Below are 66,668 nucleotides of genomic sequence, written 5' to 3'. Positions count from 1 at the left end.
ATAATATAGCACAACCGGTTTCAGTCTGGCCCAGGAATGGAAGATCAGTTTAACATGCAAAAGTCACCACAGTAATCTTTGAAAACACTGAACGTCGTTTTGAGCGCCAGAGTTGGAGGAGAGAAGACGGATTGCCAGCAAGTTGGGTCACTCCTCTGGATGAGGGACAGCACGGCCCTGACAAGTTCATTACCCCATGTTTCCTTGGGTGGTTAGCTAAGGTCCCCCCATTCAGTGGAGGGGTGTGAAATTTAAAGAAGATTGTGTATTGTTAGACTGGGCCAGAGTCTCTCGTGAGACATGTAAGTCTCGTTCCCAAATCCCCCATCCCCGAGATAGGCTTTGGGTATATGTAAGCCAATAGCAGCCCCACCAGTGACCCTTTGGTCTCACAAGTTACCCTTTGGTCTCTGCCAGTTGGCCTTTAATACGTTATACAGGAAACCAGGGTAGCGACATCAATGTCCAACACAACAGACTATGAGGCAGAAGGTATTTTCAGGCATACTAACGTCAACGTACCTGATAAAACAGTCGCAAAGTCTCTAAAAGGAAAACTGATCGGCCTACTGGGAGAGATCTGAAGCTACTAATAGTGCTCTGTCCATCACGAAGTCAAGCCAACAAGCAGGTATTTTTGATAGCAAGAAAGACACTTGAATAACCGCCCCATCACAGCACATGCGGCTGTTCAAGCGCTACCTGAACATTTACATAAATGGGACTCATTTGGGCCAGTGCCTCTCTGACTATCTGTAGTAAAGAGTTGGTGTATTGCATGGTTTTTGTTACTTTGCAACCTGTTATGAGCCAATATTTTTTCAAAACATAATAGAAGTGACTTACTGGAAAAAAAATCATGTGCTCGGTAAGCACAGCAATGTCGAAGTTTCTATGTCACTGCCTCCTCTCAGTTTCTGTCCTGGTCTCAGCACAGACAGAGCAGACCATTCACAGACAGCCTCAGTCTGTGCGCCACACTTAAATTGCATGTACGAGCCATAAAGCCTAGTTGATTGTCCTGGGATGAAACAGATTTTACCCTTAGCCCTTACCGTACACAAAAATCAGTTCCACATGGATTTAAGATGTAAATGTGAAAAGTAAAACTTTAAATATGGGCAACTATCTTTCTGATATTTCCAGGGCAAGGACAGATTTTTAAAAACGCCATAGTGTGAAAAGGAAGCCCCCAAAGAGGAGACATATCATTGCAACACACAAAACTGAGAAACGGTCATTAGCTACCATACATAAAGCAGTGCCACAAACCACGAGAACAAGACAGAAACCACAAGAGAAGAGCGTGTACACGAGCACGCATTTTACAGAAGAAGATACAAGTCTGATGAATAAACATATATAAAGAGATTCTCTACTTCATTCATAATCAGAGAAATGCAAATTGGGACCAGAATTAAATACCATTTTGTGCCCATTAGTCGGGTAAAAATTAGGAACTCCGTTAGTATTAAGTGTTGTGAATGGACAGGAACACTTGGACATGCTGGTAAGAGTTGAACGGGTTCAAACACTTAAGAAGTGACATGGTGTCATGTATGACGTAGACCTTGAGACTCCTGGCCTAGAGATGCTCCTGCAAGGTGTTCCAGGAAGCATGCATTAACGGCCTGAGCATCACTCCTTGCAGCAGCAGGAACGTGGGAATAATCTGATGGGTAGTGGACAGTCCTGGTCACTGACTCCCAGCCACGGCTCACAGGGCGCCTAGAGGTAATGATGGAATCATTTCTAGAAATTCAAAAATAAGAAAAATGAAACAATGTGAAAACATTGGCAAGAAAACCACCGAGAATATCAGAAGGGAAATTCGGGGCAGTGGTCACCTCTGGAGGCACAGGGACAGGACGGAGGCAGGCAGGTGCAGCTGGAAGTGAGGTGCTCGTTCTGGGATTAGCAGCGGATTGCTTGGTGTTCACTGTTCTTATACCTTGATTTACATGAGGAATTCCTCATACATTCTTTTCAACGTACCAAGGATGATATGAAAGATAATAAAGGACAAGTTTGCTTTAGGCTTTTTCCTTTTGCCTCTCCTCTGGGCCCTCTGGTAGGTCCTGCAGTGGCTGGTCCTCTCTCTGGGTCCATCCAGCTTCCACAGGCATCACTGCCCTTTGGGGGACCCTTCTGTTGCCAAGCCCCACCACTGCTCTGTGCTGGCATCTCCTTTGGAGTCTCAGTAAGCAGAAGCCACACCCCTGGAATTCAGGAGCGCGCCTTCGTCCACCACGCGGGGCTAACTCTTCTGCACGTAGGGAAACTGTGTTGCTTGCTCCCGGAATTTTAAACAGCAGCTCTGAGACGAATGCAGAGCCAGGGGACAGATGAGAGAACACACACTTATAATCCCCAGTCCCTTTGATGTGAAAATTCTGCTCCCGGGCCAAGCCAGCTCACCCTTTGGACCCTGGGAGGTTGTGTGTTCTCTGCTTTTGTTTTACTTGGAAGAGATTTTGGCTTTGTCAAGGTCATTCTTTTTAGCCCAGAGTGCATTAAATGTCACATACTTACCTGCCCATATTTCTATGTGGCTCTTCGCAAACCTTTTACCTACAAAGGAAGAGGGAATTTCCAGGAGAGCATCCTATTTTCAGCTCCAACTCTACTCCACTCCTTCTTGCTTATCCACAGCCTTTTGGGTGCCCAGAGAAGTAATACTTTTTACGTCTGTGGTCTAAGGATTCATGGCTACTGGGTTGCCTCTTAAGGAACTTCTGGGATAGTTGTGTGTCTTCTTGTGAGTAAGAAGGAAGGGGAAGTCAGTGCACAAAATCAACCTGGTAGAAAATACTGTTACCACAGAATCTACCGCTAAGGAGAGCTTGGCCCATGGAGGGAGGTCAAGGAGCCTGTGGGGGTTACAGCCCAGGAGCAATCTTGAGGGGAAAAGGCTCACGGATATTGCAAACATGTAGTCCATCCTCTCCCCGTAAGACTTGTTTGAGTGTAGATTTTACACTTCTAGGAGGCTGAATCCAAGAAAAAGATATAATGTAAAATTAATAGGCAAAGAGACCAGTAAAGTGTATATTTAAAGGAAAATAATGACTTGATAAGATGGCTATAAATATTCATGCAATTGCAAAAGTTGACTTTCAAAAATAGAAGAAAATAGGAATTTCCCTGGTGGTCCAGTGGTTAAGACTCCACGCTCCCAATGCAGGGGGCCCAGGTTCAATCCCTCGTCAGGGAACTAGATCCCACGTGCTGCAACAAAGACACGGTGCAGCCAAATAAATAAATGTTAAAAAAAAAAAAAAACAGAAGAAAATACATTTAAACATACTTAAAACTAATATTAGGAAACTAAAATTCCTGAGTTGGGGCAGAGTGGTATATTGCATGGAAAGTGGGGAGGAAAAGTATGCTAAAGGTCTCTTTTTGCTCAGATCAAAAGAACTCTTCAGGTTAATAAGTCTATGTGTACTTTCAAACTTAAGGGTAATCATTAGCAGAATGACAACAGAACATAAAGACACCAAAGCATCACAGAAGAAAAGGAACAAACAGAATATGACAAATTCAGCAACTAATAGGGAAAGGATATATGTCATAAAGCCATATTTACCAGCAGTCACAATAAATGTGACATAATTCTCCTGTTAAAAAGAAAGAATTTTTAATTATGTCAAACCAATGGATTGTACCAGGCATTTCTCAAGGACAAAATGGCATAGAGATCTTAAAATGCTGGGATGAACAAAAGAAAATATGTGTCAACAATTATCAAAGGGGACAAAAATATGTTTCTGCTGCTAAAAGGTACAACTTGTTAAAAGATAAATCACCAGTCTTAATGTGCATTGAATATATCAAAGTAACTTTTAAAATAAAGCAGCATTTAACAAAACATGATTATAATGTGAGAAATCAGCACATCTTACTTAGAAATGACAAGATCACATTGATTTAAGACAAGTGTTAAATTACACGATTAAAAAGTAATTAACAGAGACAAAAATATAACAGAAGTGTTTTGTAATCTCAAGATAGAGGTCTTTTTTTTTTTTTTTTAATATTTATTTAGGCTGCACTGTGTCTTAGTTGCAGCATGCATGCAGGATCTAGTTCCCTGACCAGGGATGGAAACTGGGCCCCCTGCATTGGGAGCGTGGGGTCTTAACCACTGGACCGCCAGGAAAGTCCGAGAAAGTCTTTTTAAGCATGATCTAAATTTTGAAAGCCTTAAAGGAAAAGTTCTGAAATTTTTAACTACATAAAAATCTAAATGTCTATATGACAAATCAAACAAGAGACTGGGAGAAATTATTTTCAACGCATAAAACAGGAAAATAACAAATATTTATTTGATATGGATATATAAAGAGTTCTAGGACAACCGGCAGTCCAGGGAGCGGGACCCATCGGAATCGCTGGGCGGCCGGGACTCGTCGCCGGACCCCCTGGCGCAGGGCCTGGTCTGGATCCTCTTGGCGCGCATTTCTTCACTGGGGGCCTCCGACTGGGGACCAGGGACCAGGCAACTTTTTTTCCGAACGTTCCTGGGCGCGGTACGACTGCCAAGGAAGGGATGGAATTCTCTTCCAAGTTTCACCGCGGGCCGCCCTCAGCCGGGGAGAGCAAACTGAGCAATTTTTGCCCTGTCCTCTTGGGTCGATAGCACACCCTTTGCGCAGGAAGAAAGTTTCCTTTTTTCCTCCCTCCCTGACGCCACAATGTTTTCATAAATGAAACAAGTAAAAGTATGATAATATTTAAAATAAACCTATACCTATTTTTTAAAAGTTCTAAAAACCTCATAAGAAATATATTAAACACGATGAGGATATGGGGAGGGGGAGGGGTGAGCTGTGACAGGGCGAGAGAGAGGCATGGACATATACACACTAACAAACGTAAGGTAGATAGCTAGTGGGAAGCAGCCGCATGGCACAGGGATATCGGCTCGGTGCTTTGTGACAGCCTGGAGGGGCGGGATAGGGAGCGTGGGAGGGAGGGAGACGCAAGAGGGAAGAGATATGGGAACATATGTATATGTATAACTGATTCACTTTGTTATAAAGCAGAAACTAACACACCATTGTAAAGCAATTATACCCCAATAAAGATGTTAAAAAAAAAGAAATATATTAAACACGAATATAAAAAGGGAAACATATATAGATATTTTATTAAATTAAAAATTAAAATAACTAATAAATGAGTGAAAAGCTGATGAACTTTATTGATCAGAGAAATGCAAAATAGAGTAATGAGATAGCATTTTCTCAGTTGTCAGTAACTGACAGCATCCAGTGTCAGAAAAAATGTGTAGAAATGAGCACGCCTGTGCTACTGTGCAGGGACTACTGTGCAGGGACTGCTGTGCAGGGACTACTGTGGAGGGACTACTGTGCAGGGACTACTGTGGAGGGACTACTGTGCAGGGACTACTGTGGAGGGACTGCTGTGCAGGGACTACTGTGCAGGGACTACTGTGCAGGGACTGCTGTGCAGGGACTACTGTGGAGGGACTGCTGTGCAGGGACTACTGTGCAGGGACTGCTGTGCAGGGACTACTGTGCAGGGACTGCTGTGCAGGGACTACTGTGGAGGGACTACTGTGCAGGGACTGCTGTGCAGGGACTGCTGTGCAGGGACTACTGTGCAGGGACTGCTGTGCAGGGACTACTGTGGAGGGACTGCTGTGCAGGGACTACTGTGGAGGGACTACTGTGCAGGGACTGCTGTGCAGGGACCACTGTGCAGGGACTCTGAAGCGCCGCAACCCTTCTGAGGAGCAATTTTACGTATCTATTCACATCTTAAGTCTGCACGCCTAACGATCTAACAGCCTCACTCTCACAGAACTCTCTGATGGAAATACGTGCACTTCTGAACAAAAATACATGTGCAAGGATATCATTGCAGCACCGTTTGTAACGGCAAAAGGTTGGGGGAAAACTAACTGTTCATCAACTCAAAATCGACAAATTATGAAATATTCTCCAGTCATTAAGATGAATGATGAAGAGCTGCATGTTCCAGGTCTAAAAATACATACCTGTGGTATAATTATTGCTAAGAAGATACTTTTGTGATTACTGTGATACAATTCTCTGGGAGGGAAATGTGTGTGTGTGTGTATTTATATAAGTTTTTAAAAATCAGAAGAATACACAGAAGACTGCTAACCATAACAGGGCACACGCTATTAACTGATAATCTAACATCCATTTCCAATCACTTTCTTCTTTGAATACATCCACTTTTTAAAGTCTGGAAAAGCTAAATGCTCACATTCCAACCTCTTTTGCACATAGGAGTGGCTACGTTCTAACCAATAATAAAAGCAATTTCAGGTTTCCTGGACGTTTTTTGGAAAGCTCTTGAATAAGCGCTGACAACGGGATAAAGGGAGAGGCAAGAGAAGCACTTCCAGAGTGGTGGATTAAGAACTCTGAAAATCTGCTCCTTCATAACTGTGATGAAAACACTACCAAAATGTCAAAATAAAGAAAGATGAACACTGCCTCGGAAAACTGCAGGACATCATCAAGAATACCCACGTATGCATGATGGAAGCCTCTGGAGGAGAGAAAAGAAGAAGGGGAGAGAAAGACTATTGGAACAAATAACTGCTAGAAACTTCCAAAGTCGATGACACACATTCATCTGCATATGCAAGAAACTTAACAAACTCCAAGGAAAATAAACTGGAGTGCCACACCTACACACCTCATGGTCACACTGTCAGAGCCAAAGACAAAGAGGGAACCGTGGAAGCAGCAGGAGAAAGTGAACCCCATGTGTAAGCAATCCTCCATAAAATAACAGTTGACTTCTCACCAGAAACTGGAGGCCAGAGGCAGTGAAATGACATAGTCCAAGTGCAGAAAGAAGACAGTTGACCCTTGAGCAACGCTGGGGTTAGGGGTTCCCACTCTCCACACAGTCAAAAATTCGCATGTAACTTATAGATGCTCCTCTGTACACTCGATTCCTCCATATCCGTGGTTCCAAATCAACCAACTGCACATCGTGTAGCACGGTAGTATTTACTATTTTTTACTGCGGTATATTTGCTGTACAGTAGTATATAAGTTACAGGTGTGCAATATCATGATTCACATTTTTGAAGGTTACACTCCATTTATAGTTATTATAAAATATTGGCTATATTCCCTGTAGCTTCTTTTATACCTAATAATCTGTACCTTTTACTCCCCTCCCCCTTTATTGCTCCTTCCCCCTTCCCTCTCCCCTCTGGAAACCACTAGTTTGAGCATTTACTATTTTTAAAAATTCACAAAGGTCTTCCCTGGTGGTCCAGTGGCTAAGACTCTGTGCTCCCAATGCAGGGGGCCTGGGTTCGATCCCTGATCAGGGAACTAGATCCCACATGCCACAACTAAGATTTCACATGCTGCAGCTAAAAATCCCACATGCTGCAACAAAAACAGAAGATCCCGCCAGCCACAACTAAGACCCAGCACAGCCAAATAAATAAATAAATATTTTAAAAAACCATAAAACAAAACAAAAAAAATCCACACATAAGCAAGTGGACCCACACGTGTTGCTCACCCATGTTGTTCATGCGTCAACTGTACTGTCAGTCAAGAATTCTATATCCAGAAGTACAATCCTTCAAAAAAGAAGGAGAGGGGGCTTCCCTGGTGGCGCAGTGGTTGAGAGTCCGCCTGCCGATGCAGGGGACACGGGTTCGTGCCCCAGTCCGGGAAGATCCCACATGCCGTGGAGCGGCTGGGCCCGTGAGCCATGGCCACTGAGCCTGCGCGTCCGGAGCCTGTGCTCCGCAACGGGAGAGGCCACAACAGTGAGAGGCCCGCGTACCGCAAAAAAAAAAAAAGAAGGAGAGATTCAAACATTCTCAGATAAACCCAAATTGAGAGAATTCACCACTAGCAGGCCTGCCTTACAAGAAATCTTAAAGGGAGTACTTCAGGCTAAAATGAAAAGATACTAGACAGTAATTTAAATCCACATGAAAAATGGAAATTGACAGTAAAAGTAACTACATATGGCATAAATGAATTTTCATTTGTAACTCTTTTCTTCTATCTAATTTAAAACACATAACTCAATAATTATAAAAGTGTCAATAGACTTACTATGTATAAAGATGTCATTTGTATGACAAAAATTACACAAAAGCGGGAGAGAGAACAAGGTCAAATTGGGGCAAATTTTGAATAATATTGAAATTAAGTTGGTATTAATAAAACTAGATCATTTTAAGTTAAGATGGTCATTGTAGTCTCCAGGGCAACCAATAAGAAAAGAACTCATAATTATAATATAATAATATATAATTTATAGTCTCTATTATAATACATTAATTATACTATAAAGTAATGTAATGTATATGAATATATAGCTTAAACAAAGAATGGAATTAAAATAGCATATTTGAAAATATCAATTTCATACACACACACACACACACACACACACACATGAATAGAGGTTAGAGGACCAAAGAAGACATCAGACACACATAAAACGAATAGAAAAATGGTAGATGTAAATCTTACCTTATCAGTAACTTTATTAAATGTAAACAGACTATACACTCAAATCAAAGGCAGAGATTGGCAGAATGGATGTTTTTTAATGATTTTTTTCACACGATCTACAAGACATACATTTTAGATTCAAAGACAGCAAAAGGTTGAAAGTAAAGGATAGAAAAAAGTGTTATGCAAACAGTAACCAAAAAGAGCTGAAGTTCTATAGTAATATCCGACAAAATAGATTCTATGACAAAAATTATTGCTGGAGACAACAAGGATATTTTGTTATGATAAAAGAATCAATCCATCAGGAAGATACAGCAATTATGAATATACAGGTACCTAACAACAGAGCCCCAAAATTTAGATTAATCAAAAACTCAGATAATTGAAAGGAGAAATAGACAATTCATCGATACTAGCTAGAGACACCAACCTTCCCTTTCACTAATGTATATAGAGAACAACTAGGCAAAATATCAGCAAGGAGATAAACGACTTGACCAACAATAAAGCCCAACTCGATTTAATAGTCATCTAGAGCAAGGGCTCCCAACCTCCGGGCCATGGACCGCTACCGTCCATGGCCTGTTAGGAATGGGGTTGCACAGCAGGAGGTGAGTGGTGGGCAAGTGGCTGTATTTACAGCTGCTCCCCATCGCTCCCGTTACCGCCCGAGCTCCGCCTCCTGTCAGATCAGTGGTGGCATTAGAATCTCGTAGGAGCGCAAACCCTGCTGTGAACTGCACATGCAAGGGATCTAGGTTGCGCGCTCCTTATGAGAACCTAATGCCTGATGATCTGAGTTGGAGCTGAGGCGATGATGCTAGCGCTGGGGAGTGGCTGCAAATACAGATTATCATTAGCGGAGAGCTTTGACTGCACAGAGACCATAATAAATCAACTGCTTGCAGACCCATATCAAAACGCTATCAGTGAGCGGCAAGTGAAAACAAGCTCAGGGCTCCCACTGATTCTGCATTACTGTGAGTTGTATAATTATTTCATTATATATTACAATGTAATAATCATAGAAATAAAGTGCACAATAAATGTCATGCGCTTGAACCATCCCGAAACCATCCCCCCTCCCCGGTCTGTGGAAAAATTGTCCTCCACAAAACTGTTCCCTGGTGCCGAAAAGGTTGGGGACCGCTGATCTATAACACACTTCACCCATCAGCAGTGACATATACATTCTTCTCGAGGACACATGGAACATTCTCCAGGACAGCCTGTGGATTAGGCTGTAACTTAGGATCTCAATAAACGTAAAGACATTGAGTTCATACAAGGTATATTCACTGACCACAAGAGAATAAAATGAAATATCAATAACAAGGAAATTTTGAAAAGTAAAAAATATGTGAGAAGTAGACAATACACTTCTAAATAACAAGTGGGTGAAAGAAGAAATCACTAAGCAAGTTAGAAAATATTTTTTGGTGAATGAGACTGAAAACAACATATGAAAACATAGGAGATGCAGCCAAAGCACTGCTTAGAGGAAAACTTATACCTGTAATGCATATACCATTTATACCTGTAAACACCTACATTAAATAAGAAGAAAGATCTCAAATCAATAACTTAACTTTCCATCCTAATTAAGTAGAAGCAGAAGAGCAAGTTAAACCCAAAGCAAGCAGAAGGGAAGATGTAATAAATTCTAGAGTAGAAATCAATTGAATAGGAATACAAAAACAATAGAGAAAAAATTTAAATCAAAATTGATGATTTGAAAATATTATTTTAACATATATGGCTAGAATGATCATGAAAAAAAGAGGGATGATTCAAATCCTTAAAATCAGGAATGAGAGTGAGAGCATCACAAGTGACCTTACAGAAATAAAAACATGATTCTACGGGATACTATACGGGATGCTACAAGCACCTGTGTGCCAGCAAAATAGATAACCTAGAAGAAATGGACCAATTCCTAGAAAACCAACACATTTCTAGACCAGCTGCCAAAACAGACTTAAGAAGAAAGAGAAAATCTGAATGTACCTATAATGTTAAGAGATTGAATAAGTAATCAAAAAACTTCCAGCAAGGAAGATTCCAGGCTCACATGACTTCATGGTGAATTCTACTAAATGTTTAAAGGAAAATTAATACCAATTGTTCACACACACTTCCCAGCTCATTTTAAGAGAGTTGTATTACCCAGTTACCAGAACCAGACACAGATATCATAAGAAAAAAATACAATGTCTCTTATGACTACACACTCAAAAGTTCTCAGCAAAATACTAGCTAACCAAATCCAGCAACACATAGAACAAATTATATGGCACGACCAAGTAGGATTTATCTCAGCAATGCTAGGTTGATTTAACATATAAAAGTCAATGTAATGCACAATACTTACACAGCGAAAGACAAAAGCTGCATGATCATCTCAATGGATGCAGAAATACTTTTGACAAAATTCAACACCTTTTCATCACAAAAACACTACACAAGCTAAGAATATGTGGGAACTTCCTCAAGCAGATAAAAGGCATCTACTAAAAACTCACAGGTAACATTATACTCAATGGTGAAAGACTGCTTTCTCCCTAAGACCAGGAACAAGACAAGAATGCCCGCTCTCACCACTTCTACTCAACAGAGCCCTGGAGGTGCCCGAGCAATCACGCAAGAGAAAGAAATGAAAGATGTTCAAACTGGAAACAAAAAAGTGAAACTGTGTCTATTCGTAGATAATGTGATCCTGTATATAGGAAGTCCTAAGGAGTGTATAAAAACGATTAGAACTGTATGAGTTCAGCAAGGTTGCAGAATGCAAGGTCAGTATACAAAATTCAGCTGTATTTCTAGACACTACCAATGAACTATGCATAAGTGAAGTGAAGAAAAAGCTCCATTTACAATAGCATCAAAAAACAAAATAGGAAGAAATTAACAAAAGAGGTATAAAACTTGAACACTGAAAACTATAAAACCTCACTGAAGTAAATTAAATCTAAATACATGGAAAGACTTTCCCCCTCTGTGGATCAGAAGACTTAATATTGTACCATTGTTAAGGTGGTGCTATGGGCTGAATTGTGTGTCCCTCCCCTCCGCCAAATCCATATGTTGGACTGCTAACCCCCAGCACCTCAGAACGTGACTGTATTTGGAGACAGGGCTTTTAAAGGGGTGAGTAAGTTGAAATTAGGCATTAGGGTGGGTCCTAATGCAATCTGGTCTGTGTCCTTATAAGAAGAGGAGATTAGGATCCACAGAGACGGGGGGACCTGCGCACAGAGGAGAGGCCATGTGAAGAGGTAGCAAGAGGGGTGCTGCCTGCATGCCAAGGAGAGAGCCCTCAGAAGAAAGCAAACCTGCCAACACCTGATCTTGGACGTATCTTCCAGAACCATGAGAAGAAATGTCTATTGCTTATGCCGCCCAGTCTACGGTGCTTTGTTACGGCGGCCGCAGCAAACTCATACAGACAGCTCTTCTCTCAAAGTGATGCACAGACTTACTGCAATCCCTTTCAAAATCCCACTTATCTGTTTTGTAGGAATTGACAAACTAATCCTAAAATTCATATGGAAATGCAAGAAGTTCAGAATACCTTCTTTAAAAATCTTTAAAAAGAAGAACTAACTTAAAGAACTCACTTCCTAACTTAAAAGCTTAACACAAAGCTACAGTTATCAAGACACTGTGGAACTGGCATAAGGATAGACATACAGAATAATGGAATAGAATTGAGAGTCTGGAAGTAAACCCTCACATCTGTGGTCAACTGACTTTTGACAAAAGTACCAAGACAGTTGGCACTCTTGGGGATTTCCCCATTCCTGAAGTTTGCTCTTTTCAACAAATGGTGTTGGGACAAAGGCTGCCCATATGCAAAGGACTAAGTTGGACCCGATCTCATACCATATACAAAACAGCTCAAAATGGATGGTACACGTAGAAGAAAACCTCAGAATAAATCTTCATGAACTTAGATTAGGCAATGATTTCTTAGATACGAACCAAAGCACAAGTGACAAAAGAAAAAATAGATCAACTTGACTTCATCAAGATGTAAACCTTTTGTGCTACCGAGGACATCAGCAAGGAAGTAAAAAGACAACCCACAGGACGGGAGAAAATACTTGCAAATTCTATACCCAACGGGGACTTGTACCCAGAATAAACCATTTGGATGCAACTTCTCTGAAACATGTTTCCTCTGAGTTGTCAAAGTCCATGGTTTCCCTACACAATATTCCTTCTATGCCATTCAAAGTATTGCAGGGTAGCTTTTTAAAAGATATCTGCCATTCTTCCAGGACTTTATTTCAAGTTGCTGCCACTGATTCTGCCAGTGTTGAAGGCGTGGCTCCCCCCAGGCCATGCCAGGGCACAGGAAGTTATTTTAAGTACACTTTAACCAAGATACGTGTTTACATGTGCCTTTTAAATGTAGGCACAGGTCTGATACACAGAATCAAAGTAAGTGCAAAAGAAATCTTTTAGTAGGTATAAAAGAAAGGTGAGAAATAATACAAAAGTCGGCAGCAGTTTTTCTTTCTTAATGGGACTGAAAATAGGAGAACTACCGCGGTAGGGAGAGTCTGTACGCTCACATCTTGCTTTATCCAGTTCTGCATTGTTTGATCTGTTACAAGGAGCATGTCTTAATTTCCTAATTGAGATGATATTTGTAATCTTTATAAACAATTGTTTAACTTCAATAAGGCCTGTCCATATTGTTCTACTAGTAAGTTCTATCAAAATTTCAAAGTCCAGATAATTCCCTAACAATTTAAAGTATCCCAGACAATAGAAAAAGATGGAGAGAATTGTAACCGTCTCTAGAGTTAGCACAGCTCTCAGCAGGTAATAAAACAGAAGAAACTGAGCCCAGTTTTGTCTGTGGCTATAGATGCACAACTACTGAAAACACTATTAACAAGTTAAACCCGCGAGCGTGTAAAGAGTATCGTTCCATGAAAATCTTGGCTGTGAAGCGGAACTGTAAGACTGCTTTTATACGAAACAATGTTTTCATCCAGCATCATACCAGCAGGTTTAAGGAGAAAAGTCCTAGGATTGTCTCAATTAAAAAGATATTTCATTACCTCAGCACTCATCCCTGCTAAACACTCCTTGCTAACTAGAGAAAGAAGAAAATCATCCCAATGTGATTGTCTCTTTGCTACAACCAAACAACAATAGACTTGATGGAGAAGTACCCATTCCCGCCAGGCACAAGGCAAGGCCACCTCTGTCATCCCAATTAGTCAACATTGTCCGAGAAGGTGCAGGCAACTGAATAAGATCCAAGACAAATAAAAAGGTCTTTTGCTTCTGCAAAGAAGGACTCAGCAATATCCTTACTCTCCAAAGACATCTGTACCTGCATTTAGAATTTGTTGCTGTTTGGCCCTCCAAGGGCATTTCCACAGAGGACCTAGAATAGTAGGGCCTGGCCCCAGACCACCCAGGCTGCACCCCTGTGAGGTCTAGGTTCACCTGCGCCTGCCCTTGGGCCCCTTTGCAGGATGCACACGCTCAGATAAGCTGCCAGGTGTAGTTATTCTCAGCCAACGGGGGCCAGAGGGCCTTCTCTGCCTCAAACGTCTGCTGTCCTCGCGACCACCAGTCAGGGCTTGAACTGGAGCCCCAGGGAAGGCTGACCCTGCCCAACCCTCAGCACCAGCAAGAGGGACAAACCAAGAAGAAAAATGCCGCGTGGACCCGGATGTCTGTCTGGCAGGCCTGGCAGGGTGGAAGAGGGCAGAGGGGGGTCAAGGTTGCTCAGTCTCCATCCTGCGGAATGCGCCCTGCAGCCCCACACCAGCCCCTGGGAGGAACGAGCAGAGCCCACGCAAGCTGGCAGGGCCTGCCGCCCAGCAGCTCACGGGCACAAAACAGGCCCGAGACTCCTGCCAAGGCCAATGCCCCTACATGGCACAATAAGTTAACAAGTCCAACACCAGTGACATGGCTGCAGGTCTAGACGCAGAAAAATCACATTGCTAGCAAACTGGGTGGGAAAGTGGGTTAAAATTCAGTATGTGGAATGCAGCCTCGGTTTGACATAAATAAATATACAGAAGGTGAGTTTTGTGCACAAAGATAAGGTATGTTAAAACATAAAGTCTACCAAAACAGTTCATTGATTTAAACGCAATAAAAATCCTAACGTATTTTTTTTTAATTTGAAGAAATGATTCTAAACAGTGATTATCCCCTAATTTTCTACATTAAAAATGTAGTTAAGTTTTTCAAAATTGGTCAACTCTTTTCTTTTTCTTTCTTTTTCTTTCTTCTACTGAATTTGCCAGGTGATCTGACAAAGTGGAATAAATGTCAGATGCTGCATTTTCCTTCTCTGGCTTATGAATTTGGCTGTTGGTGATTCAGTGCCACTGGGGCTGCTCAGACAAACCTGCTCAGAGGTGAGACCTGCACCAGGAGATCAGGCACTCTGCCATGGAGACTGTCGGCACATAATTGATGTTGCCTTACGTAAATCCTACCCCAAACAAACCCATGTAAACAGGACCGTACTCCTTCTTGTCCAATCAGTGTCAAAGGGAGGACAGGCCATCACCCCGTGTTCTGAGGTGTGGGTTGGTGGAGCTCCCCTGGATGCCGAGTTTACTGACATTGGTGCAGGTGTCAGTAGCCAGTGCTGGCAGAGCCCAGGCGTGGCCAAGTGGGTGCCTGGATGGAGTTCTAAGTGGCAAACACTGAAGGGATCGGCCTTTGAAATGGTGGCCAACAGCAGCTAATAATAAACTAATATCTTGGGCCAGAGGAAAAGGAAGGTGACATTGGTTGGCTGGTCACCCTCCTTCTCAAGGATGCGCTATAAGAGCTGTACCTCTCCCCAGGAGTGTCCGCATGAGTCGGCAGATCCGCGGAAGGCACCATGGCCGCCCTGGGCATCGTGGTCGCCCTGCTGGTGTGGATGGCCACCCTGCTGCTCATCTCCATCTGGAAACACATCTACAGCAGCTGGCAACTGCCCCCTGGCCCTTTCCCACTGCCCATCGTTGGGAACATTTTCCAGTTGGAATTTAAGGATATTCCCAAGTCCTTCACCAGGGTAAGAGAAATATTGTTGGTTTGAGGGAGGAGCATTCAGGAATTAGATGTAATATGTGTGCATTCAATTCACTCTCAGACAAATTGTAATTCGATACCAGCTTGTTATGAGTTCGCTGAATTACCAGTAGCACCCAAGAGTGATATTCAAAATATTTAGCTAGTGTTACAGCTCGGGTATGGAGCTCAGTGGGCCTTGGCCATGGCTGGCCCCGAAGGCCCTTGCTCGAGCGAAGCGTTAACTGCCGTGCTGTCGTTGGGTGGCTTGGCCAGGGCAGTGTGGCCGGGGCTGCTGCTCTTTGCCACTGGGATGCAAGGAGGGACACGCGTTGAGACCAGACGCACACTAGCTGCGCGTCAACCTGCAGCACTCCGTAGCCGCCAAAGAACAGGGGGAAAAGTGAAGTGTTTGACCCCCCCCCACCCACTACGATTGCTGTGAACAGTGAACGAGCTAACAAATCTAAAAACAAAATGCGTTAATGAGTCTATTAAATGAGCTAGTAAAAGAACGCCACAGGGCACGGAGCCGCTCCGAAGGCGTTGACGAGCTTCCGGCAGAGGAAGACGTGCTCGGGCCTCCGAACAGTATGGCTCCGGGGCCTCCAGCAGCGTCCTGGGGTCCGGGACCTTGACTGGGGACAGCAGACAGGGGTGGGGGTGGGGGTGGGGGGTGGGGCGGATATGGGCAAAGGGGCCTCAGGGGGAACAAGAGGAATCGGCCTTCCCAGTTACTTGTTCCCCGGAGGGAGGGCAGCTAGGCACACCCAGGTGCGCCGTGCGCTGGAGGTGTTCCCGGCAGAAGAAGCCTCTAGGGAGGTCTTCCCCAGATCACTCTGGGTTCTCCTGGTCAACAACAGCGACCTTGGGGGGCACGTTAAAGCGAGGCATGTTCCCCAAGTCCGCGGTGGCTTCACTCCCCGGCCTGGTGGCCTCCGCAGCTGGCAGAGCGTTTCGGCCCGGTGTTCACCCTGTACCTGGGCTCACGGCGCTTCGTGGTCCTGCACGGCTACAAGGCCGTGAAGGAGGTCCTGCTCGACTACAGGAATGATTTTTCTGGCAGAGGAGAAATCCCCGCGTTCCGGGTGCACCAGGACAAAGGTGCGTCCTACTTGGGGGGGGGGGCGGTGCTTGTGGGGTGGGGAAGATGCTGGGGGGAGGTACCGAGATAACAGTAACAACATGCTAAAGACAGAAAGGTGAAGCGATCCGCAGACAGCTCGGGCGAAGGTGGCGCATTCGCTCACTCAGTCATTGCTCTGCACCTTCTGATGGACCCAGAGTGGACAAGACCTGGAGCACCCACCCTCCGGCCAGCAGGACAGACGTGTTCACAGAGAAATAGGACCCAGGGAGCTGCTTCTGACGGCTGGGCCGGGCCTCCCCCCGCAGACCTTCCCGCCTCCCTGGGCCCTCAGTCTCCCCTGGGAGCTCTTTCCAGTCACAGTTTCAACTACTCGTGGGTGTTGGGGCTCCATCCACCGAGGGCCCCTCACCTACGATGGGCACCCCGCTTCTCCATCGAGGGGGCCTCCCGATGTCCTACCTGGGGCTGTTCTTAGACCAGGAAGGGGGTGTTGAGACTTCCCAGTGACCCCGTCTCCCCAGGCTCACCTCTTTCCTCTGCCCCTCCCCCCTCCAGTGTCTCCAGAGCCCCTGAGTTCCCCTCCGGCAGGCGGAGGAGGCCTTGGCGGGGCAGGGGTGGGGTGGGGTCTAACTGGTCTTTATCTGAGTGTTTTCCAGACTCCTGACTTCAGACTCCACCTTCCGCGTCTCCCAGGAGGTCCTGGAGCCTGGGCGGGGGCGCCCCTCCCCCACCTCTGAGCTCTGAAAGCTCCCTGCCCCACCTGCTGTCCTCCAGCCTCACCTGCTTGGCCTTTGTCATTTGCTCCCTGGTGTTTGAGATCCAAAGCAGATGAGAAGGAAACAGTGTCCCACCAACCCAGCAAAACTTGGAAGCCTCTAGCGCTTCCTGAGTCAACTTTGGTGATGAGCCTCTAGAAAACTTTTATTCATTTTATGTAGAATTTTCAAACTGATGTGCTTACAGTTGTATACGGGCTCCTTGCCTTATTTTTCCAGTCTGCATTTCCGAGGTTATATCCTGCCACAACCAATGGCGGTTGATTGTCCCTCTTAGGTATTGTGGGTGGCTTTGTTATTGGGGGCGGCTCAAAGCAAAATTAACCACCCTAATCTTTGTCATTAACACAAGAGGAGACTTACTGGAGGAGAGCCCCAGGAGAGCAGGAGTTCTGGGGCCAAAGAGCTCCATCCTGGCTCTGGGGACCCTTTATCTGCCAGCCCTGGTCCAAGTCATGGGCCCCTGAGAGCAGTCAGGCAGGGGCCAGCATCCACCTCCTGCAGGTGGGACACAAGGGGCTTGCCTGCCTCCTGCCTGAGGGCTCCAAAGTGCTGTTTTTGTATGTCCCACACGGCCCAGGGCTGACCCTGAGCCTCAGCCAGGCCCTGGACCAGGGCTGCATTTGGTCCCCAGGAATAATGACGTGAGCTTTGGTGACTACCAGTAGTGTGGAGCAGCGGCTGCGTATTAAAGTGCCGAGGGGGCCGCACCCATCCTTTCAGTCAATCTTCACAAAGCTCTGGGAGAGGAGATTTGTTGCCCCATTTCAGCCTGTTTGGATCCCGAATGATGGTGCGCCTCTGGGTTCTGTCTCTTCCTCTCTCCATCTCTGTGTCTCTCTGACTCTGTCTCTTTCGCTCTCCATCTCTGTCTCTGTCTTTCTGTCTCTGTATCTCTGTCTCCCTCTGTCTCTTCTCACATTTTTCTGTATCTTCCACCTTTTCTTGCTACACAGTTCTTGCCAGAACATTTTAAAATTAACTGCTTCTCTGCCCCTCCCTCCTTAACCACCCCTTCTCCTTATCACATGCCGTTCAGGGTGGTCCCCCAGCGCCTCTCCTCCTGCCTTCCTTCTGGCTTCTCTGGTCCTCAGGACTAGGGGCACAGCCTCTGCTCTGTCCTCTGGCCTCCTCAGCACACGCTCCCTGGTCCCTGCCACCGCTTGCTTGTCTGCCCTGTGTCCTGGGTCAGCAACTTGGAAGGCTGGAGCTGCCCGAGGCCTGGCCGGGCTGACGGCATAGACACCCGCGAGTTTGGAGCGTCCCTCCCCTGGGTTCCCTCTTGGGCTGCTGTGCCACGTACCCAGCATCCACTTGGCCCGTTATGCAGTGCCCCACAGGAATCGGCACCAGGATACCTGGACACAGGACCCTGAACTCAGTGTCACCTGTGCTTTTAACCTGGTGAACGGCACCTGTAAATGGGTCTTCTTGGTGCCCACACACCCATCAGTAGTCATGCTGTCCATCCCCGGGCTTGACTCCATGGCAGCCTCCTTGGGTCACATCCCTATCCTCCCACCCCTGCCTGTGCTTCCCCTGCAGACCGTCCAGGTGTCCCTTTGGGGTAGAATGAAGCCCTCCTCCGCTATACCTCTCAGGTCCGGCCAGACTTCCTTCTGGAATGTCCGGGGCCATGGCTTTCCTCAGGCCTCCACGTGCAGGAGGGAACCAGATCAAGATCTTCCCGGATCCGGAGGTCTCCGTGGTCCGGGGGCCCTGTGACCTCAGATTTTAGTAAGGACTTGCTGTGAAGCCACAGAGTGTGAGCTGAGGTGTCTATAGTGTGAGGGTAAAAAAATCACTGGAAACAGGATGGCTTCAAGGAAATTAGTCAGTAAACAGGAAAGAGGCAGAGGCTTTTCTCAGTGGTCAGGTGTGGTTTCCCTCCTGTGGGGAGGACACAAGGCAGAGTGGGGAAAGCAAGCAGGCTGGTGGTTGCAGAGCTTACAGGGGCAACGGAGAAAGCCAGCCGGCCCCAACGGCTTCTCTCCAAACCCAAGCATCTGTCACTGCGCGGGTCAGTGCGGCCCTTGGTCCCTCCCGCGCAGAGCGCAGTGCAGGGCGCCCATCACTCCTGCCCCTTTCTCCTGAGAGGACAGTTTGCAGTGACAGCCTGCTGCTCCCTCTTCCTTAGGGATTATTTTCAATAATGGACCGACCTGGCAGGACACCCGGCGGTTCTCCCTGACCACCCTCCGTGACTTCGGGATGGGGAAACAGGGCAATGAGCAGCGGATCCAGAGGGAGGCCCAGCTCCTGCTGGGGGCGCTCCGGAAGACCCATGGTGCGTACAGCCTGGCCTGGGCCCCACGACCCCTGACGACCGAGGCAGCTCCCCACGTTGGCCCCCAGACGCCACTTCACAAGCTGGTTTCCCCTCTAACCCAGGGAGCGGGCGTGGTCATCAAGGGTGCCGCTGGTGTGTCCTGAATAACTGACAAGTGAAGAAAACCCGAGTGGTTCCCAGTCACCACCTCCCGAGAATTCTCACAGTCCTAGGGTGTCTCTTCACAAGCACTGGAAACGGCCCTCCTGCCACACCCACGAGCGAAGCGCCCTGATGGCTCCCCTGTTTTCCAGGCCAGCCCTTCGACCCCACCTTTGTCATCGGCTTCGCGCCCTACAACGTCATCTCCGACATCCTCTTCCACAGACGCGCTGACTACAACGACAGGACGGCCCTGAGGATGCTGAGTCTGTTCAATGAGAACTTCTACCTGCTCAGCACACCCTGGATCCAGGTGAAGCACTTCCCTCTCTCTCGCCTGGTCTGCACCTGGCTTCAGTCGAGGGTTTACAGCAGGGAAAGGATAAGAAGGGGTACTTGTGTGTGCGGACAGACAGGCACACAAGACTAGAGAGCCTGAGCGCTCCTTCGGGACACTTCCACGGGGCCCGCCTTTCCCCCTTGCTAACCGCAGGACACTTACCATTTCACTCTTTAAAATCAGTCCTCACCAGGCACACGGTACCTCTGCCTATGTGCTCGCATTCCCACCACGGAACTCACACGACCTCGTAGAGTGGTGCCCAGAAAGATACTTTCAGCCAAAATATTCTAAACAATACAGTAGTGACAGCCATCAGTTCAGGTTTGGAGAAGGTTGTCAGCCTAGTACGCCAAATGCTATTGCATCTGGAAAAAATATATATAGTAAGAAAATTCTCTCCCTCCCTCCCTCTCTCTCTAGCTTTATAATAATTTCTCAGGCTGTATACGTTACCTGCCTGGAAGCCATAGAAAACTAATGAAAAATGTGTCTGAAATAAAAGAGTACGCTCTAGAAGGAGTGAAGGACCACCAGAGGTCGCTGGAGGCCAGCTGCCCCCGAGACTTCACTGACACCATGCTGTTGGAAATGGAGAAGGTACCCTCAGAGCTCTCAGCGTCCAGACCAGGCGGAGCCGGGCACTCGGCCGTTGTGAGAGGGTCTGCGGGGGCAGGGCGCATCTTTCAGATTTGTATTACGACCTGCACTGCAGTGTCCACGCCGCCCACATCGTGTACATTCTGATGCTCTTAGTTTTATACAAGTGCACTGGCTTGAGCGTGACCACCACACCTCGACACACGGCCAGCCTTCCTGGCCGCCCTAGGCTCCACTGTACTGTCCACTGTGCCGGCCAACAGGATGGCCTTTCTTGGGGAAGCCATCAGGGGGCTGAGGGACCGGGTGAGTGGGCCCCTCACGTAGGCTCCCTCCAGCCCAGCCTCTTAACCACTTCTGATCAACTGACTAATGACCACATGTCACCTGGGGAGAGGCCCTCGGTGCTCCTCGTCAGCACGTAACCCCCACGTCGTGCACGGACTAAGGGGGCCCGGGCCCTCCCGGCACCACCTCTCTGGCACCCCCCGGGTCGCCTGCCCAGATCAGTCAAGCTTCTCTTCCTTCCTCGGCATCACACGTGGCTCCAGAGGCACACGTGAGCTCCACACCTGCCTCCCGGAAGGCTGCCCTTGGAGTCCGAGAGTCTCTCCTCCCACCCCTCCCACCTCCCACCCTATGCCCAGCTCCCCTGTGACTTCCCTGCCTCCTGGGACTAAGGCAGCGGCCGTGGGGTGGAATGAGGCCGAGGGCAGCCCTGCAGAAGCCCCACAGCTCAGCCCTGAGCTGCTGGAGGTCGTGGCGCAGGGCCAGGGAGAGCCCCACCCCCAGGAGGGCCCTCGGTGCTGTAGAAGGAGCACGGACCCCACAGCCAGGTGAGGGCACAGTCCCACCCGTGGTCGGTTTTCTGGGAGCCTCTGTTCCCTAGCCTTGCAATGGAGACGATGGTGTCTGTGCAGGATGGGCCCCCTGTGGAGCTGGCAGGGCTGCCAGGTGCTCTTCTGCTGAGGGACACAGGGTCTCTTTCTCATCCACCTGAACACCTCCCTGTATTGAGGCCCTATCTCTCACATCGCAGGAAAAACACAGTACAGACCCTGTGTACACTTTGGACAACATTGCTGTGACCGTGGCTGACCTGCTCTTTGCGGGGACAGAGACCACCAGCACCACCCTGAGATACGGGCTCCTGATTCTCATGAAATACCCGGAGGTCGAAGGTAGGACAAGTAACAGGCAAGGCCACCGGACCATGTGGCCGTCACACCTGCACGGTCAGCCTGGAGCATTTAGGCTTCAGCTTCCCGGCGGCCACACGGGGACTGCTTGTTAACCCTTGCAGCAGTGACACTGGGGTTGCTGGACGAATGCGTTAGGGGCAGTGTTCCCGTACATGACAGGCCCCGGCACTCAGCTCTCCCACACCCACTGGCAAACCCCAGATTGCAGGAAGAAAGCCCAGTGGAGAAACGCCAGGCCAGCTGCATCCACTCCAGGCCATGATCTATTTATGACAGAGAAACAATGGGCACACCGCCCCTGGGTCAGCCCCAGCCTTCCAGGCAGAGCTGAGAGGCAGGAGGGGCAGGGGCAAGGCCTCCTGGCGTGTCTCACCCGATTGGAAGAGTGGGGATCAGAGGAGGAACCCCAGGAAAAGCACTGCAAGTCTGCCTGCTGCCCTGGACCCGGCCTTCCCTCCCAGGGCTCCTCCCCAGCACTGGGCCGGGTGGGACCCAGGGTGGATCAGGCATGGCTTTGGGGGCCGCATGCACAGAGCACGAGGCGCTAGAACCACCCGCACGGGCCAGTGGAGGCGACGTGAGCAACGCCACTTATCAACAGGCCAATCAGCGCCAACCTCCAAGGAAAGAGGAGGTAAAGGAGCCATCGCCTGGGGCCAGGGTGCCCTCCCCGGCAGTGCTCAGGCCTGGGCACAGAGCTGGGGAGGGGGGGTCCCCACTGCAAGGAGCCCCTCGCCACCCGAGCCATGCTGGCTGCGGTTGTGTGCCAGGTATGGGAATCAGCCCTTTAACACACTGTATTCTTGAGGGCTGATGGAAAGGGCGTGAGGTTATTTTCCCTAGGAATGTGTATATGTGACCTGTCCAGGGTCAGACCTGGTCCGACTCCAAAGCCTTTGCTTTTCTACCTGACAGAAAGGTGATGCGAAAGAGCCGGAAGTCTAGGGCGCGAAGGCTCCACGGGTCTGTGGCAGCTCTGAGGGGGCTTCTGACCGCTCTGTACTATAGGGGAGCCACGGAATCCAAGACTGTTTTAATTATGGATTATGAGGAATTTCCAATACAGAGAAAAAGACAGAAAGGAAATATGACTGACGCCCACACATCCACTGCCAAACTTTACATGTGTTGACAGTTTTCAGTACTGGCTCAGAGCTCTTGGAAAGAAAGCAGGGTGCAGAGCCAGCCCAGGCCCCTCCTCGCCTCCCTGCCTTCCACCCACCCCTAACTCCACATATCCCTGGACTGCCACGTGAGATCCCTGCGCACCACTTCTTATATTTACCATCTAGTAAACATCAGCATACTGTCCCTCTTGTTACACGTGTTTAAAATTGTTACTCGGTTGCCACACTGCGGAAGCTCTGCAGTTCACTCAGCAGATTACAAGGCCCACAGGCAACCTCAAACCCACAGAGGCCAAGCGGAGGCTGGCCTGCCGGAGCCTGCTCAGAAACACACGGAGCATGTCAGTTTCCATCCTCCATTCGCCTCCACACTCCTTACAAGCCTGCAACAAACCAGCCTGGGGTAACCATAAACACAGTTTCCCTCCAACTAGAGATCCCCAAGACCCTTTCTTATTCTCTGCTCCTGGCATGATGACCAGAACGGGGCTAGCCATGACCAGCTAAGGTAGTGGAGGCCATGAATAAGTAACTACATAAATGCTGTAGACGGTTCCTAGCCTCACTGAGCCTGGTTCTTGCTGACGCACGCGGATGAACTACCCAAGAATCCAAAGCTCCATGAGCATCTACTGGGTATATGGACGGGAGCATGATCGCTGAGCCAGCCTGGAGTCGTGCATTTATTCCATGCATGTCTTCGCAGAGAAACTTCATGAGGAAATTGACAGGGTGATTGGGCCAAGCCGAATCCCTGCCATCAAGGACAGGCTGGATATGCCCTACCTGGATGCCGTGGTGCATGAGATTCAGCGATTCATCGACCTCATTCCCTCCAACCTGTTCCACGAAGCAACCCGGGACACAGTGTTCAGAGGATACGTCATCCCCAAGGTCAGATGTGAGCCTGCAGCGCACCCCCGAGCACCACCCTGCCGATCAGCCGCCGGCCAGGGAACAGGACGGGGACCAAGGACACCTGCTCTAGGCAGAGGCGGCTGAACACTGGGGGCCGGGCCAGCACCCCTACCCTGCAAAGTGCTGCTGCCCCAGCAGGCCTGTGGGGACCTGGTGGCCACAGGAATGGAGGCAGTCTGGGAAGGGGCTCCTCAGACGGTGCCTGGGGTTGAGGTGTGTTCCAGCAGCAGAAAGAGACAACAACAGTAGCACCCAGCCCTGGATGAGTAGGTCAGAGGAGCTACTTCCCTGAAAAGATGAGAGCTCTCATTGCCATTTGGTCGTGACCCCCACCTGCTCTCTGTCTGCCCTCAGGCGAACTCCTTCCCCGGTTGAGAACATACCATCTTGTCTAACGTAACATTCAACCGCTGGCTCCCAGGTGAGCCTGTGTTGTGTTAACTTGACTGACCAAGGCAGCCTCTTCCTTCCAGGGCACGGTCATAATTCCGACGCTGGACTCCCTCTTGTATGACAGCCAAGAATTCCCCGAACCAGAGAAGTTTAAGCCAGAGCACTTTCTGAATGAAAATGGAAAGTTCAAGTACAGTGACCATTTCAAGCCATTTTCCGCAGGTAAGAAGAGGTCACGTGTAGCCCCTTCCCGGGGGTTGTCCCTAAGTCCTGCTCTCCGTTCCATGTGTGACCAGCATCGTGCCCCTGATTTCCGTCCCCAACATGACCCAAATGTGTTCTTCCCTGTTCAGAGAGGTTAAATGACATCTTTTCACCAGAAGTCCTGGGAATGAGTTGAGATGAGTTCTTCTTTCCTTAGATACTTCACTTCATTCAGTGCTAAAACTCTTCATTTACTAGAACTTAGTGAAAATCTTTCAAAACTATATTACTGACTCTCCATAATTTTAAACAAGGGTTACTAAGCAAATTTTAACGTTTGGTTACCTGGACTCGTCGTAGGACCATCTAACCTTTCCAGCCCTTCGCTGCCTTTCCAGGGCCTGCCCTTGGTGTGGGTATGATGGAAGATCTGAAACCAACTCGATAACTTTAACACCAACACGAGAGCTTTGGCTTCCACCTGGGGCCGCTCTTCTTTCCTGTAGGACATCAGGCTGAGCACTGGGCAGGGCCCATTCTCCCAACCTAACGCAGGTTCATGAAGCTGAGTCCTGGTGGTTGAGGCTGTGTGAAGGCTGGTCCCTGAGCACACCCGTCGCTGATACTCTTACACTGAAATCCACTCTGGGCTCCCTTTCAACAGACAGATGGGGGTCAACTCTGCTTAGGGTGGCCGTTGACGCACAGCCTCCTCCCACCCAGCTCTGCCCTTGCTGTGTCGCCCAGGGCGGTGTCTTAGTGTTGCTGTCACCTCCAGGAAAGCGGGTGTGTGTTGGAGAAGGCCTGGCTCGCATGGAACTGTTCCTGTTCTTGGCCTCCATCCTGCAGCACTTTAACTTGAAGTCGCCAGTGGACCCCATGGATATCGACCTCAGCCCCATCGCAGTTGGGTTTGCCAAGGTCCCCCCCCATTACAGACTCTGTGTCATTCCCCGCTCACAAGTGTGAGGCACACGTTCTCTGAAGCCCGCGGGTCCCTTGACGCTGGCCTGGAGGCCTCCTGCTTCCCTGTGCCCCTCAGCAAGGCTAGCCAGGGCTCCACAGGGAACCACCTGGGCCAGAGAGGCTGCTTTCCAGGCCAAGCACATTCTTCAGAGAGAATTTGAAGCAAAGTCCATAAAAGATTGTGTCAAACTAATTAAAGTAATTAGAGCAAACTATGACTTAGTTTGTGTTGGAGTTCCTAGAAACCATGATAAGTAAGAACATATCAGTGTGGGTTAAACTGAACTCGTCGGCAAAAGTGGAGCGCCCCAGTCACCAGAGTCAGCATCTCCTGTAAAGGGTTCACAAAAAGGAGCACAGACACTATTTTGCTGTTTGGAAAAAATAAAAATAATATACCTTCGGAGGATTTGTTAGCCATATCCTAAATGCATCCCCTGACATCTTTCCCTAGGCTGTGAAGTATTCCTTTGGGCTCACTAAGAGCATTATCCTGTGCTATATTTTAAGATTAAAATATGTCTGAAAAGTCAGCATAGAGATCTCTTATTATCTCTTAAGTCTTTGTGCCTGGAAGCGGAACTCATAAGGATATGGGGACCCTTGTGCAGAATGAGGCAGAAACGAGGAAATCATTAATCAGCTCCGTGAACTAAACCTCAATGTTGTGAAACAGAAGAAGAATTTGGGACAAGAACCCTGTTCGCACCCAGAGGGCACACACCAGGAAACGCACTGTATGTCCAGACTTCCTGTCAAATGGGCATGTCAGCAGCCCCCCTCCACAGCATAGAGCGTGAGGGCTGAGCGGGTAAGATGCGGAGCTTGGAACACTGTGCAGCACATAAGCCCCATGTTCCTTAGTAAAGTGAGTAAGTTTTCACAGCCAGCAGTGCAGCATCTTCCAGCTCTCACTGACCCTCCTGCTTCTCACTTATAAGGTCCTGTGATAACATCGCGCTCACCCAGGTAACCCTGGAATCCCTCCCCTTCTCAGGATCCTTACCCTATCACATATGCAAAGTCCCACCTACCACGTTAGGTAACATATCCACAGATTAGAAAGAAGGAAGGGGTGTCGGGTCCCAAGCAAATCCAAAACCTAGCGAGCAAATGACAAGACCTTAAAGCCTGGGAATGATCCTCTTTGCATCATTGAAAGTCAGGCCACACTTGCAGTTCATTTTAAAAGCCAAGCATCCCCTGACATCAGACAAAAATGACGAAAACTAGAACAGGGCCCGCAAACCCCACTCTCTGTCCTACTTGACACGGCCTTTAAGATCTTCAGTGACAGGGAGGAAATTTCCAGGAATAGGTGAGAACTAAGAGAGGAGGAAAAATTAAAGCGACACACGCTCTAATACATGGCCGTTGCCACTGCTCAGTCCCCACAACGGGGACCGACAGGAATCCCCTCTCCTTCTCAAAGACCACCGCTGCCCTGCTACCAGTGCAGTCAGCAGGGGCACACTGTCAGGAAATGCTGCACCCTGCCACCCCATACCCCATGCCCTTACTGTCACCGAAAGGGCCATTGGAAAAGGAGTTGTCCCTCCCATCCTCAAGCGGGTAGGCCAACACCATGACCACCCAACACCCAGGGTATTTCAGGTCCCTGCCCCCTGGGCCAAAGTCAAGGCCAGTTTCCCCTGTCGGTGGTAAGTGGCCATCAGGAACGAGAAGCGGACTGTGCTCTGGATCTGGGGCTCCTGGGTGCGGACGACTGAAGGTGCCTGGGCTCAACCTCCAGGCCCCTACGTTCCCCATAAGACCGGAGGAGCCCCAGGTAACCCTGGATGTGGCAGGGGCTCCTATCAGTGTCTGACTGACACTGGGGCTACTTATTCAGCTCTGACCTCCTTCTCTGCTCCCACTCGCTGTTCCTCGATCCTCCCAACAGGGATAGATGGACAACCCTCTTATGGCCACTTTACACCTCCCTCACCCTGTCTCTTGAAAATGCTTTATTCACACACTCTTTCCTAGTCCTCCCGGCCTGTCCCACACCTCTGCTAGGCTGGGAGCTTTTAACAAAACTTAAAGCTACTTTATCATTTACACCAGTAAATATGGCCCTAACAGCCACCACGAAGACTACTCTAGCTAAAGTCCCACCCCATCCCCAAGTTGTCCCTAACAGAACCACAATTTTTGGTTCCAACCCTCAAATATTAAGCAAGAAGACTGCAAAAATCTCAAGACACCTGAGGATTATGACATAGGGTGGAACCTTACTATTCCTTCTTTCAACTGGGCTTAAAACTTTTCCTCTCATCCCTCAAAGGTTGCTTGCCTCTCTCCTTTAGCTGGAATGACTTTAGCTACTACCTGTGAGGGCATAGAACATTCCCGCACCCATTTAGGAAAACCCTACTTCAACATCACCTTAGACGTCTGCCTAGCCCCTACAAATCGCACCTGTTTCCTTTGCGGACCCAATGCCTATTTATGCCTTCCAGCCAACTGGACGGGGGACCTGTACCCTTGCATACATTATTCCTAATCTTATCCTTATAAATGACAGCACCCCACTTCCCTTATACTCTCAATCACGTAAACAAAAGCGGGCACCTCTCACTGTAATATCAGTCCTAGAGATTATTGTTGGGATAGAAACAGGCTCATCTGGACTTTTAAACTTTATTTTCACTGCCCGACAGCTCTTTCTTGAACTTACACAACAGACTGCCTACCCAGCAGCTCAAATTAACACTCTACAAGAACAAATAAATTCTCTAGCAGGAGTGGTTTTACAGAATAGGAGAGCTTTATACTTACCAATGGTTAAACAAGGTGGGACCTGTGCAATGTTAAAGGAGAATTGCTGTTTTTTTTGGTCAACAAATTGGGCAAAATTCAAACTAAACTTCAGAATATTATCGAAAGAGCTAAAGGGTTTTATATGAAGGGAGCCTCAGAGGGATTCGACTGGTGGGATCTCAAGACTAATATCTGGTCCTGGTTCTCTTGGCTAACTCCTCTTCTAGGTCCTATAGCAGCCTTCCTACTTCTACTGATCTTCGGGCCATGCATTTTTAACTTCCTTGTTAAGTTTGTCTCTTCTAGAATACAACCAATGAACCTCCAGATGGTAAGGTGACAAGAATACAGGCCAGTCAACACCCAGACAACACTTGAACAAGCCTCCGTCACATCCCATGGAGCCCCCACCCCCTCTCTAGGAATACTCTGACAGAGAGCAGGCATCAGGAACCCAGGGCCCCTACGACGTCCCTGCCTCTTCTCCTAACAAAAAGCGTTCTGGAACGCCTGAGAAGGAGCTAGGCAGACAGGTAGACATGAGCAGGGTGTCCAACAGGGCCAAAGGATTGGCCCTATAAATAAAGAGAGGGGGAAATGTGGCGCTCCAAGGACAAAAAACAAGATAAACTCAAAGGGCCAGCATTGCCGGAACAAAGAGTTACAGGACTCCTATCGCTGTCACGTTGCGGCCACTGCAACGTCCCAGAGCCTCCCAAGCAGCATGCCCTGCCCCTTTCCCATCCACGCCGCCTGCCTTGAACTCCTCTTGTGGCACATACAGGCACGCATAGACCTACGTGTAATAAAATTTTCTATTTCACGTTTCCTCGTGGTCTTTGTTGACAGTGGTTCAACAATATCGCGCACACAGGATATACATTTAAACTGTTAATTTAACAAAGTCACAACAGTTGCAATATTGGTTTACGTACTTTAACAAGGACAGACATTGTGATATTTCACGGTTCATGCGGTAGTATGCAACTGTCAAAAAAAAAAAAAGAAAGGACGTGGGATCCATAACCGCAATGCCATTATAGTTAACAAAAACATTAAAGCTAACTTATAGTATCATCGGATTCTCGGCCCCCATAAGAATTTACCCATTCGTCTCACAACATCTCTTTCAGTTTCTTAAACTAGGACTTATAACAAACCAGAATTCCACGTGGTTGCACGTGGGTCGAGACACAGTCTCATCCATCACATCCGGGGCTCAGGGCAGCAAGACCCATTACCCCTCGATACACAAAACGTCCCCCGACGGCGCCGACGGACGGAGACGCGTGTGGGACACGCACTCTCCCCACGCAAGGACGCGTCCCCGCGGGAGCCTCTGGGATGGAGTCTTACGGGTTTCTCCTGCGCGTGTGCGGCCCCGCCCACCTCACCCTCTTCCGTCCGGAACGTCGGGGCCCCGCCGCGCTACGGCAGCTGCGCCCGCGCGCTGGCTGTCCTTCTGGGACCCTGAAGGTGGGTGCAAGGGTGGAAGGCGGCCGCGGCGCGGGGACGCAGGGCGGGGTGGGGACGCTGCTCCACTCGGTGGGAGCGTAAAGGTCGGCGGGTGTGAGCGGCGCGGCCTGAGGCGCAGGCGCGAGCCGCACCCTGGGCAGGGCCCGGGAGGCGATTGTGGCCTTAGGACCCGCTGGTCCAGGGCTGGAAAGGGCCGGCTCGGGCCGTGCTTGGAGTGTTGCTTGGTCAGAAGACGGTGCACTGCGGACAGCCGGGCGCCCGCCTCCGGAGGCTTCGCGACCTGGGGGTGGAGTCCAAGGTGACTGTGAGGCCGGGGCGGGTCTGCAGACCACGCGAGCGAGCGTGGGTGGGCTGCGGGCTGCGTGCACTGTCCAGCTGTGCCGCCGAAGCAAGCCTCCCGGGCGATGTCATTAACCTCTGTGACATTCGGTTTGCTCACCTGTGACGCGAGCGCCTTAAGGACTAGCGAGTTGCCCCCGATTCCCGGGGAAATCAGTGTGAAGTGCATGAGGAGTCTTACTGTGTGGTAGTTGTTACTGGGGTCTCTCGGAGTCTTTTCAGCAGGTGAGGTGTCAGGTCCCCTCCTGCGCTGTGTAGCCTGCTGAGCACCAGGTTTCGTTTACAGTTTTTACAAGACCTAGTTTCTAGGGACCGTGAGTGCCAGGGGGGATCGTTGGGCTCTGAATGACTGACCCCTTTTCTTTGGAACAAGGTAGTTATTATGAAGCATGAAGGGGAGGCGCCCTGTGAACGAAAGACAACCCCTGAAACCTGAACCCGCTTATTAGAGCTTCAGAGCAGAGGCAGAAGAATCACAGAAAGGAGGAGATTCTAGCTTTGCATGGCCAAGCAATTATTGATGCTTCTGCGCAGAGTGAACGAGATATGGGTGACACTGCTTCCTCCCGAAGTTGTCAAAGACTGGGTGATAATGGAAGGTCCGAATGGACTTTCAGAAGGAGACCTGAGCTAGGCTGAGGCGGGTAGGCAGAGGCCAAAAGAAATGTTACTTATTGGAGAGGTCCCGAGGGTGTGGTCTGGGGTGGAGGGATAACCTGTCACAGCTGAGAGAATCTGTCTATGGTGCTCCCTAAATATTCCCATTCCTTCATTCTGCTCCCACTGTTTCTGTTATCTGAGCTCTCTCAAGCCTATTATACCGTCAAGTTTGGTATCTGGAGGTATGCTGGTGCTTGCTCTTCCCAGCAGTTCTTTCTGTTAGTTCAGGAAGGGTTTGTCAGGGTATGTCTGCCTTATGAGAAAGACTGGGGAGTGAGCGGGGTGTGGGTGGAGGAGAGGAAAAAGGATTTGAGGACATGAGTGATGTGCCAGGCTCAAGTGATTTTTTGTATACATCAGGCATCTTGACTTTTGGATAATATTATCCACTCTGCCACCATTAAGTCAAACACGTTTACTTTTGACACCATTTTTGAGAAATGCAGTCAACTTAAGAACAAATAAGTTTTAGAAGACCTTGTCTTAAACATGCCTGTCTTATTTTCCCTAATTCTTTCTGTGGACTAAGTGAGCTCCGGGGACTCATAATACAAGTGTTTCCCACTTAACATCAGAAATCTGTGCTTGATAATCATAAATTCCACAGCACAATAACAGAAGCCTATTTTCCACTGTTTAAAATGGGAAAATTAGAGTGAATCACACTTCACTCTAATTGGCTCCAAACTGATTTTTTTTTTTTTTTTTTTTTTTGCGGTACGCGGGCCTCTCACCGCTGCGGCCTCCCCCGTCGCGGAGCACAGGCTCTGGACGCGCAGGCCCAGCGGCCATGGCTCACAGGCGCAGCCGCTCCGCGGCACGTGGGATCCTCCCGGACCGGGGCACGAACCCGCGTCCCCTGCATTGGCAGGCGGACTCCCAACCACTGCGCCACCAGGGAAGCCCCAAACTGATTTTTTAAAAATGTAAATAAAACACAGCATATGCCCCCATAAAATTAACAGGCTCATGTTACGGTGTAAAAAAGTTAAAATATAGTTTTCTGGTCTGCACACAATTGCTTTTTAAAATTCACGTGGTCTCTTAGTGCAACAACCTTACTGAGGTCCATCCAGGTGACATTTGTTTTCCTTTCAGAAGTTCTGCATGTGTTGTGAAGTTCTATTGGTTGTTTTTCAGCATGTAATGTAAGACGTTTTTCCCCACGTAATTTTGTTAAAAACATTGAGTTTGGGGACTTAGACATATCATTTAGCATTTGCTCAGTAATGAACCAACCCAAATTTACTGACTTAAAAAATAAAAAATAATAAAAAAACATTGGGGGCTTCCGTGGTGGCACAGTGGTTGAGAATCCGCCTAACAGTGCAGGCGACACAGATTTGAGCCCTGGTCTGGGAAGAGCCCACATGCCATGGAGCAGCTAAGCCCGTGCGCCACAACTACTGAGCCTGCGCTCTAGAGCCTGTGAGCCACAACTACTGAGCCCACGTGTCACAACTACTGAAGCCCGTGCGCCTAGAGCCCGTGCCTCACAACAAAGAGAAGTCACCGCAATGAGAAGCCCACGCACTGCAACGAAGCGTAGCCCCTGCTCACCGCAACTAGAGAAAGCCCGCGCGCAGCAACAAAGACCCAACGCGGCCCAAAATAAATAAATAAATAAGTATATTAAAAAAATGTGCTCAAAGTTTAGCATTTTGGGTTTTTTAAAATTTTTGTTTTGTTTTTACTTTTTAAAATTTTATTGACGCATAGTTAATTTACAATGTTGTGTTAGTCTCTGTTGTACAGCAGAGTGAATCAGTTATACATATGTCCACTCTTTTTTAGATTCTATTCCCATATAGGTCATTACAGAGTATTGAGTAGAGTTCCCTGTGCTGTCAGTAGGTTCTTATTAGTTATCTCTTTTATATATAGTAGTATGTATATGTCAATCCCAATCTCCCAATTTATTCCTCCCCCTGTCCTTTTCCCCTCGGTAAGCATAAGTTTGTTTTCTACATCTGGGACTCTATTTCTGTATTGTAAATAGGTTCATTTGTACCATTTTTTTTAGATTCCATATATAAGCAATATCATATGATGTTTGTCTTTGTCTGACTTACTTCACTCAGTGTGACAATCTCTAGGTCTGTGGTTCAGCATTTTGGGGCTAGGTTTAGTTGGTCAGTTCCTATGTTCGTGTTGTCTGGTTCACAAATGAAGCTGTAGTCATCTGATGCCCTGACTGAGGCTGTTTGATTTAAGATGACTTCATTTACTTTTTTGGTGGTTTGTGCTGGCTGTTGGCTAAACCACATGTCCCTAACAGGCTAGCCCCAGAAGGCAAGCTGTAGTGGAAAAGTGCTTTTCATCTGTGTTTGCATCATATGTCCTTATTTTTTTTTAATATCTTTTTGGGAACATAATTGCTTTACAGTGTTGTGTTAGTTTCTGCTGTATCCTATGCCCTTTTAACCAAAGCAAGTCAAATGGCAGAGCCCACATCAGTTGTAGGGAACTTCACAGGGAAATAAGTGCGGAGAAGCAGCCATTGTTTAAATCGGAGAATCAACCATTGTTTAAATAAAGCAACAACCATTGTTTAAATAAGCATTTTTAAAAATTTAAATTGATGCCCCTCCATTCACCTTCTCTCGCAGCTCTATTTCCAGAGTCCTCTGTGTGTTTCTAAGAACAGCAGGAAATGAATACATCTCTGGTGAGTTGTTTTTTTTCCTCAGCTTGTTTTCTATTTTACTATATGAGCTTTATGAGGGTCCTTAAAGTAAAATGGAAAAGTAAAACTAAGTAAGATTCAGCTTCAGGGCAATATACATAAAAAAGATAAAGGTGGCATGTGGATATAGGCAGGTAATACGACCATAGAGTGGTCCAAGGTGAGTGCAATGGCAAAAACACAGATACACCTGTTCTCTGATCAGAATGGACCCTTAGAAGAAAGCATGCTACATTCCCTTGAGACATGAGAACTTGCATGCACAGATGTCCGAACAGTGGCTTAACTGGTCACATAGATGATGGGGTGGACAGCGTTTCACTGCCAGTCTGGAAATTAACACTTCATGCATCTGCAGTGGTGACACTTACCTAGTGCTGAAGCAGAAGTTGCTTAATAAGGTTCTTCTGGAGTTGCTAGAAGAGTGCGGTCCCAGACAGCTTTTGGAAGGCCCTACTTGATGCATGGATAAAACGTGGAATGTCTAGAGGATTGAATTGACTGCAGGTCCTTTAAGTAACTCATTTCTCTCCGCTAGTCAATGCATGCAGGTTGTATAGCAGACTGTTCAAGGCTATATTTTCTGGCAAATGTTTCCACTGCTCTTTTGCAGCTTAACCTACTCAACATGGTCTTAATTCATTTCTTCTCAAGCTCACCAGTAACCTAAATTATAGTTAGGTTCAATGAATATGTTGTAGTCTTTGCCTTACTTGAACCTTCTGCCATATTGAAGCTACTGTCCATGATCTCCTGGAAATTCTCGGCCATTAGCTTCTGTTGTGGCCTCTCTGATGGTTTATTCCCGAATTCTTCTGTCTTTTTCTTCTGCTCCTGAGCGTTGCTCATCCAGGTGTTCAAACCTGGGCCCCATTCTTCACACGCTGCAGTTCTCCTTGACCTGTTTGGCCCTCTGTGATTTGACAGTCCTGTTTCTCTCCAGCTTGGACCTCTTCCCTACCTTTAGACCATAGGTTCAGCTCCTTGTTGAATGCTTTCTTGTAGCTATCCAGAAGGTATCACAAGCTCAACAAATCCAAAATGAAAACCACATTCTTCTTTCTTCCCGTACATATGATGCTACTTTCATGGAGCCAGTGAGTCAAACCACCAAAATGGGATTTCTCCTGGACCCCTCCCTCTCTCTCAGCTTTAATCTCATCTAAGGTAAAGTCCTGCTACTTCTGTTTGTGCCTTTAATTTCGTCTGATGTCTGCATTGTTGCTCACCAACAAACGCAGTAACTTTCTTTTTTACGTTGGAATTGTCATCCTTGGCAAAACCTGAAGGATGTGTTTGCTGTGATCTGGTTAGATTCCCCTCGAGCTGTGCTACTGGCCAGCATGTGTGGTGACAGCCTTAGGAGTCCAGTGAGAGAAAGAATTCAGGAGTTATTCAGAGTTATTTTGAACAAGGGTCAGGACAAAGTTACACAAAGTCTAAAAACAAGGGTTACAGATTTTTGTAATTTTTAACTTCCATTTATATAAATTTGTCAGTGATTCTGTCGCTTTTATTATGATATAATTGCGTATTGCTAGTTCAAAAATGACCTTTTTCCAAACGCTGTTAAAGACTATTTAATTCTTCTGCTATTTCAGTTAATCACTTAAAAATGAATAGGGAGAAGTGCATGTGTGCATTATTCATAGCTATGACTGGAGCAGAACTCTCTTAATTGTTGGTTCATTTTTTTTATTGTGATAAAATGTACATAAGCTAATGTGGGCAATTTCACCATTTTTAAGAGTACAATTCAGTACTCGTAGTATATTTAGTTTATTCACACTGTTGTGTAATCATCACCACTAAGAATATCCAGATTCATCCTCCCCAGATAAAACTTTACTCGGGACTTCCCTGGTGGCGCAGTGGTTAAGAATCTGCCTGCCAATGCAGGGAACACAGGTTCAATCCCTTGTCCAGGAAGATCCCACATGCCACGGAGCAACTAAGCCCATGCGCTGTAACTACTGAAGCCCGCATGCTGCAACTACTGAGGCCTGAGCACCTTCTCCCGTGCTCTGCAACAAGAGAAGCCACTGCAGTGAGACGCCCGTGCACCGCAGCAGAGAGTAGCTACCACTCACCGCAACTAGAGAAAGCCCGCACGCAGCACTGAAGACCCAACGCAGCCAAAAACAAACAAAAAAAAACTTTACTCATTAAACCCTAACTCCCTATTCTCCCCTCCCCCAGCCCCTGGCAGCAACCACTCTAATCTCTGTGTCTATGAAGTTGATGACTCTGAGAACCTCATGTAAGTGGAATCATGCAGTGCCTGTCCTTAAGTGACTGACGTATTTCACCTAGTGTAGTGTCTTCAAGGTTTATCCGTATCGTAGCATGGTAAAATTCACTTCCTTATGAAGTCTCAATAATATTACCATTGTATGTATGCCCACGTTTTACTTATCCATTAATCCATCAATGGTTTTATGGGTTACTTCGACCTTCAGGCTATAAAGGATAATGCTGTTATGACCATGTGTGTAGACGTATCTTTTCTAGTTCCCACTTTTACTTTGTTTCTTATACACCCAGAAGTAAAGTTGTAGGATCGCGTTGTAATTCTGTATTTAATTTTTTCAGGAATCACCGTGTTGTCTTCCGTGGTGGCTGCACTATTTTACATTCCCACCAGCAGTGCACAAGGTTTCCAGTTTCTTCATATTCTTGCCAGCGCTTGTTCTTTCCTGTTTTGTTTTGTTTTTTACATAGTAGCCATCCTAATGGGCATAAGATGGTGTCTCACGGTGCTTTTGATTTGCTTTTCTCTAATGACTGGCAATGTTGAGCATGTTTTTATGTGTGTATGGGCCATTTGTTTATCCTTTTTGCACATTTTTTAAATAGACTTTTATTTTTTTATAGCAGTTTTAGATTCCCAGCAAAATTGAGCAGAAGATACAGTGATTTCCAGTGTACTCTCTGCCCCCAGGCGCTGCCTCCCCATTATCAGTATCAGGTATTCATTTGTTACAATTCATGAACCTACACAGACATATCATTATTACCCAAAGTCCTCGGTTTACATTATAATTCGCTCTTGGTACTGCACTTTTTATGGGTTTGGACAAATGTGTAATGATACGTATTCACCACTATAGTCATGCAGAGTGGTTTTATTGCCCTGAGAATCCTCTGTGCTCCTTCTGTTCATATCCTTCTGTAGTCCGTAGCCCTTGGCAACCACGGGTATTTTTCCTGTCTGCATAGTTTTGCCTATTAGAGAATGTCATATAGTTAGAACCACGTTAGGTGGGTTTTTTAGATTGGCTTCTTTCACTTGTTAACATGCTTTTAAGTTTCCTCTGTGTCTTTTCATGGCTTGATAGCTCATTTATTTTTAGCACTGAGTAATATTACATTTCCTGGTTGTACCACAGTTTATCCACTCATTTACGGAAGGACATTTTGGTTGCTTCCAAGTTTGGCAGTTGATGAATGAAGCTATTGCAAACATCCGTGTACTGGTTTTATGTGGACATACGTTTTCAGTTCCTTTGGATAAATACCAGAAGCGCACTTGCTGGATCATGTGTTAAAAGTGTGTGTTTAATTTTGAAGACAGTACCAAACTGTCTTCTAGAGTGGCTCTACCATTTTGCTACTTTGTTATGGCAGCCCTGTCAAATTAATACACTGCACTTCATTCCACGGCTTTTTTATTGGTTACTGTAAGGCTTACGATATGAGTCCTTATCAGAATATACTAGAGGAGCAGTGCATTACTTCACATAAAATGTAGAGACCTTTGAGTAGTAGTATTCCATTTACAACCCCTATCATTTGTACTTTTGTTTTTATACATGTGTATTTACATATTGAGTCTACATACAGTATGAGCCTCCTGTATGTTATTATAATTTTTCTTTAAACAATCATATCTATTTTAAAGGAATTAAGAGAAGAAATATATATATATATATATATATATATATATATAAAATCTTTTATATTTACCATTTCCAGTGATCCTGATTCTTTCCTGTGGATTCAGGTTAACATCTGGTATCTTTTTCTTTCCTCCTGGAGAATGTCCGTTATCATTTTTAGTGCTATCTTCTGATGATGAATTAGCTTAGTTTATCTTTATCTGAAAATGTCTTTATTTCATCTTTATTTTTAGCATAGTTTCACTGGGTAGAATTACAACTTGAAGGATGTTTCCATTCAGGGTAATAAAGGCGTTCCCCACGGTTTCTGATAAGAAGTCATCTATCATTCATGTGCAGATGTACCTGAGTGGGATCTTTTCCTTTGGCTGCTTTCGAGATCTTCTCTTTACCTTTGGATACTGGCAGTGTGACTGGTGTGCCTAGAGTAGTTTTCTTTTCTTTTTTAATAAATTAATTAATTTATTTTTGGCTGCGTTGGGTCTTTGTTGCTGCGCGTGGGCTTTCTCTAGTTGCGGCGAGTGGGGGCTGCTCTTCGTTGTGCGCGGGCTTCTCATTGCAGCAGCTTCTCTTGTTGTGGAGCACGGGCTCTAGGCGCGTAGACTTCAGTAGTTGTGGCACACGGACTCAGTAGTTGTGGCGCACGGGCTTAGTTGCTCTGCGGCATGTGGTATCTTCCTGGACCAGGGCTCAAACCCATGTACCCTGCGTTGGCAGGTGGATTCTTAACCACTGTGCCACCAGGGAAGTCCCTAGAGTAGTTTTCTTTGAATCTAAGCTGATCATGGGTCATTGAGCTGCTTCAATCTGTAAATTCGTGTCTTTCACAAAATTTGGGAAGGTTTTAGCCACTGTTTCTAAAAATACATATTATGTTCCATTCTTTCTCCCTCCTTTCTGGCTGGTGCTACAGTCACATATGTGTTAGACTGTTTTCTAAATTGTTTCTTAGCCTCTTTTCATTTTTCTTCATTTTTTTCTCTCAAAAAGATAAGAAAATATCTACTGATCTATCTTTAAGTTCATTGGCTTTCTTTTGCTGTTTCCAATGCGATGTTCAGCTCATCAGAAAGTTTTTCATTTTTGTTACTGTAGTATGTAGCTCTGCAATTTCCATTTAATTGTTTTTCTAGTTTGTTTTTCTGTACTGATATTGCCCCTCCCCCCCGCCAATACATTATTTTTTATCTTCCTTTAAGTACTTGAATGTATTTATGGATGGGTTAACTATGTTTCTGCTACGTGCAGCATCCGGGATACCTTGGGATTAGTTTCTAGTGATTGTTTGTGGTCGTTTTTTGTTTTTCTTCTTGAATACGAGTAACATTTTCCTCTTACTTTACATGTGTTGAGATTCTGAATTATGTACTAAACATTGTAAATCATATGTTGCAAGAGTTTTTGGATCCTGTTACATTTCTCTGAAGAGTGATTTTGTTCTACAAGGCAGTTAACTTGGCTGGATTCAAATTCTAAACTTCATTTCTTATAGTGACCAGCAGCTGACTCTTCATTCATTTCCTTCAGCTTTGAGAGGCTGCTTTCTTGTTGGGCCCTCTGAGGTCTTCCACATATGTGTAGTTTAGCAGTCAGCCAACAACTGTGGTTGGTTTTGTGTGGAAATTTGGTACATTACGTTCTTTTGCTGCTTCTCTCCGAGGGCTACCCCCCAACCCCCACTGAGTTTTCCAGTTTTGTTGGCAGCCCTGAACTATGCCCTCTGACACCTAAGCCAGTAAAGCTTCAGCTTTCAGTTTCTTGATCTATTTGCAGAGTGAAGATTGCCCTCTGGTAAAATGCCATAAACTTGCAAAGTAGTTTGTCCTTTAATGGATTATTCAAATCTAGTTTCTGCCTACTTTTAGTTGTTCTCCAGTGCCTTTAGGTGATTGTGTTATAAATTTTGTCCAGCTTTTATAATAGTTTTCTGCACATTGTTAGTCTGGTCAAGCTACTTTGCCATTAACATACAAGCCATGCTACATTTATGATGTAATAGATAGATAGATGTAAATCTATCTTCACTAGTTTATCTGGCCTGTCTTTATCATAGGGTCATTTTCTCTCCACTGGACTATTGGTCAGCTCTCTTAAGTCTCCCAATCTTATTACTATCCCAAGTCAGTTCTTTCTTCCATGGGAATAATTCATCCAAGGTAAGGGGCAGTAAATTACGGCATACAGGTCAGATGTGGCTACTACCTATTGTTGTGTGACCTGTGAGCTCGTTTGTTGGCTTATTACACCTTTTTTAAGCAGTTACTGTAAGGTTTGTGCTATTCATCTTTAATTTATCCTAGTCTACTTTAAAATAAGATACCATTTATATAAGAACCTTAAAACAGTATACTTCAAAAGTTTTCTCCTCCCAGCTTCTGTGATATCGTTGGCATACCTTTTACTCCCACATGCATTCTTTTGTTTTGGCTGCGTTGGGTCTTCGTTGCTGCGCACCGGCTTTCTCTAGTTGCAGTGAGCGGGGTCTACCCTTCATTGTGGTGCACAGGCTTCTCAGTACAGTGGCTTCTCCTGTTGCAGAGCCTGGGCTCTAGGTGCACGGGCTTCAGTAGTTGCAGCACATGGGCTCAGTAGTTGCAGCACACAGGCCCTAGGGCATGCAGGCTTCAGTAGTTGTGGTCTGTGAGCTCAGTAGTTGTGGCTTACGGGCTCTAGAGCACAGGCTCAGTAGTTGTGGTGCATGGGCTTAGTTGTTCCATGGCATGTGGGATCTTCCCGGACCAGGGATCGAACCTGTGTCCCCTGACTGGCAGGCAGATTTTTAAGTACTGCGCCACTAGGGAAGTCCCCCACATGCATTCTTATTTTGCTTCATATGGTCAATTACCTTTAAAGGAGTTTGAACATAAAAATAATATAATATTATATCATAATATATTATAAAACATATATTACATAATACAATATATATTATATATTTATTAATATATTTACCATTTTGAGTGCTCTTTATTCCTTTATATATACCCAGATTTCTATCTGATACATTTTCCTTCAGATTTTAGGCAATTTGATTATCGTGGTCCTTGTTCTAGTTAGTTACCTGATGTTTCTTGCTTGTACAAAGTCTGGTCCCCAGAGCGCCCTCATGCCCTTTACCATCCCCATGATCACCCTCAGGTTCAGTAATTCACTAACAGGACTCAACAGAACTCAGAAAAGCCGTTGTGGGCTTCCCTGGTGGCGCAGTGGTTAAGAGTCCACCTGCCGATGCGGGGGACATGGGTTCGAGCCCTGGCCCGGGAAGATCCCACATGCCGCCGAGCAACTAAGCCCATGCGCCACAACTACTGAGCCTGCGCTCTAGAGCCCACGAGCCACAACTACTGAAGCCTGTGCTCCGCAACAAGAGAAGCCACTGCAATGAGAAGCCCGTGCACCACAACAAAGAGTAGCCCCCGCTCTCAGCAACTAGAGAAAACCCCCGTGCAGCAGCGAAGACCCAGTGCAGCCAAAAGTTGAATAAATGAGTAAATAAATTTAAAAAAAGAGCTGTTGTACTCATGTTTATGGTTTTGTACAGTGAAAGGATGCAGATTAAAATCAGTTAAGGGATCAGGCACATAAAGCAGGTCCACGAGTCTTCATGTGCAGGGTTCCAAAAACCTGCCAGTGGAGCCACGTGGACGGTGCCTTTTTCTCGCAGCAACAGGGTTTGACAGTGTGCGTGGAATGTGGAGAAATAGGGAAGCTTACTTGAGCCTTGATATCCAGCTTGCACTGGGGCTCTGTCATGTAGACCTGGTTGACCATCTGTGTGGCTGACCTTAATCTCTAGTCCCTCCATAGACTGAGCTCATAAAATGTGCTGATAACAAGACCTCCCACTATTAATCACATTTTTAGCATAGGATATCTGTGTGACCCAAAGCTATCAGGTTAAACAAAGATACTTGTATCAGTCAAGACACTTCAGGGCTTATATGTAAAGCCTGAAACCGTAAAACTCCTAACAGAAAAAGCTTATACATGAGACTTGGCAATATATGGCACCAGATGCACGAGAAACAAAAGCAAACATAAACAAGTAGGACTACATCACACTAAAAAGCTTTTGTACTGCAAAGAAAGCACTCAACCAAATGAGAAGGGAACCCGTGAGATGAGAAAAATTTGCAAGTCATATATGATAAGAGGTTAATATCCAAAATATAAGGAATGTATTACAACTCATAGGAAAAAATAACCAAGTCAAGAATGGGCAAAGGACCTGAATAAACATTTTTCCAAAGAAAACATACAGATGGCCAACATGTACATGAAAAGGTGCTCAATGTCAGTAATCATTGGGAAAATGCAAATCAAAACCACAATGAGATATCACCTCACCCCTGTTTAATGCTAGTATCCAAAAGACAAGAGATCACAAGTGTTGGTGAGGATGTAGTTAAAAGGAAACCTTTTACGCTATGGTGGGAATTTATACAGCCATTTTAGAAGACAATATGAGGTTTTCTCAAAACTTAAAAATAGGGACTTCCTTAGTGGCCCAGTGGCTCATACTCTGTGCTCTCAATGCAGGGGGCCCAGGTTCAATCCCTGGTCAGGGAACTAGATCCCACATGCCACAACTAAAGATCCCGCATGCCACAGTGAAGATCCCGCACACGGCAACAAAGATCCCGCGTGCTGCAACTAAGACCCAGCACAGCCAAATAGGTGATAGATAGATAGATAGGAAGAAAGAAACAATAAGAAACCTTAAAAATAGAACTACTGTGTGATCCAGGAAATCTGCTTCTGGGAATATTTCTGATGGAAAAGAAATCAGTATCTCAAAGAAGTATCTTAACACCCGTGTTCCTTGCAGTGTTACAACAGCCAAGATACAGAAATAACCTAAGTGTCAGTCATCAGATGAATGGATAAAGCAAATGTGGTATGTATATCTATGGGAATGTTATTTATCCATTAAAAAGAAAGATTCTGCCATTTGCAGCAACATAGATGAACCTGAGGGCATTATGCTAAGTGGAATAAGCCAAACAGTGAAAGGCTACTTTATGGTATCACTTAACTGTGGAAGGAAAAATGTAAAAAGTTGAGTTCATGAAAACATTAGAATGGTGGTTGTCGGGATGGGGGAAATGGTAAAGGTTGGTGAAAGGGTACGAACTTCTAATTATAAGATGAATAAATTATGAGGAACTAATGTACAATATGGTGACTATAAGACCATAGTTTATAATTTATTGTTTAGCTGCAATTTGCCAGGAGAATTGATCTTAAGTGTTCTCACACATACACACAAAGAGGGTAACGGTGAGGTGATGGGTGTGTTAAGTAACTTGATTGTAGTAATCAGGTCATAATGCATACATTTATCAAATCAGCAGGTTATACACTTTAAATATATATAATTTTAATTGTCAATTATACTTCAATAAAAGTGGAATAATGTAAAATTAGGTATAAAATTAAAAACTAATAAAATAAAAAATAAATATGCCTTCCTCAGCGGCTGGGCTGCTTTTTTTGATATGCCTCTTGTCGATAGTCTCAAGCAGCCTCTTTAAATCTTAAACTGTCAGTACTTTTTAGTTCAGTTTGGTTGGTTTTTGACAGTACAACCATAAAAAATATAGTTGGGTTTATATATCTTTGATTTCAGCCAGTTTGAGCTTTTTGAGACATACCTTTCTTTTTTTTTGGTATTCATGTATCTATATATTTTTTAGACTGTAAGTTTTTGTTTTTTTCTTAAGTATTTCATCCTTAGTCTTTGCCATTTTGTGCAGCAGAAGGGATTTATTGTGGGCCAGCTCAAGCCATTCTTAAGTTTTAACAGTGACTGTCATAGTTATATTCTTCATTTGTTACTTGCCATACAGTTCAGTATAATTACTTTTGATTCCTAAAGTATTTCTCATTGTATTTTTTTCTGTAAGAACTGAAAGAGGCAACTTTTTCTGCCTTGACACAGTAAAAGCTAAAGAAATGTTTTGAGAGTTTTCCTACTCCACAAGACCCCAAATTTCTAGCTTCTGCTTATTTTCTTTCATCCCTCCTTGCAATCTGTTTTTTTTTCCCTCCCCTTAGCTCATCATTTTCCTATATTGCTTTATCAGAAGCGGTGACTAGTAGTTGAGATTTACTACTCACATTTTGATTTCCTGCCTCTTTTTCTAAGATTTTAAGTCCATGAGGTAAACATTACTTGATTTAAGAAGTATGACTCATGTGGCTTAAGTAACAGTAAGTATATAACTACCAGTTATCTTAAGTAACACCATGGTCCATTATAACACCATCCTCACAGTTTCTTTGCACTACTTGTTGCCATTGTTGGTGTTTGTTTCTGTTTGGTTTGGTGCCAGTTCAGTTACCAGTTCGGTCAGGAAGAAAGGTTTCTTTCTCAGTGCTATTACCTGTCCTTCATGGGTCAGCTTTAGTTTTGTTCCTTTCAGCATCATGCAGCATCCCGGACAGAGGAGTATTTCTTTCTGTCATATTGCTGAGGATGAACATGGTAAAGGGGAAATACGGTGATCATTGTGTGACTCTTAAATAGGTTCTGTTTAGGAGTAATGCTTCCATTCACATGTCATCGGTCAAAGCAAGACAGGTGGGGAATTACAAATCTGTTTATATGTGAGTTCCAGCGCAAGGCGATATATACATCCTTTTACAGAGAAAGGCACTGCAAGGAGTGCTATGAACTGAATTATATTCCCCCCAAATATATATGCTGTAGCCTTAACTCCCAATGCATTTAATCAAGTTTAAATGAGGTCGTAGGGTGGGGCCGTTACTCCAATAGAATTAGTGGCCCTATAAGAAAAGGAAGAGAGAGATCTTTTCCTTCCTTCTCCCTCCCTCCCTGCCATATATGGACTCAGCAGAAACACAGCCATCTGCAAGCTAGGAATGGAGCTCTTACCAGGAAATGAATTGGCTGGCACCTTGATCTTAGACTTCCCTGCCTCTAGAATTGTAAGAAAAGAGTTTTCTGTTGTTTAAGCCACCCAGTCTATGGCACTGAATTTAGCTGGACAGAAATATAACCTACCACATGTTTATTCTTAATTTTCCACATGAACTTTTAAATCAGCTTGCCATGATGTGTACTACTCATTCACATCCGTGAACATGGTGTGTCTTTTCATTTGTTTAGTTCCTTTTTGTATCCTTCAGGGTTTTTTCCCCGCCTCATAAATTTTGTACATTATTTTGTTAAATGTATTGCTAGGTGTTTTGTCTTCTTGTTATTGTGGTTGTGTGAGTATCATGTATATGAAGGTTTATATAAAAGCCTTATATTAGTCATATAAGCTACTAACTTATTAAGTCTTCCTATGTGGAGTACTTGGATGTACTTGGATGTCATGTGATTCTCTTCAGCTTCCCAAGTATGAATTATATGGAAACCATCATCACTTTCAGTGCTGTTTTTCTCTCTTTAATTGTGTTGACTGACACTACTAGTACAGTGTTAGTAACTATGGTGATGAAGCATCCTTGCTCTGCATGTTTCCCCATAAGTGTGATGCTGGCTTTCACTTGTGGCTAAGACATACATGTTTATCATGTTAAGGAAAAATCCCGTGAATCCTCTTTTAAGTTTTTTTTATTACAAATGAGAGGGTATTTTTATAGATGTCTACTTATTAGCATCTAGAATTTTCTCCACTGAACTACAAATATGATGAATTGTATTAATAGATTTCTTAATATTGAGGCTTTCTCTATTCCTAGAATAATTAAAAATTTCTTCTCCATTGTCATGGTCTGTTTTTCTTTCTCTGTCAGTAAATATCAGTGTTTCCTAAAACACCATACCTGTTCATTTTCTCCTTTCAATCTCTTAGGTTCTCTTTGAGCAATTTTATTCACTCTGATGGCTTCAGCTACCACTAAAATATTGCTGTTTCCTAAATCCTTTTCTTCATCTTGTATCTCTCTCCTGAGCTCAAGAGCATATATCCATTTGCCAGTTGCACATCTTCACATATTTGATCACAGACATTTCAAACTTCAAACGTGCTGTGTCCAAGATCTGTGTCTGTTCTGCAAATCCTATTCTTTGTCCTTATCCCAATATCAGTTTATAGCGCTAGTATCTACCAGCTTGTTGTGCAGGCAGCCTGGTAGTAAAGCTTTCCCTTCACCTTCTCAGAGCAAATGAGTACCAAATTCTTTTTCTTTTTTTCTGTTTTGGAATTAGTCCCCTGTTCCGTATTCATCTTCCTCTGTTACCTCTGTTACCAAGTATAGTTGGTCATTTCTCCCTCTGGTTTTTTCTCCTCTGATTCTCCCTTAAGCCCTTCTCCATTCTCCTGCTGGATGATGACTGTTAAAGGGCACATCTGGTTATGTAGCTTACCTCTCGTTAGCAGCCCCTCATTATTCACTCCCTGTTGTTTAGGAAGTGGGTCATGTTCACTCTTGGGTAGACATAAGCAATTCCTTAGGTAATAAGAAAATTCTAGGATGCATGTGTACATACTTTTTTAAAAAAATGGTGAGCACGTAAGGTTTTTTATTGATGGAGTTAGGTCATATATTTAAATGCAGGGTAACTTTATAATCAGTTCCTTGAATACCTTTACTGTCTTTATCTCTTATCTCAGCCCAGGAGCACCCACCTGGATGTGGTGCTGCTTGTACTTCTATTAAAGTGGCATCTGTTCTTTATGCCTCTCAGCTTGACTTCTGCTCTTGCCTCATATTCATGAGAACATGTGGTTCACACTGAACAGCTGACATGTTTAGCTCTTCAGTGAAGTGCAACCTGACAGTACAAAGTACAACTATTCTTTTTCTCCCTTGATACCCCAGGCTACCTTAAATATGTGTGTAACCTGGTTCATCTAACACATTATTCCAGGTAAGTGTTTGTACTTATGTCTCCATACCAGCTCATATGTTCCTTGTATCTTTGGCAATGAGGACCATTCCAGATTTATAAGGGAAACTATGATGGTACTTTGAAGAACTACTAAATTAACACAGACGTAGGGTATTTCTGTGATGATTTCTCCTTATCCCACAATATAGAGTACAAAGCATGGTATGGTATATCCTGTGTAAGATAAAACACACACATAAGAATGAATTCCTAGACTTCCTGTTCTTTTGACCCAGGCTGATGCCTTGAATTGAGGAAAAATGTACCATTACAGGGGTTGGTGTCACTTGAGGATGTGGCTGTGAACTTCACCTGGGAGGAGTGGCAGGACCTGGATGATGCTCAGAGGACCCTATACAGGGATGTCATGCTGGAGAACTACAGTAGCCTGGTGTCACTGGGTGAGCAAAACTCCCCTAGTAACTGCCAAGTGCAAGCACGTTTTTCTTCATTGGTAAATGTACAGTTGTTTGTGAAATGAAATGCTACTTAGGTTTAAGATTCCGGGCCAGGAAGAACGTGTGTTCACCCCTCCAGTCAGAGGTTCAGATTGGCCCTTCATTGCACTACTCTTGAGGCTGTGCTGTTGGCATTTTTCAAGAGCCCATGAAACATAAACAGTTTGGCAAAAGTCCTACAGTATTTCTCATCAACAGGGCATTGCATTACCAGGCCTGAGGTGATCATCAAGTTGGAGCAAGGAGCAGCACCATGGACTGTAAAAGAAAAACCCCAGACCAGGGTTTCCCGGTGTCAGTGCACACTGTCACTGTGCACACTGAGCAGGGAGTCAGTGCACACTGAGCAGGGAGGCTGCGAAGACAAGTGCACAGCAGATGTTGGCCGTGCTGAGCTCTTTTTCACCAGTTGTTTTCTCCAAGTTCATACCTTGGGACAGACTTCAGTCTGCATGTATCAGACTCATGCATTATTCAGTCTCCAGATACGGCTCTCACATGTAAACCTCCCCCTTTTTGTTAATTGCTGAATGTTTTCTTAGACTTACCAAAAACCGGTGCCCACCTGCCTCCTCTTGGAATTTTTTCTTGGTTAGTCACTGTCCCTAGATTCTCAGTAGGCCGCCTTTTTTGGTTTTTTAAAAATATTTATTTATTTTTTGGCTGCGTCGCATCTTAGTTGCAGCACGTGGGATCTTCGATTTGTTGTGGTGCACGGGCTTCTCTCTAGGTGAGGCGCACAGGCTTAGTTGCCCCACAGCATGTGGGATCTTAGTTCCCCGACCAGGAATTGAACTGGCGTCCCCTGCATTGCAAGAAGGATTCTTAACCACTGGACCACCAGGGAAGTCCCAATAGGCCTCCTTTTTGTTCATTCTCAGAGACTGTTTTCTTTTGGGCATTTAGTCGTACATTCATTTATTCTTTTAACATGTTAATTGGGAAGTTTTACACACTGGTAAATTTTGTAAATGTGTGGATAACAGCAGTAATCAAAGAAATGTCCTTTTTAAAATTAATTTATTTTTATTTCTGGCTGCATTGGGTCTTTGTTGCTGCACATGGGCTTTCTCTAGTTGTGGTGAGCGGGGGCTACTTTTCGTTGCGGTGCACAGGCTTCTCATTGCTATGGCTTCTCTTGTTGCGGAGCACAGACTCTAGGTGCACAGGCTTCAGTAGTTGTGGCTCACGGGCTCTAGAGTGCAGGCTCAGTAGCTGTGGCACATGGGCTTACTTGCTCTGCGGCATGTGGGATCTCCCTGGACCAGGGATCGAACCCGTGTCTGTTGCATTGGCAGGTGGATTCTTAACCACTGTGCCACCAGGGAAGTCCCGAAATGTCCTTTTTATATAGAACTTATATTTTGTTGAAAGAGAAAAATGAAACAAATGTACATGTTTAGTAGTGAAATCAGAGCCACGAAAGTGTTAAACAAGGATGAGAGAGAGGATAATAAGAGTATAGTGTTTCCAGAAGGGTGTTAAGAAGGCACATTTAGGGGAGATTAAGTGTTTATGTTGGTAGAGCTTACGTTTGAGATGACTGTATTCCATTTTGACATGGAACATATGCATGCATGTAAAATCTGGAGTAGAAGATGGACATCACTGCTGGAGATGCAAATTAGCAAATCATTAACTCAAGACTGGTAGGAGTAGAGGAGGTGGCCTACGGACCTATTAAGACCATGAGAGAAGTGGTCCAGGTACAGGTCTCATGAATCACTACATCAGAAACCATGAGGCTGAGAAGGACCCAGAAAACTGTTCACCGTGGAAAGCGGTGGCCTGTGACACGGGAGGATAAACTAGAGACTATGGGTCCAAGGCCAGTGAAACCAAGAATTTCATACTTTGGGAGTGGAGTTTGAAATTAAATTTTTTTTTACTTTCTCTTGTGAAGATCATTGTTTTTTTTTTTTTTTTTAAAAAGAATGAGAAGTATACATGGGACTCCAGTTTCAATACAACTAAGGGACAGCTGAAACTGTGAAGTACAGTAAAGTTAGTATCTTCAGAAGCAGTGAATTATCAAGTAGAGTCACTCGCACCATGAAGTGAGGTGAAAATGCCTTGGCTGTTGGTCTCAGAAGCACCCAGAGAAAGCTTTTCGAAGACGGTGGGCACATGCTGGGTTGCAGAACCCAAATCCTTCAGGCCGGCAGGGAGGAGTTTCACAAAGTGATGAATTAGAGTTTCATGAACTTGTTAGGGTTCTGAGAAGCCAAGGGTATAGTGTTAAGTTAAGAATTTGCAGAAAGCTCCCTTGTCTAGCATGGAAAAAAAGATTAAGCCTTTGAAAAACCCACAGGTGCCTATAGGTGTTCCCCAGGGAGAAGTAAAAACTAAACAAACATAGGTGTAAAATTCTTCTCTCTAAGCAGTATTCTTGTTTAGGTGACAGACAAGTGGCCCTCTCCCGTATCCTGTAAGTAACTTATCCAGGAAAATCATGCCATCTTCAAAGCTGAGCTATTAGAAAAGGGCTAGCACAAGTTACCCACAATTATAAGAAGAAAGGTAGAGATAATGAATGGAAAACCAATGGTAGATGAAAAGCTGTCAGCTGAAATCTACATTTAGACAGTAAGTAAATATTTTCATCTAATACTTCCTCATTGAAAAGAATTTAAAAGAAAAGAAAAAAACTTAAGCAAAACCAAACAAAAACAAAAAACCCAATGATTTGACATTAGAAAACCTATCAATGAAGGTTCTTACATTAATTCATTAGGGAGAAAAATCACATAAAATCAGTACCCATTATTGATTTTTAAAAATATTTATTTATTTATCTTTGGCTGCGTTGGGTCTTTGTTGCTGAGCGCCGGCTTTCTCTAGTTGTGGCGAGCGGGGGCTACTCTTCGTTGTGGTGCATGGGCTTCTCACTGTGGTGGCTTCTCTTTGTTGTAGAGCACGGGCTCTAGGCATGTGAGCTTCGTAGCTGTGGCACGCAGGCTCTAGAACACCGGCTCAGTAGTTGGGGTGCACAGCATGTAGGATCTTAGTTGCTCTGCGGCATGTGGGATCTTCCAGGACCAGGCCTTGAACCTGTATCCCCTGCATCGGCAGGCTGATTCTTAACCATTATGCCACCAGAGAAGTCCCCCGTTACTGATTTTTTAAAGAATCATATCCTGCTAGGATGAAAAGAAACTTCTTTACCTTTACAAACCATTCAATAGGAAATACTTATATGTGATTCAAAGGTATGACCTGTAATTATGTTTATCTCCTTTTAGATGTCCAGATTGTGGATGACATGATTGAGACCAGCCAGGAAAATCACGGTAGACGTTTGTGGCAAGTTGTAATCACCAGCAATGAAACGTCAACTAAGGGGACAGCTGACTTAGGAAAAACATTTAATTTGAGCCCAATTCATATTTCAAAACTGATGATAAATGATGGTAACTATTCAGAAATGAAGCCAGAAATGTTGAATATGTGTAAGAACACGTTTCTCCCTAGTGAGCCTGATGAGATGCATGCTGGAGAGAAACCGGAGGATAGTAATAGAACTGGGAAATCCCTCAGATATGCTGAGTACCCTAGGCATCAGAAGAAGAATCAAACTCTGCAGCAACCTTTTGAATGTAACAGACAAGGGAGAGACTTCATCAAGGAAGCAATATTCTTTATACATAGGATGGTTCGTATGGGTGAGATGGCTTACAAATATAAGAAATATTGGAAGGCCTGTGGTAAGTCAGCTCTCATTGCCCAAGAGAGAACTCACGTAAGGGAGAATCACTATAGATGTAACAAATGGGGGAATACCTTTTGTAAGAAACCAACACAGAAACCAACACAGAGCTGATCTCCAGGAGCAACAGCATAAATGTAATCAAAGTGGGAATAATTTCTGCCAGAAATTACATCCCACTCAGCTTCAGAGAATTCAGTTAGAGAAAATGTTTGAATGTGATGTATGCGGTAAAACGTTCTATAAAAAGTCTAATCTCACTAAACATCAGAAAGTACACACTGGAGAGAAACCCTATGCACGTGATGAACGTGAGAAATCCTTCTGCCATAAATCAGGCCATACTATTCATCAGAGAATCCACACTGGGGGAAAGCCCTATGAATGTAATGAATTTGGGAAATCATTCTGCCAGAATTCAGCCCTCACTGTTCATCAAAGGATTCACAATAGGGAGAGACCTCATGAATGCAATGATTGTGGTAAAACCTTCCATAAGAAGTCAGTACTCACTGCACATCAGAGAACTCACACAGGAGAGAGACCTTATGCATGTAAAGAATGTGGGAAATCCTTTGGACACCGGCCAGCCCTCACTGCACATCAGAGAACTCACACAAGAGATAAACCTTATAAATGTAATGAATGTGGGAAATCCTTCTGTGTGAAGCCAAAACTCACTGTACATCTGAGACTTCACACAGGTGAGAAACCCTATGAATGTGAAGAATGTGGTAAAACTTTCTACCAGAAGTCAAAACTCACTGTACACCAGAGAACTCACACAGGTGAGAAACCTTATAAATGTGACGAATGTCAGAAAACCTTTTGTGAAAAGTCAACCCTCAATAGACATCAGAGAACACACACAGGAGAGAAGCCCTATGGATGTAAAGAATGTAGGAAAACTTTCTTCCAGAAGTCAGCCCTCACTGTACATCAAAGAACTCACACAGGAGAGAAGCCCTATGAATGTAATGAATGTGGAAAAACCTTTTGCCAGAAATCACACCTCAGCCAACATCAGAGGACTCACACAGAGGAGAAATCATGTATGGCAGAGACTGGCTGTCTGTACACCCAAACTCACTTTCTTTTTCTTTGGGGCACACAGTTAGCCTGCATTTCTCAGCCTTCCTTTACTGTGGGTGGGACCATATAACTGAGCTGTGGCCAGGAGAATTTGAACACAAGCAATAAACATTAATTCCAGGCCAGGCCAGAAGAAAAAAAACAAAAACCTTCCATGCATTCCTGCTGACTTTTTATGCCCTGTGATTCTGAAGCGCAAATCTGCTCCCCACACCCCCACCCCAGTTTGCCTTGGGAGCCACTGGGTGGAGATGGCAACCATGACTTAAGACAGAAAAAATTGATTATGATTATGGAGAGCAGAAATTTTCCCAACTCTACCAAAAAAAATGTTCAGTTGTGCTTTACCTGAGAGAGAAATAAATATTCACTGTTGGGCCCTCCCATGTGTAATCTATTTACAACGCTACCAGTCCACTGTGGCCAGTTCATTTTATGAATTTGAGACAGACTTCTGTGAGAAGTTACCAGTCCTTGTGTAGAAAATTCACACAAATTGTGTAGAAAATTCAACACAATTCCTTGTGGTGTCATCTTTCATCCCCAGTCAATTGATGGAAAAATCAAGTCATATGAAGAGACAAAGAATGCAAGAAATGTAGGAATGCCTTTATCAGGCAGAGACAGCTCATTGAACACTGAGAATAAAGTAAAGCCTTATAAATATCTTTAATGTGTCAGAGTTTTCAATAAAACAACTTTATGTACATCAGAGAATTTCTAATGAAAACTATCAGCTTAGGTAACGTGAATGCAATTTTTCAGATAGAAATATTAATGTATTGAAAAATTTAAGACTGTAGACCAGTTGTTCTCTAATGGGAATGATTTTGCCTCCAAAGGAACATTTGGCAGAGCTACTCCTGGTACCAGCGCAGTGCCACTTCTGCCTTTTCATATTCAGAGAAGTTGCAAGGCCCATGAAAGTTCTGAGGAGTGGAGAAATAGACTCTCCGTCTTTGATGGAAATGTTGCAAGAGCACATTGCAGAAGAGTGTGCAGGATGGGACATGTTAATGCAACCATCTTTGGAAAATATAGTATGATACTGTCCACTGTATGGCCACAGAGTTCACATAGCTTCCACATACAAAAAATACTCATACTCTACTTAAGTCTCCCCCAAATCTCATTTTATAAAGCTGTTGGCGCAGAAATCTAGGAGCTTGTCATCTGTATCAGGTCTAGGTACACATAGGCTCTTTGGGCACAGTTCCATGTTCGTGGTTGCTCTGAATCTGAAGATGTGTGACCTGAAGTGACCAGTCACCTGCCCTGCAAACGCTCAACAGGCAATGGTAACACAGAGATGGGATACCAAGAGCACGTCCATTCACGGGGCAGTGGGGAGGCACTGAGGCATCACTGGCTGAGTCTAGCAGGACACACCATCAGTTCCTTGATTAGGCTACAGTGTTTCAGGGGATGATTTCCAAGGCTCTGTGCTGAGTGAAGTCGTCTTCCCTTTTCCAAGAGACAAAGCCTGATTTTATAACTAACTAGTTGCTTCAGTCCTACTTCCTGCCCAGAGCGCTCTTTTTCTTCTCTTTATTCTTTTCCTCTTTAAAAAAAAATTTTTTTTTAAATTAAAAAAAATTTTTTTTCCTTCTTTTTTTTTGGCCATGCTACACAGCTTGTGGGATCTTAGTTCCCCAACCAGGGATCGAATCCCGGCCCCTGGCAGTTACAGTGCCAAGTCCCAACCACTGGACCACCAAGGAATTCCCAGAGGGCTCTTTTCATTTGAACTGTTTTTAAACCTTTTATTTCAAATTGATTGAAATCCTTAAAAAAAAGTTTTGGGATTCACGATATGTCAAATTGTGATCCATTCCGTTAGATGGAAGCCACACGCACATTTCCTCTGGAACACATTCCCTTCCTCCACCTTGAACTGAAGCAGATGCTCACGTCTTACTGGTAGCATCTCTTCTCCCAGGCCTGATCCCTTGCCTCCACCTCAACCACTTCCCCCCAGCACTCGGCCCTTGGTTTCCCAGGAGCTCTTGTCACGTTGGAAAACTTTGGAGTCTTCTTCCTCTTATTTTCCTTCTTTTATTGCTCTGATACCTTCTCCCCCCACCACCTTCCACCTCCTGTCCCTCAGTTTCAGCCTCCTTCTCAGCTTACCCTGTGTTTGTCCCAAGAGTTGCTAAACTTCTTGTTTCTTCCAAGTCAGGGCTGAGCCCCTTCCTGGCTTGCCGTACCTTTCTTTGTCTTCTGGGTCTGTGGGTGAGAGTTTATCAGATGACTAATTTTGCTGTTGGGGGAGTATAGTAGATAATGTATAATGGCTCACTTAACGTGCAACCAGTCCAACACTGTGGCAGCAGGCCTTTGCTCATTAAATAAGCTTGAAAGGTAAAAGCTCTTTCCCAGGTATGGAAGACTGCATAATGGCCCCCAGAGATATCAGATCTCAATCTCTGGTATCTGTGTATGTTACCTTATATGGAAAGAGTTGTACAGATTAAATCAAGGATTTTTTGATGAGATCATCTTGGGTTGTCCAGGTACACTCTAAATGCAATCACAAGTGTTCTTATAAATGAGAGAAGATTTGACACTTAAGAAATTCCTGAAACCACCAAGGGATAGATGATATAGAGTGGTTTGGCCACAAGAATGCCAGCAGCCATCAGAGGCTGGAAGGGATAGATTATCCCCTAGAGTCTCTGGAGATGGGCCCTGCTGACACTTTGGTTTCAGCCCTGTGACACTGATCTTGAACTTCTGTCTTCCAGATGTGAGGGAGTACATTTCTTTTTATTAAACTATTATGTTTGCAGTAATTTCTTACACAGCAATGGAAACCAGTATCCATTGCAGCTAAAATCCTGTATCTGACTGAGGTTCCACCAAGCAGATGTTCCCAGCATTAAGTGGTAGCTGTCAATGGACAAATCAGATGTTCTGAAAAACACAACGGAAGTACTACTGACTCTCCTGGTGGTGATAATTGATTCTGCTGGGTGATTGTGTTGGGATTGCTAGCTTGGGGACCTGTCCACTCTTTAATTCTTGGTGGGAGTGTTAAGGTGGGTATCAATTTATTTTTGGATGGAGTCCCTATATTTGTCTTTGACTTGATCAGAGTAGGGGCTGGGTTGCCTTGCTTGGTTTTCCTGTTGTCTTCGTTTTGTATTCCAAAACACAGGTGAGACACGAGCTTGTGTAAGCAGTTTATTTGGGAAGTGATTGCAAAAAGCAGGAATGAGGTAGTGGGGGAAATGACAGCGGAGAGGAGGAAAAGCCAGTAAGGTGTATGCTACTGAGCTGGTGACCACTATGAACAAGCTGACATCCATCGTGCTGGGTACTCCGTAAGGAGCTGGGTCATGTACATCTCAACTGACCCAATAGACATGGGAAGCTGACACGTGTGTGTGTGTGTGTGTGGCTTAACAATTGGCCGTTATCACTCTGACCCTGTTTTAATCCTATTGTCTTGCATGAGGTTGCAGAACAAGAGAGAGAATCCAGAAAGTTTCACAGTTTAGTTACAATTTCCTGGGAAGAAACGGCACACCGTGCAGGGCCACTCAGAGGTAGACAGAGGAGAGGGGGAACTGTGGATCCAGTGCCTGTACTGTGGATTCAGCAAGAAGGAAGGGGATAGGCATTGCAAGCAGGCTTAGGATTGGCTAATGTGAATATTTTCAGTGGACTTTGGGGCATTGAGGCTGTCCCTGACTGTTCTGCTCCCTGGCCCTAGGGCAATTAGGGCAGGTGTACAGTAGTGCAGAGTGTGAGGGTACAACTCAGCAGGTGCTTGGGAGTGTGGACTTAATTGGCCGTTTAAGAGGGTAAACTCATCTGGCTAGGGCCGCAAAATTGAGTCAATACTGAGCTCAAGTATTTGGGGTATTGGAGTGGCCTGAATAAATGAGTGTAGGACATACATTGCCCTAAACAGCATAGGGTCAATTTCTCGGGTCAGTGTGGCAGGTCTGGCCACTGTGTTGTTGGCGAGTATGGATTGATAGTGAAGTCAGTGTAGAGATTCGTTGTATTCGTGTGTTAACTAGTAGAAAGCGGTGGTCGTGGTGCTCATGGTGGGAGACTCCAGGTGGGAATTCGTGGTGGAAAGCTGGGGCAGGGAGTAGGAGAGGCACTGGGGAGTGTGTTGTCCTTTCCCAAGCAGGTTGAGGAATTGACGGATAGGTGGCAGTTGTCTCCTGGGAAAGGCAGTAGTCTCCATTAATTTGTAGAACGGTACAGACAGTAGTAATCTCTACAGATTTCCCTGTAGGCGTAGACGTGTAGGGATGTATGTTTCTGCAGAGAGCAAGAGTATACTTGGATCATGGGATAAGCAGGCCAGGAGCTCAAGAAACACAACAGAATCCCTAATGTCAAAGGAAGAAAAGCAGTGAATGTCCTGGAGCTAGTTTGCCAGCACCTTGGGTGGGGCAAGTCTTAGGCATCCCTGGAGCAGAGGTTTTAGTGTCCAGGACAGAGTTGTCTCCACCTCAGGGGGCGATGTCATCTCCAACACTGAGCTCCTGGATAGAGCAATATTGTCTAGAATGTGAGACTGGGGTATCCTTTTCAAGTGGACACCCACTTGGAGTGGTATGAATCTTATTTTTCTGCCTCTTTGGCATTATAAAGATGCTGAACAACTTGTCTAATTTGAAGGCAGCGTTGGGCCTGGGAGCTTGACTTGCAAATATCTTTTAAGTTAAGGGGCCGTGGGTGCACAGGTAGCCAAGGTGATGTTGGCACCTGTGATGCTGTCACCATGAACCGAAGTGCCAGCACTCAACTGGCGCAGGTAAAGGCTCCATTAAAGATGGCCAGATCTGAGGTTTTAACTCTCCAAGGTTTTTCCCAGATGGGTGGTGAGTTGGATTCTGTTGCAAATAGGTTTAAGTCATATGGCCTGATTTGGGTGTATGTTGTTAGCAGGGTGTCCGGTTGACAATTAAAATATCTGTGGCTGTGGAGCTTTGGCATTACCCTCTAGACAGGCCCTCTAATTTGGCCAATTTCTAGGTCCCTTTGCCTCAGCTGTTGGTTTGGATGGTGACAGGCTAGCCTGCAGTCTTTGGGTTGTAAAACTTGTATTAGTCAAAAGTGATGGCATGTCGGCCTGCATTCACCATGTTGGTTTAAACCATGGCTTCCTTGGAAGGTTTGGGACTCTGGTTTGCAAACCAATGAAAACACCCAGACTGACAGTAAGGAGACATCCAGCAGAGTGGTTACAGCTCACTTGGCTGGCTTTTGTCATTTGACGTTGATTTTCCTCCAGCACGTATCAGTAGCAGGTAGAGGTGTTCTGGTTTTATCCTTATGGAATATGGTTTTGATTTTATTATCTCCAAATGTGAATTTCATTTACTAAGTGGAGTTTTCTATTTATCTTTTCCGTAGTCCACACTGCCTGTGAGAACAGTCCTGGAGTACATGGAGATGTCAGCAAATTTGTAACCAAGCGTGTGGGCTCGTTTCCTGCTACACAATAGAAAAGACCAAATATTGAGACAAGTCTTTTGCAGAAAAAAAAAAGGCTTTATTGCAGGGTGGCCAAGCAAGGAGACAGGAGGCAAAGTGGTGTATTTATCTTGGAAAGAGGGAGAAAGAGGGGCAGGGAGCTCAGAAATGATTGGTGAAAAGTACGTGTAAGTTTCAATGGAAGTATTGAGTTCTCTGCCCAGGCAGTACTGCTCTGCTCTTCATGTGTCATATGTGCAAATTCAGGGTGTTTGGTGTGTAGCAGGGGTTGAATTTTTGGCTCGTGACATCTAACGTTCACTATCAGTCACCCTAGTCCCTCAATGTGCCTGTGCATCAGCAAGTTGTTTCCCTATCTGTGGTTTCCCTGGTGTTCTTGGTGTATCATTTTGTTTCTACTACATGGACCTTGTAAATTACAGGGTATGGTTTCACAAGGGGCTTTGAATTAAGCGATTAAGGCCTGGGACAAGACAGAGACCCATATAAGGTGTCCATTTGCTGGAGTGGAATTTGAAAAACTGTCTGAGGAGACCATCATGTCTCTCAGTTGAATCGGCTATCAAGAACCTATCAGGAAGATAAAAGTGCTATTGAAGGCCTTTTTAAAGAGTCTAACATGGTGTATTCTGAGAAGTGAACTATGTGCCTTGGTTAATATCAGTAATGCCTGCTACCCCAGAAGGAATGAGGGTAGGGTTAAATGTGGATGTGGATTTGCCTTCCCTGTACACAATGCTTCGGCCCAAACTGCCATCTGCAGAGTTAAGAATTCCTATTCACTATCATGGTCTCATACACAGCATTACTTCTGATTGAAGAGTTCCCTTAACAACAAAAAAAAGTTATGCAGTGGGCCCAAGTTGTGATGGAATTCACTGGTCTTACCATGCTCCTGCCATCCTGAAGCAGCTGGCTTGATAGAATGGTGGAATGGTCTTTTGAAGACTCAGTTACAATACCAGCTAGGTGGCAATACCTTGCAGGGCTGGGACAGGGTTCTCCAGAAGGTTGCATATGTTCTGAATCAGTGTCTAATATATGGTGCTGTCTCCCATGGCCAGCACTCTAAGGTCCAAAAATCATGGGGTGGAAATGGGAGTGGTAACATTCACTGTTGTCCCTAGCGATCAGCTGGAAAAGTTTTGCTTCCTGTTCCCCCAACTGTATATTCCACTGGCCTAGAGGCCTTAGTCCCAGAGGGAGGAATGCCTCCACTAGGAGATACAATAATGATTCCACTGAACGGGAAGTTAAGACCGCTGCTCAGCCCCCTTGGGCTTCTCATGCCTGTGAATCAACAGGCAAAGGAGTCCCTGTGCTGGCTGGTGTGACTGATCACTGAGCCTGACTACCACAGGGAAACTGGACTTCTCGTCAGTGCAGGTAGGGAAACCATGCCTGTGATACAGGAGATACCTTAGGGTTTCTTTGAGTATGACCACGCCCTGTGATTAATGCCAATGAAAAACGATAACAATCCAATCCAGCAAGAGTACTGATGGCCCAGATCCTTCAGGAATAAAGGTTTTGGTCACTCCACCAGGTAAAAAGGCACAGACGGCTGAGTTGCTTGATGAAGGCAAAGGGGAAGCAGAATGGGTGGTGGAAGAAGGTGAAGATGGATATAAATACCGGCTGTGATTCCCACGACCAGTTACAGAAATGGATATATATATATATATGTATATATTCAGAAATGAGAGTTGTTGAGGTTTGTCTGCCCGACTGTGTCACTGTCCTACCTGGATGGGGGAGCCGTTCAAGAGAAGGAATCTCTTTGTACGTACTGAATTCACTGTCTTTTGACCCAAGAACACAGACTTTGACTCCCATCATTGCCCTGGCTTGGGTGATGCACTCCAGTGGATTTGAAACATGCCCTAAGCACCAACTGTCCTAGGTGACTGACTTCCACGACACTGAGGATTTCTAACATATTATGTTCTTGTGACAAGTGTCTCAGGTACAGGTTTTGTGCCTATGCAGGCACAAATTACATTTAGGCTCCAATTACATTTCTTTTTCTCAGCGAATCAGTGGGGGCTGTGGGCATGGAACTGACTGGCTGAGGACCCTTGGTCCTTGTTGGGATTTCTGAGACTCTGTGGTCTAGGCCTGAATAAGGAATGGAAGAAACTATCACAGGCTGGGTTTTCAGAACCCCTGGGCCTATTGTGAGAGGGTCTCAGTCTTGCATCCCTCTGCCTGGGGACCCAGAACATGTCAAGTCCTAGAGATGAGCAGACCAGAGACTGTGAGGTGGGGGAAGCACTTATTGAGTGCCTGCTGTGGGACTCTGGCTGAAGCCAAGAGGCAGAGTGTGGCCAAGGCTTCACTCAGTCTCAGGTACCAGGGGTCTTGGGATGGACAACCCCCCACCTAACACAGACTCAGCTGAGGCAGTTGTGTTAATATGGTGCCTTTATTTCCTGAAGCCCATAAGCTCCAGTGCAGGGCATAAGCTCTAGTGCAGGGAGGCTCCTCCTTGCCTAGGAGGGCATCAGGCTCTGCTTAGTGGGCGGCTCTGGGTCTTTCTCCTCACTGACTCCAAGGGGCTTGGGATTGGCCTGCGGGAGGTCAGAGTGTGACGTGGGAGTCTCCTCACATCCCCATGCCCACACCCTCCCTGGGTCCTGCCCTTCCTCACCCCACTGCTGCCAGCTTCTGCACCTTTGCCTTGGCTGTGTCCCTTTGGGAATGCCCTTCCCTGAAGACCATCTTCTGAGCTCTCTGCAGAACCCCTCCTTGCCTCCCCACCCAGAGCTCCTTTCATAAGCTGTCTCTGCTCCCTGACCCAGATGCCAGGACTCACAGCTTCTCCTGGGCCAGCCCCTTCCTCTTGATTGCTCTGGCCTTGAGCAGGGACCTGCACTCCAAGCTTTTCCAGCTCCTCCTTCAGCCTGGACAAAAAGGGGTAGGGGGGTAGGGTAGGAGGGTAGGGGGAGAAGGGAAGGATTGTAAAGAGACCAAGTGACAGAGTCTAGGAGGGAGCAGAGACTCCCTTAGCCACCTTCCCCTTGGGGACCACGCCTACCTCTGCCTCTGCTGCTGCAGCTGCCGGCACTTCTGCTGCAGCTGCTCCTGGCGCTGGGCAGCAGCCTCCAGGAACTCCCCGGCCTTCTTGTTCTCCTCCTCAAACAGATGCCTGAGGGTGGGCGTCAGTGATGGCAGCACCTCTCCCTCCCCGCCGCCCCCCGCACCGTCCCTCTCTTACACCACAGCTGCTGCTTCCTGGCTGCGCAGGAAGAGCCCCTCAGTGATTGCCGAGCAGCCCTTGGCTCCGAACTGGGAGCACAGACGATGCTTCACATCCTCCAGCTTTGCCTCCACCAGCTTTTCTGCAGCAGGAAGGGACAGTGGCAGGGCAGGGCAGGGCAGGGCAGGGCATCCCCATTCTCCAGGCCTCACCTTCCTTGAGCAGCTTCTCCTTGCTGCTGTCCAGGGCGGCGATCTCCAGGGCCAGCTGCTCTGGCTTCTGAGGGGTAGAAAGGCAGCCTGTCCACATCTCCTGGCTTCCTCCCATGTGCCTCAGAGAAGCCGATCTGGATCTGGTCTTTACTCTGCAGGCCTTACTTCCTGCTGCTCTGGCCCTCCATGCATGCCAGGCACGGGCCAGCCTCAGGGCCTTTCCATTGGCCATTCTGTCCACCTGGAGCTGTTTCACCCCAGATACCTGTGGTGCTATGCTGGGGAGGCTCGTGAGGGTTAGTGTTCAGGAATTCTGCAAGGTTTGAAATCAGCCCTGGGGTATTCGCTACAGGGCATCCTGCAAACACCACAAATCGAGGCTGTTCTCTGGAGAGTCAGTTACCAGCCCAGCCCTGCAGCTCCTTCTCTTCCCGCTCTGTGACCGCACTGAGCCCTTCCGTCCTGACATTCATTCTGTTTTCTTGTTTGGGATCCCCAGGTGGCAAACACCGGCCTGCCTGGTTCCCCTCTATCTGCCCTGTGTGTGTGATGGCCCCAGACACACCCAGGAGTCTCCTTGATGGATAACCCCTCCTTGGTTCATCAGGGCTCCTCCTGACCACTTAAGGCCCCTGGGAGGGCATCAGGGATGGGTGGGCAGGGCCAGTGAAGAGGACAATACCGGGTGGCAGTGAGGGTGACGAGGAACTGGACTGAGCATGATTCTAACACACGGCTGCCAGGGCTGCTCAGGAACTGGGTGCGGCAACTGAGAGGAAGGAGGCCTGGAGGATGACCCCGAGGTTTGGGCTGGTGCTGCCAGAGAAGATGTGGAAGGTGGAAGGAGTGGCCCCGAGTGACTCACGTGGAATTCCCAGAGGCCCTTATGCTGGCCCATCAGATCCTCCAGTTGCTCCTCAAAATCCAACCTGGGGACCAACCACACAGGATGAGGGGCCGTGGGCTGAGAGACGCCCCTCCTCAGCCTGGCTCAGGCCGGGGTCTTCATGCAGAGACATGGGAGAGCTCGCCCATGCTCCTCACTCTGCTGGGAGCACCTTTGCCTCCTTGACCCTCCAAGCTTCAGCTCAGCCAGCTCGTCTTCTAACCCCCATTCTTAGCATTCCCCCCACTTACAATGCATCCAGCCCCCAGGCCTTGGGCAATGGGCTTTACCTCAACTGCCTCTGCTTGTTCTTCTCCTGCCCCATCTGGGAGTTCAGGGCAGAAATTCGCTCCTTGCACTCCTGCAGCGTGGTATGCTTCCTGGCAAGAGGCAAGGCAGCCGTCATGTTTTCTGAATGTCTCCCTAGGAGGGGCCTGGGGTGGGGCTTCCGCGTCCTTCTCTTGAGGTCTGTTCTAACCTTCTAGATTGAGGTCCTTCTCTGTAACTTTGTGGGAGGGGGGCATGAGCTCATGCCCTCTGGAAATGTCATTGTGAAGACTGGGGAGATCAATGTGGGCATGGTCACAAGTACAGGCACACACACATATTAATCTCATGTGAATTTCTCAAACAGTTTCAAAGTTGGTGTGCTAGGGGCTTGGGGCCTCTGGTCACAAAATGAGCAAAATAAAGATTCAGGAGGTAGAGACATGGATGTACAAGTAGTTGGGTGGATGGAGGGATAATGGATGAATGGAGAGAGACTGGTGCACAGATGGTTGGCTTGACGCCTAAATGAAGGGACAGGTGAGTAGACAGCCAAGACAGCCTGCAGAAAGTATGAAGGTATAGAATAAAAACCAGCCGAGGGAATTTAATTGACATTCTAGCAAATGAATGCCCGTCCCCGTGAATGAGTACTCCTAACACTACTGCCTACTGTTGGAGTCAAGGTGGGAAGACAGGCATTTGGCCTCCCCGTTTTAGGGAGAAGATGAGAGCTGTGGGTCTAAGACCGATTTCCTCTGCTTTCTCTCTCTACCAGAATGGACAGCGCTGAGCAGGGGCCGGGGGAAGCTCTTACCTCTGTGCCTCACTTTCCTTCTCCTGGCAGTGGAGCCGGAGGATCCTCAGGGTCTCTGCAGGGAGAGGAAGTGAGGGCCCCGTGAGAGCCCATCAGGGCATGAGGTTTGGGCAGAGGTAAAAGTGCTAGACCATGTGGGATCTCTGGAGTTGATGGGACTCTGTCATTTACTGCATGTTTGGTGGAAGCCACAGGAGGGATGCATGGTGATTCAGGTTTCAAAAGGCTCCTACTTCTATAGAGAGAGTGGGCTTCTGCAGGGTGGCAAAGGCAAAAACCTGGAGACAGAGTAGCTGCAATTACCTTGCTTTTTGCTCAAGATCTCTTTCAGGCGTACTTTCTCTCCACTCACTGGAAAAAGCAGTAACATGTTCAGGCATCAGAGTCCACACACTGAACCTTCAGGGACTGGGCTTGCCCATGGTCACATGTGTGGTCTGGTACAGCCCTACCCCCAACCCCAGATGTAGACCCCTCAAGGTGAGCCCTAACCCCAGATGTAGACCCCTTGAGGTGAGCCCCTTCCCTCTTGGGCCCATACTCCCTGTAAGCATCAAAGGGCCCTCAAGTTGATAAAGGGTGGCTGTGAGGACCCTGTGGAATGGCAATGCGTTTACATGGAGGGAAGAGGAAAAATAAACACATTGCATGAAGTTGGATAAGGGCTGCGAAGAAACACATCAAGCAGTAAGAGCCATGTGACTAGGTGTGGGCAGAGTGCGGTCTTTGGGTGGGGTAACTGGGGAAGGCCTCTCTGAGACGGGGACATTTGAGCTGAGAACTGAATGATGATGTGAGGCAATAGGAACCTGTATTATCTGGGGGAACCTCTCCTAGCAAAGCCCCTAAGGTAAGAGTATGCTTGGAGGGTGTTTCCGGAACACTCCCACCCACAGAGTTGGAGCGGGGAGATTGGTAGGACCTGAGGTTGGAGAGGGGGCAGGAGCCCTTGGCCACGGCAAGGATGCTGATTGGAATACTGGGTTCAAGGATGCATGACATTGTGGGGACCTCTGGGTCATCCCCCACAAGCTTACATGAGTCCAGTTCCTTCTGCAGGGTCTCCCAGACAGTCCGGGCCTCTCCTAGCTCCTCACTGGCTTTCTTTTTTGCTGTGCCAAACCGCAGAACATTGTGTAAGTGTCTGTCCTTGCAAACATTTCACATTTGTCTTTAAGCAAACCTAGAGGGGCCCAGATTCTTGTTTCCGGAAGCAGGAAACAAGGCTTCCAGAGCCCAAGCCTTTCTTGTTGGGCTCAGTTGACAGCAGGACAGGTTAATAAACGTGTGAGTACAGCACCTGAATTTAGATGGGCCCGACCAACCCATGCTAAGTTTAATGCTCTGCTCTTTCAAAACACAGTAATTTGGAACAAGGGGCCCTACATTTTCATTTTGCACTGGGCCCTGCCAATCACGCAACCGCACCTGGCAGACAAGCCAAGGTCCTGAGCTCACCTTGCTGGACCTCATTAATCCGGTTTATCAGGACCTCAATCCTGGGCTCTAGGCTTCCGACTGCAGGGAAACAAGGAGGTTGAGTGAAGATGACAGGGCAGGTGAAGGGAGGTGGATGCCCTCCAAGGGCTCACATTCTGGGGAGGGGAGACAGGAACAGATAAAGAACCTGAGTCAGGTTGTGGTTAAGTGCAGTCAAGAGAAACAGAGGAGGGGCAACAGATTACAAAGTGGAGTGGGCCGTGCTTCTTCAGATATGGCAAGACCCCTTGAGGGCCCCAAATGAAGTGAGGGGGGCAGACCTTGCTGTTCCCTGGGTGGGGATGGGAGACAGTCAGTACAAAGGCCTGCCCTAAGGTGGGAACACGGGTGGAAGGTGCCTGGTGAGCAAGCCAGAGGAGCGGAGGTGAGGTGGAGGGAAGGTGAAACCCTGGATCCAGCAGAGTGCATGGGAACCAAATGGACGGCCAGCAAGGGGACTGCAGCTGAGTTTTGGGAAAACGTTTGTACTTTATCCCCTTATACTTGAATTTTGAATCATGGGTTCATATTTTTACTTCAAAAAATTGTTTTAAAAGTAAGAGAGAACAAATGAGTTAATTTCCCAAGGTGGTGAATTTTGGGCCTTGGAATTGATTCCACTTCTGCCTGACCCCAAATCTCAGGCTGAGCCCCAGTTACAGAGGAGACATGTGACCTTTCTGTAACTGCTTCACCATTTCCATCAAGTCTTCAATTTTCTGTGAGGACTTGGCCTGCCCTGTGGAGAGAAAACCAAACATTTAAGAATTATGTAGGCTCCAATAAAGATTTAAAAAAAAAAGAATTATGTAGGAGTGAGAGGCCTGAGGAAGGATCTGATAACACTGGGCCGGGACTGAGGTGGCCTGAGGGCAGGTCTCCAGCCAGAGTGGGGCGTCTGCTCCTTGCCCTGAGGGAGACACTGCACAAGGGATGAACCGGCCCTTCCTGGGCAGACTTTCCTAAAGGGTGAAATGACACCACAGATTTCCCCTTAATAAAACTCAGGGCAAGGAAAGGGGTACACTCTTACTGCTGATACTGTTCAAGACTTGGCCAAAGCTCAGGATGTAATAATGAAAGAAAAAAAAAGAAGTGGTATTAAAAACTGGAAACAAGGATTCAGAAATCACTGTTAACTAGTAGGTGGCATAATGAACTAGAAATTTCTAGAGAATATTACCCAAAGAAACCTTACAAGGAATACTGAGAAAATCTAATAAGATGTCTCATTTAAATAAATATAAATAGCTTTCCTATATACAATTGTTATTCTGTAGCCTCCAAGTAAAATATTTCATATTAACTTGCTTATAATCAATATAGGCACTTATTTTTAACTCCTTGATGAATTAGTAGATCTAGGCAATTATTATTAATGGATTAACATCACAATAAAAATAACTGGATATTATGAGCTATGTAATGTAAAAATTCAATGTAGGATTCTTGTAAAAAAATGACACTAATACTTGTTAAGCCTCTCAATCTAAATAACCAATTCAGAGGAAATACAGGGAGAGCGGAACATTTTAAGTGGCACATGGGCATGCAATTAGTAACATCCACACTGGGAAACGTCACAGGAAAAACAACCCAGTTTCTTTAATTTAAATACATTTTGGGGGAAAAGGGAGAAAGGAAGACCCTTACAGACAAAAAGAGATTAAAGAAACGTATCAACCAATTTCAATAAATGGACCATACTTGGATTTCGATTCAATCGAAAGCACTTTTTAAAATGGTGATGACACAATCAAGGAAATTTGAAAACTGACTAGATAGTTGATGAAACAAAGGAATTATTGTAGCCATTATTCACATGTGACAATGCTATTGTGGTTACTTTTCTGCAGAGTGCTTATGTTTTAGAGAGATATATGCAAATATTGGGTTGGCCAAAAAGTTCGTCTGGGTTTTTCCACACCATCTTAATGGAAAAACCCGGACGAACTTTTTGGCCAACCCGGTATCTATGCATGATATGTTATGTTGCCTGGGATACTTCGAAATGAAACAGTGGAGTCGGCGGTAGGGAGTGGGTGAGGATAACGAGGAAACAAGATTGGCCAAGAGCTGATAATTGTTAAAACTGAAAGATGAGTTCATGGGGTAATTATACTTTGTTCTTGACTTAAGAAAATGTTTTTAGGACTTCCTTGGTAGTCCAGTGGTTAAGACTCTGCACTCCCAATGCAGGGAACCCGGGTCTGATCCCTGGTCAGGGAACGTGATCCCATATGCCACAGCTAAAGATCCCACATGCTGCAATGAAGATCCCGTGTGCTGCAACTAAGACCCAGCACAGCCAAATAAATAAATAAGTAAATATTAAAAAAAAAAGTTTTTAAATTGAAGTATAGTTGATTTACAATAGTGTTTTAGTTTCAGGTGTACAGCAAAGTGATTTGGTTATATTATATATATACTTTTCAGATTCTTTTCCATTATAGATTACAAGATATTGAATATAGTTCCCTGTGCTATAGAGTAGGTCCTTGTTTCTATTTAGTAGTGTGTATCTGTTAATCCCAATCCTAACTTAACTCTCCCACACCCCTTTCCCCTGTGGCACCCATAAATTTCTTTTCTGTGTCTGTGAGTCTATTTCTGTTTTGTGAGTAAGTTAATTTGTACCAGTTTTAGATTCCACATATAAGTGATATCATATATTTCTCTGACTTACTTCACTTAGTATGATAATCTCTAGGTCCATCCATGTTGCTACAAATGGCATTATTTCCTTACTTTTTATGTCTTAGTAATAATCCATTGTATATATGTACCACATCTTCTTTATCCATTCAT

The 66,668-nt window shown here is 45.8% G+C and overlaps 2 protein-coding genes and 1 long non-coding RNA gene across 4 annotated transcripts in view; 2 read left to right on the top strand and 1 right to left on the bottom strand.

Moving 5' to 3' along the window:
• Positions 1-15,375: 15,375 nt before the first annotated feature.
• On the top strand, positions 15,376-25,763 carry CYP2E1 (cytochrome P450 family 2 subfamily E member 1; the record flags this gene model as incomplete). Its single annotated transcript, XM_079900432.1, has 9 exons — positions 15,376-15,552; positions 16,493-16,652; positions 19,552-19,701; positions 19,998-20,158; positions 20,609-20,785; positions 21,825-21,966; positions 23,821-24,008; positions 24,506-24,647; positions 25,408-25,763. 9 exons carry the CDS (start codon positions 15,376-15,378, stop codon positions 25,596-25,598), a joined length of 1,488 nt encoding a protein of 495 aa, XP_079756558.1. The 3' UTR covers positions 25,599-25,763.
• Positions 25,764-29,764: 4,001 nt separating this feature from the next.
• On the top strand, positions 29,765-52,284 carry LOC307175237. Its single transcript, XR_013824274.1, has 4 exons — positions 29,765-29,834; positions 33,443-33,501; positions 46,559-46,685; positions 49,985-52,284. It is a non-coding gene; the product is annotated as an uncharacterized lncRNA (long non-coding RNA).
• A 6,854-nt stretch (positions 52,285-59,138) lies between these two features.
• Positions 59,139-66,668, bottom strand: part of SYCE1 (synaptonemal complex central element protein 1) — an 8,932-nt gene continuing 1,402 nt past the window's right edge. The window contains exons 2-13 of one of the 2 annotated variants that reach the window (XM_079900601.1): positions 64,537-64,599; positions 63,840-63,899; positions 63,419-63,493; positions 62,685-62,732; positions 62,382-62,436; positions 61,588-61,677; positions 61,277-61,340; positions 60,412-60,478; positions 60,218-60,341; positions 60,038-60,148; positions 59,816-59,903; positions 59,139-59,570 (exon numbers count right to left, since the gene is read on the bottom strand). In XM_079900601.1, the coding sequence (XP_079756727.1) occupies positions 59,493-59,570; positions 59,816-59,903; positions 60,038-60,148; positions 60,218-60,341; positions 60,412-60,478; positions 61,277-61,340; positions 61,588-61,677; positions 62,382-62,436; positions 62,685-62,732; positions 63,419-63,493; positions 63,840-63,899; positions 64,537-64,599 (923 nt within the window). In that variant the 3' untranslated portion in view covers positions 59,139-59,492. The remainder of the gene's footprint in view (positions 59,571-59,815; positions 59,904-60,037; positions 60,149-60,217; positions 60,342-60,411; positions 60,479-61,276; positions 61,341-61,587; positions 61,678-62,381; positions 62,437-62,684; positions 62,733-63,418; positions 63,494-63,839; positions 63,900-64,536; positions 64,600-66,668) is intronic. The other variant, XM_079900602.1, reaches the window with a different exon arrangement.

This window comes from Stenella coeruleoalba, assembly GCF_951394435.1.
Source record: "Stenella coeruleoalba genome assembly, chromosome: 16".
In the NCBI taxonomy this organism is placed as follows: Eukaryota; Metazoa; Chordata; class Mammalia; order Artiodactyla; family Delphinidae; genus Stenella; species Stenella coeruleoalba.
Note: the sequence above shows the minus strand (reverse complement) of the source record. Positions and strands in the feature narration are given on the sequence as shown.